The sequence below is a fragment of the Arachis hypogaea genome, chromosome 16 (genome assembly GCF_003086295.3).
Source record: "Arachis hypogaea cultivar Tifrunner chromosome 16, arahy.Tifrunner.gnm2.J5K5, whole genome shotgun sequence".
NCBI lineage: Eukaryota > Viridiplantae > Streptophyta > Magnoliopsida > Fabales > Fabaceae > Arachis > Arachis hypogaea.
Window position 1 is genome coordinate 136,335,653 of NC_092051.1, and position 57,804 is coordinate 136,393,456.

Below are 57,804 nucleotides of genomic sequence, written 5' to 3' on the forward strand. Positions count from 1 at the left end.
GGATGCATAGTTGGTAAGTGAAATGATATGGTGGTCGATGGATAAAACCCATGTATGAAACTATGAAAGTAAGCGAAAATGGCTATTTTTTTCATGGTGAAAATAGTGCATTTTAACAACAAATCACACCTTATGATTTTTTGAAAAATTTTAAAAATTTAGATTACACTCTACAAATCTTTTTCAAAAGCTTAAAAGATGAAACAAATGAAATCGCACCTTGCGATTTATATATTTTAAAAATTAAAAAGTGAAAAAAATTTTTCGATTTCTCTTTTTAAAAAATATTTTCATATTTTTAAAACATCACAAAAATATAATATTTTTGAAATTCACACAGTTTGAATCCACGAATATATAACGTTTTAATGAAGATAAAATTTTTAAAAGTTTAAAAATTAATATTTAATTTATTTTATTTTTTATAATATTTTAATATATTTCAATTGATTATATTTTTGGAGTTAACATCGCATGTTAATAGAAATATTAATATAACAATCCTAGACCAATATGTCAATAACATATATGATACATAGGTAGATTTTAGGGATAAGTACGATTTTGGTTCCTAAAGTTTTGTGACAGAATCGAAATCATCCCTCTTCTAATTTTGGATTTAAAATCGTCCTTAATGTTGCATTTGTATTTAACTTCGTCCTTTGTAATTAAAAATTTTTTTTAATGACAATTCTACCCTTTTCATTTCGCGCAAAACGCTTGATTTCTTCCCTTGGATGAAAAACCCTTAACGTTTATTACAGCACCCTTTATTCACAATGCTTCGTAAACCAAATCCATTACATTATGCCCTAACCTAGAATCGGAGAGGACCGTAGATGTTGATGGACTGAAACTGAAGAGAGGAGGCGAGATCGAGGAACTGGAAGGAATGGACGTGAAAAGTCGCTGAAGCATTACTGATAGGGTTTGCGTAGGTATGATTTTCTTCCTTCTTTTCAGTATGGTAGCTCTCGCTGTAGTGGTTAGTGTCGGGTTAGTTTACTTAGGGTTTGAGGGTCTGTTTATCGTTGGAATGAGACCATATGTGTGGAGAGTAGGGATTAGCATCGGTGTGAAATAGGAAGGTGCGTCTATTTCATATTTTATATTAATGTCTATGTGTTGTTGTACTCTATTTCAGGGTATGGTAGAAGACGATGGGTTATTTTAAAGTGAAGGTCTACCATGGAGGATGGTTTACGTATAAGAACGGTCCATTAGAGTATGTGGGAGGAGAAACAACGGTGATAGAAGAGATTGATGGTGATCGGTGGTCTGTATTTGAAGCGTATGCTGAGCTAAAGCAACTTGGTTACGTGGAGGAGAATATCCCATCGTTGTAGTTCAAGGATCCAGCTGTTGAAGACATGGAGAAAAATCTGAAATTGTTTAAAACTGATGCGGACTCCATTGAGATGTGTCGAATAGCAGAGTTGAGAGACCTTGTAGAGTTGTATGTTGTCCATAAGGTTCAGGACGAAGAGATGTTTCCTGATGATGGCTACATTGATGTTGAGGATAAAAATGGGAGGGGTGACATTAGTGAGGGGCAAAAGCTGGCTCTGTATGGTGGAGTAGATGAGGGGCGAAAGCAATCTGAACCATTTGCTGCTTACTCTGGGGCAGAGGACGACAATGAAGTTGAGTATGATAACTCTAGTGACAGTGACAGTCTCGATTCGGAGTATAATCCATCTGGGGAAGAGGATGATAGTGAAGATGATGTGCACTTTACTGATAGTGATGATGAGTTTGATCCTGAGGTAAGTGGGTTTCAACATGTGAATGTGATGAGTAAAAAATCTAGGGCTGTGAAAAAGAATGCTGGAGCAACTGAGCAGTTTGAAGATGATGAGGGAGGAGACAGTGATGACTTAGATTTCGATCACCAGGTTGGGACTGATGGGTCTGATTCAGAGCATGAGGGTTTCAGATTTCCAGTTCACAAGCTTCAGAAAGATATGAGTCAATACAAATGAGAAGTTGGAGCACCTCACATTTCTCCAAAGAAACTGAAGTTAATGGCAAAGTTGCCTCCAAGAAAATGGGAAATGCTTTAGGAAAAGGAAAATGGGTTATGTTTTATTTTGGGTTATGTTGTATTTTGTGTCATGATTGTATTTTGTGCATGTTGTCTTATTTTGGGTTATGTTTCTGTGAACTTTGCTGGGAAAGTGCAGTGTGACTTGTTAGCTACTTCTTGCTGGGTTATGTTTCTGTGAACTTTGCCTATGAGCATCTATGTGTTGTACTTAGTTGCTGGATTGAACCAGCCAACCCTTTTGAGATTACCTCTGTGTCTGAAATACTTTTTATTATGTATGTTACTATGACATTTACCATGTTCAGCTGAGGTTGTCTTTGATTCAAGTTTGTTATATTGTTAGGAAATTAGTCAGTAATGAAAAATATGTATTTACCAAGCAGAAATTAAACTCACATTACAACAACCAACCATGCATACATAATTGTCATTTATACATGTTGAAAACCAATTCAACAGAACACATTCATACCAGGTACATCATTGTCACCTAATAACTTACCATCAAAATATTTTTCACCAAAACACATTCAACAAAACCAACCCTAAAAGAATTTACCAACAACAACAACAGCATCATACCCAAACACCCTTTTCATACCAGGTTCAATGGAATTACACACTTAGGCCTAGACATAGAAAAATTCTGCAGCAGCAGATACAAGAACCCAGCCCACCCAACAAATCCTAACAGAGCAACGACCATTAACTTCCACTCTGCCGCTTTCGTCCTTGATTTCAGGGAGGCAACCTTCTTCTCCATCCTTGCAATTTCTGAGCTTTTCACCTCTGTCTCTGGCTCTGCCCAACGAAAGAAGTTACAGCCTTCATGCATCTACACATAATCATCGTCTTCACTCTCCAGTCCTCAACCCAAATCAACTCAGAAGAAAAGAAAGAAAAACAAATCCCATAGTAAACACAGCCCTAGAATCTACGCCCATAGTTCTCCTTCGTCCCCGAGGTTCGCAGCACCGGCCTCTCACCATGGGAACAGAGCAGCAACCTACCATGCGAGGAAGATTTGCTTCGAGACGAGATCGAGCTTTCGGCAGCCATGGCGTTCTCCCTCCACGACGTGGGCGACGGTGGTGTCGGCAGCAGTTCCAGATTCAAGCAACTTGCCCTTATTTTTGGGGGTTAACATATACATTTATATTCCTATTCCCTTTATTTTTATATAACTATTCTTCTAACTACCCTAACGATGAAAAGAGCATTTATGTCCGAAAAAAATTTTAAGGGCGAAGTTAAATACAAATGCAACATTAAGGACGATTTTAAATCCAAAATTAGAAGAGGGATGATTTCGATTCTAGCACAAAATTTTAGGGACCAAAATCGTACTTATCCCTATATTTTAGTATAGTTATGTAGCATTGGCGGGAATTAGTCAAATTTTTGTAGTCCATGTCCTTGCAGCTGATACGAGGGGCTCCAAGCTCCCTAGAAGTATCCCTATATAATTTTTGTTTTTCGTGGGCCTTGGCCTCATCCCCAATAAAAAAAATTATTTTCAATTTAATTCATTTAAAATCAAATCAAATTAATTATTTAAAAATATTTTATTCTAAATATATTGGAATAAATAGTCATTTTTAACTATTAAAGATTCAGACGCTGATTTTTTATCCATAAAAGATAAAAATTTATAGTTATATCCATAAAAAATAGATTTTTATAGACAAAATTATCTAAATTCTAAAAAATTAAATAAAATTATCAAATTATTTTTTAATATAACATAATTCTAACTTCTAATTTTACCCCACCCACTATTTTCCCAATCCCAAACCCTGTCTCTGTTTTCAAAAATTTTGAACTTGTTGGATTCCCTGAAGCACCGGAACATCTCTAGCGACATCCTTTCTGCCTCCTTCCACTCCATCGTCATCAAATATCAAGTCTCAAAATCAAGATCATCGAGCACGGCACCTTTAACAAAAACAACGATTTTAATCCCCAACCATTAGCATCATCACGTGACCTCCATCAGCCATGTAGTGGTTTTTTATTGCTTAGTTGGTCTTTCAATTGGTAAGAAAGAGCTTTGAGGCATGGTGGTTCTGGCGGCCGCGACTATGGAAGAAGAGTTGAAGCATTTGGAAACCCAAATCAGAGGAGGATTATGAAGAATAGGGCGAAGGAAAAAACGAGGCCAATAATAAAGAAATTGAAAAAGATGAAATCTTTGAGCTGTGTTCTTTTTCTTTTCTTTCTGGGTATCTTTGATTTTAGAAAAAAAAATTTTCACTTACGCACAATGTTAGACACTCCTTCATCCTTTCTTTACCTAGTGCAAATGAATCAAAGAGGTTTGGACTTTAGATCTGTATTTTATGGTGGAATAATGTTCACTTTTTCCTTGTGAGTAAAGCGAAGTTCGTGTACAAAGATATAGTGTGTGTTTGAATTACAGTTTGCAAATAGAAGTTTGCATAAAATTGATTTTATAAAATTGATTTTGATGATAAGTTAATTTTTTTGGTGACTTGATAATAAGTTAGTTTGGGTTAACGTGATTTATGTTTGACAATCTTTATATCAAAATTGATTATAGTAAAATAAATGTTATTTGGATTATACTACTCAAAATCACTTTTAGATGAAAAATTACTAAAAGAGACATTAATTTTATATACCTGCAAAATCAGAATACTATAAAAAATAATATAAAAAATATTTATCAATCATATAAATAAAATAAATACAATAAAAAATAAAAATATAAAAGAGAGTATTATAAATTTTATAATATCAGACAAAAAGAAAATATTCTATAATTTTTTTAATATCGTCAGTACTCTTTAATTTAGTATTATTTTAGACTATAAATTTTCATTATTTATGATTCTATTGTTACTTATAATTAATTTTTTATTTATTTTATCCTTTTTTTATAGGATCATAATTTATATTATACAAAATTTTGATAATAAACGTAGTATATAATAATTACAATTACAAATTTTACAAAGTCAGAATAAAAAATAAAAAAATTAATACAAAACAAAAATAGAGTACATCAGATAATAGAAAAAAAAGTATACATATAAAAAATAAAAAAAATTTATAAAACCAACAACATATATCATATGAATAAAAAAATATCGTAAAACATAAATAAAATTTATATGAATAAAATCAAATAAAAAATAAAAAAATTTCATACACAACATAAATACAATGCAGTAAAGGATAGAAAAAAAAGAATTCACATAAAAAATAATAAAAATATCATAAAAATTAATAAAATACCTGAAAAATCAGAGCATTATAAAAATAAAAAGGTCAACAGCATTTGTCATATAAATAAAAGAAATACAATAAAATAAATAAAAAATCATATAAACAAAGCCAACCAAAAATAAAAAAAAAAGATTTCATAAAAAATATACATATAAAAAATAATATAATAAATGATAAAAAAACTCATATAAAAACATAACATGAGAAATCAGAAGACTTATACAAATAATATAAAAATATTTATCATATAAATAAAAATATAATAAAAAATATAAATAAAAATTACAATAAAAAACATAAAAATTAAAATACGAAAATGAATACTAAAAATAATAAAAAATTAGAATATTCAATTTGCTAGTGATTGAAATAAATCTGAATGATTTTGATGAAAAAAATGGAATGAAAAAATTATGAAGAAGTAGGAAGAACCACAAAGTAAAATCATAACATGGAAAACCTACCACTGCTATCTGGTACTGAAGCTAACCAGAGCCTAGGAGAAATTGGGGGAGAGCTGAATATAGGAGGAATAGGAGGCTTTCAACTGGGAACCAATGATGAAAGTTCTGAAAGGTGCAAGAAGAAACAGAAAATCAAATAGCTAGCAAGAAGGACGGAGGTGAGGGATTCTATTGAACCAATCATTGGAGTAAAAAGGAGCTCTGAGCAAAGAGAAAAGGAGACAGACCATGAAGGAACTGGTTATGCAATTGAGGTTTCTGAAGGGCTACAGGGTGCCATCCCAAAAGCGGCACCCCAAGGGCCATGAAGATGCTCATGTGGAATTGTCGGGGTTTGGGAAAACCCCTGACAGTTCTCAACATCAAAGGGATTAATAATTCCCATTCCCCAGAGGTGTTGTTTTTGTGTGAAACTAAACAACAACCCTCATATGTTGAAAGGCAGTTGAGAAATTGTGGTTATCAGGAAATCTTCACTGTGAATCCTAACGGAACGGCTGGTGGACTAGCGCTTGCATGGAAAGAGGGTGTAAAGGTGGAAGTGGTAAAAGCTGAGGAGTTTTTCATCCTTTTTTTCATAGAGGAACAAGAAAGATAGCTGATTTGGGAAGTCTTTGCAGTACATTTACACAGCTCTGATCACATTCGCAAGAACCAATATAAGGTGCTGCTAAATCTTATGGAGAATAGGGGAGAACGACACTTAATAATTGGTGATTTCAATGCAATTTTGTCTAATCAAGAAAAACAGGGAGGAAGGGAGAAATCAACTCAATCAATCCAATCTTTCCAAGACTTTATCAACAGAGGACAATTGATAGATATGAATTTTAATGGTGATAAGTTTACCTGGTGGAACCGAAGTTGTCAAGATAGTGCTATTCGAGAAAGACTAGACCGAGGACTCCTATCTCCTAAACTAAGAGAGGAGTATCCTTGGGCCAATATTACTCACTTAAAAGACACAGAATCAGACCACAGACCGCTCTTGATCTGCACTAACCAGACAACACATAAGGACAAGAGGCGCTTCAGATTTCAAGAGAGATTGTGTGGAATGGCAGAGGTTGATAAAATTGTATCTGAGGCATGGCTGACTTCTTTTCCAGGTTCATCAATGTACCAACTGTTTCAGAAATTAAAGAAGTGCAGACATAAACTGGTTAAATGGCAATCAGCTGGAACAAGTAACTCTAAAAAGAAGATAGACGAGCTGAAAGCACTATTATCAGTGGCCAAGGCAGACCCAACAACAGCAGACAAAAAACAGATTCTATTATTAGAAGATGAACTAGCTGCCGCCCACATTAGTGAGGAACGCTACTGGAAAGAAAAATCAAGAGTGAGATGGGTAAAATGGGGAGATCAAAATACCAAGTTTTTTCATGCAAAAAACCAGTCCAGAAACAGAAGAAACAAGATATGGAAATTAGAGGATGAAGAGGGGAATTGGTGCACCACACCCGAGGCAATTGGCGACAGGGAACAGAGGTTTTTTGTTGATCTATTTGAAAGCAATAATCCAGAAGATCCCTCTCAATTTTTCACCGAACTTAGAGTCAAAGTTTCTTCTGAAATGAATAGGAGTCTAACTAAACCAGTCTCAGATGATGAAATTAAAAGGCTGCATTTTCCATTAATGCAGAAGCCGCCCCAGGAGACGACGGATTCACCGCAAAATTTTATCAGTTCTATTGGGGCAGGATTAGAGGGGATGTATGCAAGGTTGTGAGAAGTTTTTTTAGTGGCAGCAGTATTCTAAATAGATTTAACCACACCCAAATTTGTTTGATACCTAAAGTGACTCAAGCTACTTCTATGAATCAAATTCGACCAATCAGTCTCAGCACAGTCTTCTACAAAATTATCTCGAAAGTTCTAGTTCATCGACTTCAACCTTTTATGAGTATGTTAATAAGCGACAATCAGAGTGCTTTTATTCGGGGAAGACTCATTAGCGACAACATTCTTGTGGCTCATGAATGCATGCATTTTCTAAAGAATAAAACCCATGGGAAAAACGACATGGCGATAAAGGTTGATATGAGTAAGGCATATGATAGGGTGGAATGGAGTTTTGTGTGGTTTATTTTGAAGAAGTTGGGTTTTTGCTCAAAGTGGATTGAATGGATGAAGGCTTGTGTCTCTACTATATCATATTCTGTTATTGTGAATGGTACACCAACTGATTTTTTCAAACCAAGTAGGGGTCTCAGACAAGGAGACCCCCTCTCACCATATCTATTTCTTTTCTGCGCAGAGGGTCTATCCTATCTACTCCACAAAGGAGAACAGAATGACCTCTTTCAAGGACTGCGATTGAACAGTAGATGTTCGACTATTCATCATCTCCTATTTGCCGATGATTCACTCTTATTTTGTAAAGCTACCCAATACAACTGCTCTAATCTATCCCAAATTCTCCAATTATATGGCAGACTAAGTGGACAACAAATTAATTTCTCCAAGTCTGCTGTGTTTTTCAGCAAAAACACCCCTTTACCCATCAGAACTGAACTAGCGGCATCTTTGGAAGTCCCAAATATTGGGATGCAGGATAAATATTTGGGGCTACCCTCCATAGTACACAGATCCAAAAAAGAAATATTTGCTTTTATAAAAGAGAAGGTGGCGAAGAAGCTCTTGCATTGGAAGAAATCATTTCTATCTGCTAGTGGAAGGGAGGTGTTGATCAAAGCAGTGGGTTCAGCTATACCAATTTATACTTTGGGCTGTTTCAAACTCCCAGATACCCTCTTGGATGAACTGCACCGAATGATGATGCAATTTTGGTGGGGACAGAAACATAATGAAAAGAAGATGCAATGGATCGGTTGGGACACTATGACCAGAGAAAAAAATTTCAGGGGTATGGAGTTTAAGGACCTAAAGGCATTCAATCTAGCCATGTTAGCTAAACAAGGACGGAGGCTGATGACTATACCACATTCTCTTTTCTACAAATTTTCAAGAATAAGTACTTCAAATACAGATCCTATCTAGAAGCCAAACCAGGAAATTGACCATCCTGGGCTTGGCAGAGTCTTTTGGAAGGAAGAAAAATTTTGGAGAAAGGAGTTAAGTGCAAAGTTTCAATTCAGGGATCTTTCAGAATCAGAGAAGACCCATAGTTTGGGGACCAACCACCATTTTGCATTGCAGTTAATGAATGCAGAGATGAATCGCTTACCTAGGTTAGACAGCTAATCACAACCGAGGGAGAATGGAATCAAAAACTCCTTATGGAAGCCTTCCCACTAGACACAGCTCAGCAAATTCAACAAATTCCTATCACAGAAGAGGAATACTCGATTATATGGTGCAATAACAACTCAGGAGAGTACTCGGTAAAATCTGGGTATAGTATAGGATACCAATTCTTTCACCCTCCAGTGAATTCACTCCATCCCCGATATGGAGACTCAGAAATGTGGAAGACCTTATGGAAAATGAGAGTAATACCAAAGATTAAATTATTTGCTTGGAGATTAGCCCATGAAGGTATTGCAGTTAAAGCAAAATTGAAAGAGAAATTACCACATGTTAGCAGCCTTTGTCCCCGCTGTCAATCGGCGCCGGAGACACCGATGCATGCCATTGTCTTCTGCCCAGAAGTTCTTCAAATTTGGAACAGCTCCCCAGTAGCTAGCATTATTTCCCGCGACCCTAACCTAAAAGCTTGGGATTGGTGGAGTCAATTCATGGAAGCTGAGAAATCCAAACCCAATTTCAGAATCAAAAGTGCTCAGGTGGCTTATCTTCTGTGGCAAATTTGGTTGGCGCGGAACGCTTTAATCTTCGAGGACCAACGCCAGGAATCTGGAGAAATTCTGTCTCAGGCGATATTGTTGGAGGAGGAATACCGGCGACATCATTTTCTCAGACAACCTTTTCTATGAACAGTAGTAACTAGCACTTTGGAACTTCTTTCTTTCTTAATTGTTTTCTTTCTCTCCTTTACCCATTAGATAATTTTTATTTAACATCTCGATTGGAAAATTTCTTTGTCTTGACATAATGTACTCCAGGAGAACATAATGTACTCCAGGTATAAATTTCTTTTAAGCAATAAAAAATATATCTTTGAAAAAAAGAAGAAGGAAGAACTACAAAGAACGACTGTGAAGATAATAGTTACTAGTATCATTCTTATAGGAGAAAATGAAGGGCAGGGTTGGTAAGAAAGAAATAAATTTTTTACCTGATTTTCTAATGATAATCAACAGCCATGAACGTGAAACGCAGAAGTTACAAATTTTAGCTTCTTCTGAATGTGGGTTCAGAGGCAGAATCAATTCTGCGTTCAGAAACATAAAAATTGCCAAACATCAAAGTAAAACTTTCAAGAACCTCAAACGGGCTTCTCTCCTTCCCAACGTGTTTACCAAACACACCCATAATGTTGAAGCCTTATGTATCCAATTATATTATAGTGATGATAGTGGTGGTGGTGATGATGATGGCAGTAGTGATGATGGATGATGGTAGTTGAGGATGAAAGTGGTGGTAGAATTTGGGATTGAGAGAGTGGTGGTGTGGAATAAAATTAGAGGTTAGAGTTAAATTATAGGGTAAAGTATACTTTTTGTCTTTAAAATTTGGCAAAGGTTTCAAAAATACTCATAAGTTCTATTTTATTTCAATTTTGTTCCAAAAATTTTCGATTTGCATCAAACATACCATCGACAGTTAAATTTTCAAAAAATTTAAGACCAATATAACAATAATGCATGAAAATTATGCTTGATTTGCTTGTGTTGATGGGGTTGTTCGTATGAAATTGTTGTTGAATCGGTTTTAAATTTTTTGAAAAATTAACCGTCAGGAATATATTTGATGCAAATGAAAACTTCTGAAACAAAATTGAAACAAAATAAAACTTAGGGTTATTTTTAAAATTTTTGTCAAACTTCAGGAACAAAAAATATACTTTATTCTAAATTATATTAGAAGGTAGTTTAGATATTTTATTTAATTCTTTAGGGTTCAAATAATTTTGTCAGCAAAAATTTATTTTTCATAAATATAACTTTAATTTCTATTTTTTATTAGTAAAAATATCAGCATTCTAATCTTTCATAATCATAATCAGAAATGACTATTTATTCAAACATATTATTAGTTTCTTTTTCCTCTTCTCTTACTCTACCTCTCCCATCTCTTTATCAATTTTTCGTTTTTCTTATTTCTTTTGAAATAATTGAGTAACTCACCCATAATTTATAAAAAATAAACTATCAATATGATATTTAAAAATTTATATTGATAACAAAATAACCCAAAAAAATAAGAATGATAAATTAGTTTTTGAATAATTTTAAAACATAATAAGAATAATAAAAAATAATAGCTTTTATAAAGTGATATTCTTTTGTACTTAGCAAATAATTTACATATTTGATTTAAATTTTTACGAGAATACTTGGATAATTATTTAGAATTGACATAAAGAAACAGAACAAATGTTAGTAATTTTTTTTTTAAATCCAGCCATTCACAAAAAATAAAATAAAATAAAATAGTTTCGTTGTGATAAAATCACCAAATGTAAAAAATAAAAAAAAAATAGTTCATCCTTCAATGGAATACTGCACTCCTTATTCTTAACTCTCCAATCATATATTTTATGAGTACTTTGATTTAAAATTTAGAGTATAAAGTTTACAATTTAGAATGTAAATTTATCATATTTTATTTTTTATTTTTTGTTTTTTTATTTTTACGTTTAGTAACAAGTTTATTTTGAGAGAAGAGTGAACTATCAATTCGATTCTATACATTTTTAGAATGACAACCTGACTTCTCAAGATAAAAATGATCCACTTCAGTCCATATCCTCTACTTTCTTGACACAACGCGTTTTTTGTGGGTGTTTTCCGTCAACTCTGAAAGAAAAACGCTGATGTGTTAGGTTCAAAAATAGACAGGAACCTAATTGTCTCTAAATTTAAATTGGTTAGAGATTTATTTGTTCTTATATATTGTTTAGACAATATCTTTTTTCAAATTATTTTTTATTTATTATATTAATATTTTTTCAATAAATTATTGAATATATGGTATAATAAGTAAAAATTAATTAATAAATTATTCAAATTTAAAAATATCATTTATTATGAAACTAAATAAATAATTCTCAAATATAATTTTTAAATATATAAATAATAAACATTAAAATACGATTAATACATTAATAATAATAACCCTATGATATACTATAGTAGTCAGTGGCGGAACTTGAAACAAAATTTTGGGGGGGCCAAATAAAAAATAATTGTCAAAATATTTTTTTATATAGACCTCATTTAAGATAAGTTCGTCTAATCTCATCTCTTTGATTTGGGTGATACTGCCAAATTTAAAGTCCTTTTTCAAGATCTCGTTCCAAAAAGTTAAAGTTAAAGTCATCAGATATAACTTTTTGAACTTTTGAAGGTTATATCTCACTTTCTTCGTGATTCATTAAAGTAGAACTATCTACATGTGTTGATATTGTAAAAGTTATATGTTCTCCTTCTTAAATATTAGCCTTCCTCTTAAAAAATGTATCAATTCTTTGATTTTTCATTATTATTTTATATAAAAATTTGAATATATATCCTGTAAAATATATAAAGAAGAAGTTAGAAGGACAAATATTAAAATTTATAATATTTATTGAATTTTTTTTATCAATTTATACAAATACAATAATATTAATACTTATTGAATATTCTATTATTTTTTATCATATAAAAAATTAAATTAAATAAATAGTAAAATATAAAATAATATTAAATTAAATAAATAAAAGATATCTAATTTTTTATATTTGAACCTAAAGATAGAGAGAGTGTTGTTTATTGAACTTATTAGATACTTTAAATTATAGTAAAGTATTTAAGTCAAGTGAACTATTTTTTATCTTTTGAAAAAGTACTACTAAGTTTTTTATAAAAAGTTTGGGGGGGCCATGGCCACCCCTTGTCTGAACTAAGCTCCACCACTGATAGTAGTATTATAATTTAGATAATTTTCACAATAAAGTGAAAACTAATTAACACATTATTTAATCTATAGTAAAACTTTTTTGAGTAATAACAAATTTAATTTTTTTTATCTCTTTAAACTAATTAATAATTCTATTTGATATTGTTGTACTAAAATACATTATAAATAGGCTACTAATACTAAATAAAATAATATATATATTATGGATACCATTTATAAAGTCAACAAACTCAAAGTATATATTAATAACATTATTAATCTATTAATAATACATATTGTCATAAGGTTACAGATTGATAGAGATTTATCAATATATATAAGAATGATGTGGATTAATTAAAATTTTACGTATATTAAAATTCAATTAAATTTAAATATATTTTCTCAAAATCAATTAAAATTTTACACACACACATATTATGTTTTATTTCGTTTAGTATTAGTAGCCTACTCATAATATATTTTAGTGTAAAGATATCAAATAGAATTATTAATTTAATTTAAATTGATAAAAAATTAAATTTGTTATTACTCAAAAAAATTTTAGTATATATCAAATAATGTATTCATTAGTTTTTACTTTATTGTGAAAATTATCTAGATCATAATACTAATAGTATATCATAAGGTTATTATTATTAATATATTTTAATATTTATTATTTATATATTTAAAAATTATATTTAAAAATTATTTATTTAATTTCATAATAAATGATATTTTTAAATTTGAATAATTTATTAATTAGTTTGTACTTATTATAATATATATTCAATAATTTATTGAAAAAAGAATATTAATATAATAAATAAAAAATAATTTGAAAAAGATATTGTTTAAAGAATAAAGACAAATAAATCCCTAACCAATTTGAATTTAAAGACAATTAAGTTCAGAATTGACGGAAAAACACCTTACCATATTGTACTATGGAAGTAGAGGATAGAGACCAAAATAAATCATTTTTATCTTAAAAAATCGTGTTGTTATTATAAAAAATGGATAGGAATCAAGTTGGTAATTCACTCTAAAGAGGTACGCTCTTTTTTTTTCTTCATAACATTAACCTTATTAGTATTTAAAACTAAAAGTATCTTTTTTAATAATGGTAAAAAATCATATAAAGTTGTCTTAAATTTTTTTTTACAATATATATTTAATATTTAATTTTTTTTCTATATTTTTAAATTTCTTAAAAATATATTTGTGATAGATATTTTTTAAAATTATTTTTATCAAAATTAAAGCTTAAAGTTGTCTATAAAATTTATCTTCTAGACACTTGGGAACTGGGATACGAATTTCATCAAAAGTCCCAAAATTGAAAAAATTGTATAGCCTTAGTCCACTCCTCGGCCTCCTTTCTGCTAGTTTCATAGGTGCCATGTCGAATTAGGCACCACAAGCTGAATTGGCATTTGGAAGTTGTTGAACCAATTTAAATCTTGTTTCACTTTATAATCTTAAATTCAGTAACATCTCAACTAGGGTTATAAACAGGACAAAAACGGTTACAATCTAAATATTATTACCACGTGATATAACCGTTGCAATAGTATTTAGAGTGATTAGGGGTGACAAAGCGGATCGGTCCGTCCCAACTCGTTCCGTCCCGCCTGAGTCTGTCCTATAAATGGGGCGGACCGGTCCGTCCTGCCAAATAAAATGGGTTCAAAATGCTAGTTCATCTTGTTTTATGGCGAATTGGCGGCGGGCTAGTCTACTTGATTTTTTTTAAATAAAATTCATTAAAATTAACTAAAAAATAATAATTAAAAAATCAAATACAAATAAAAAATAGTCAAATTATAATATAATTTTATTATTATTTTTTTAATTTTTAACTTCAATAAAATTGTTCAAAATAATATTTGTCAATAGAACTATCTTTATTTTAAAAGACAAGTCACATAATTCGAACAAATATACGAAATTGTAAAATAAAATAAATAAAATTAATAACTAAAAAAAGAATAAAAATAAAAACAAAAAAAGTGTTTGAAAATTTTGTAATTATTAATTTTATAATAGTAATCACTCTTTTATTTAATAAAAAAAAATTTTCGGCCTGGCAGATGGCCCGCCCCGCCCCACCAATTTGAAAATTTTTTTTAATTTGGCGGACTCCAAATCTTAATCAGACCTGCCTTTTTAGCGGATTTAGTAGATTGGCCCGACGGATTCAACCCGTTTTACCACCCCTAAACGTAATATTGGCGTGTCAATTCTTTTTTTTTGGGTGACTTTTGGCGTGTCAATTCATCACTTCATTTGTTAAATTATTGACGAAAAGAGGTTGAGAAATTATTATAATATCTAAAAATCAAATTGAGAGACAATAATAATGCAATTAACATCTGAAAAATTGAATCCATGTACGATGTGAATCTCAGAATCATTTTTTGGAAATTTAGTCATTTTTAGTTTTTTACCAAGCAATATAACCTTATGTATTTTAGTAATTTACTTAATTTATGAGATACAAGATAGATACTCACTTATAGTTATATTTTTATATAAAATTAATATTTCAAAATTTTTAAACCACAATTTTGTCAGAAAGACCTCAAATTATGTAGGTATTCTCCATTGTTATGAAACAATTGCATACAACTATATAAGCTTTCACCGACTGTTGTATATAATTTTAGTTTTGTGATTTTTGTCCCTTTAACCCACCATCCTTGGTCTGTTGCTCTTTGTCATCGTCTATTTCATTAGTCACGTGTCCTCCCCCTTCGCCGTTAACATCCTCGTCGCCTCGGCCTTCCCTCATTTTGCCGCCGTCCCTTTGTCCAGATCCGCGCCGCCTAAATCCGTACTCTCAGAGCACTGTAAAGCACTCATTTAATCCTTCCATGTGAAAGTAGAACAACCACTCTGGATGACGGACTTTTCCACTGGCTCTGACTCATCCTGCAATGGCGGCATAACCGTGGAAGAGTGCCAGGGCATGATTCAAAGGAGCCTCAAATGTTAAACACCTCAATTCCTTCCCTCTTATATTTTAGCTTTAGTGCTTCTTACGCTTTTTTCCATTAACGGTTTGGTGAAGTCAATTTCGTATGAATAATAAGCATTCATTTTTTGGGATTAGAAAGAAAACAATATCATCTGATTTATTTTTTTGCCAACTCCAGTGGTCAGATTTTTGAGGGAACATTTGGAGAAAGCTGGGTGTGGTGTGGGCGATAATTTCTTCAAAGCTGTCAATTGCGAGACGCAAACAGCCGGCGGTTACACTCAGGGAAAAGGGGTATTTATCTCCTTCATCTTTTAGTACCTTTGATAAGAGTTCAACTGTTAAATGCTCAAAATTGCGATGAAAAAAAACAATGTCATTTCCATGATAGCTGTGAATGATGAAGAAGTCGTTTAGTGGAAACTAGACTACGGCTATTTTGATTTCATGGAAACTTAGATATTAACTTGAATCGCCCCAAATTTGAGAGACCAATTTGAACATTTATTTTCTGAATTTTCTTACTAGTTGAGAACTGCATTTTAAATTTTTAGTTTGGCCAACACATTGAAACTTTCCTTTAACATATACTGGCTAGATTTTCTTTTTCGTTTTTTCTCTTTTTTTTTTTTTTCTTTGGGTGTGTAACTAGATCATTTTTTCATTAGCAATCATGTAAGCTCAATTGTAATTAATTTTGTAGTAGGAGTACATAAGGAGTACATAAGGTGTAACCACTTAACAAACATTTTTTTAGGTTTTCATTTTGAAAATTTTTTAAAGAATATGAAGAGCTCACTTTCCTTCTCTCAACCTTCACTCTTCCTCTCTCTTTGATTCATCAAACCATCAACATCACAGATTGAATAGCTTTAGATTTTCTTCAGGGTACATAATTGTTTAATCTACTCATTTTCTTAACAAGTTGATTCAAAACACACTTAAGGAAGAAAATAGATGTTCATTATAATCATAGTATACCTTATTATTGATGTAAATATTGTGCTCATTCATTTTCTTAATCCTATATTTATATTTTATTGCAAAAAGTTTACATAGCTTGTACCGCCCCAGAATAAGAGAGCATAATTGTGTTAGGCATCAATAGCCAACACAAAACCTTGTTGAATATTATGGTATGGATCAAAGATTAGAAAGAAATCATGCTACTGGGACAAAGCTTCATTGTTGTTATTGTTGTTGTTGGTTGCTTGATAGTTTGATTATAAGAAGAGGTCTCCAATTTCTCCATTTTCTAAGGCAATTGAAGTTTGCCTTTTACTAATATTAAGTTTCTTCATTCAATTTCCCTTTTCCCAGATAGTGCTGTGCAGCAATCAAATAAGCTCTGAAGATGAGGTTAACCAAGTTCTGATTCATGAACTAATTCATGCATTTGATGACTGTCGTGCTGCCAACTTGGATTGGTCTAACTGTGCTCACCATGCTTGTAGTGAGGTTATAATCTAACTATCTGCTAAATAATCTGTATTTAGTTTAATGGATTTTTAATATCCCAGTCTCCTTTAATCAATATGTCTCTGGTTATGAGAAACAGATAAGAGCTGGTCATCTAAGTGGTGATTGTCATTTCAAACGGGAACTTCTACGAGGTTTTATGGGTATACGAAGGCATGAACCGGTATGCTCTGTTTCTTTTCTTTTTTCATTAATTCAAACATTTATCTTAGTTGAATCTTTTCTAACATAAACATGAACTTCAGAAGCTTTTCACTGGTAGAGTGTAATATTTGATAGACTTAAACTGGAGTAGTTTGTTCTAGATCAGTAGTGAAATTAAAGCTCAGAATACTTGAGAAACGTTTTAATTATATGCTTCCCATGGTGGAGTCTACAGATATCATACACTGGAAGATAATTCTCAGTCCCCTTAGTAGTATCTTGAGACATTTTTTTGTCACTAATTAGTACATATAGTTTATACTTTATTGTTTTAAAATTAGAAAATAGCAATCTAAATTCTCCAGAATCGTCTGGCAGCTGGAATCATCTATATCTGATGACATGACAAGAATTTATGCACAAAGGTGGCTTTTTCCTAAACTGATTGAAGTCGGGTTTGTTGTTAAGTTGTTTAGTAAGTTAAAATGTAATAGGTAATTCAATGTTAGTGTGTTTATATAGTTTATGTCCCTAATCATAGGACTTCATTGAAGATAAAGACAAGTAGGAAACTAAAAGAAATATATGCTTTTTTCCCTGCTGATTACTAAGTAATCACTTGAAAATTTAAATTTTCTCTAGTGTCCGGCATCTATTGCTGAATCTTAGATTGCCATCTTGAATCCCATTCATCAAACTGTTTGGCTGAAGAGCAAGATCAGATCTTATATACCTACATAAAATTTTTTATAAATGGAGTTTAACTGTTCTTTATGGCATCTACTAAACATCTCCATTGCATCTTTTCTGCATTTATGTAGAAAAGCTGAATGTAAATTGATTTTCCCATTTGAAGAATATGTAGTGATTACTGCAAATTATTCTATTCTTTTGAGACAATGGTGATCTTTGGTCTATAAATTATGAGCTACTGTTATTCTTGTGCCCAAAGTAGAAATGGATTCAAACACACGCAAATATTCTATAAAAGTTAAAATTATTCATGAAAACAAAATTAAACTGCTAAACAAACACCAACAGCAGTTTAGTTGAGTGGTAGATAAGCTCATTGGTCTCTGATCTCGAGTTTGAGCCTTGGAGATGGAAAAAGCAATAATGAGACCAGCATAGTTCTTGAGCCAAAATAGTCAAATCCCAAAAGAAAAAATTGCTACACCACCTTTAAAACATTTTCCTTTATATCTGATTCCTCCACTGATGGAGTTAAGAACTGTATTTTCTATTTTCTAAAGTTCATTAAAATGACAAACTACATTGTTGCATAACTTATATATAAGGTTTATCCATTGTCTTTGCTCCCTTGCTCCTTAAATGACTTACCCTTGCTGTTAAATGAAAGCACAGAATATATTATTATTATTATTATTATTATTATTATTATTATTTATACATTTTGCTTACTGTAACGTATTCAATGCTGAATAATTGGAATGAAATTTGAAGAAATGTATCAGAAGAAGAGTTCTGAAGTCATTATCAGGAAATCCCTATTGTTCTGAAGAAGCTGCCAAGGAAGCTATGGAAGCTGTGTGGGACTTTTGTTACAATGATAAGGAGCCATTTAACAGTGCTTCGTAAGGAAAACTTCCACTTTTCTGCTAGGAACTTTTGAGGTGACCACAAATGTGATTTGAATTCTAGAATTAAAAAATTTTTACATTTAGCGAAAAATTTATATATGTTGTAAATCCACATGGAATAATTGAGATATCTACACAAGCTTATGCACTAAATTACCGCATTTCAGTTCAAATTTTCTTTGTTGATCGAGCATGCTAAGGTTTTATTTCTATTGATGATTAAAATTTATGAAGATCTTTTATCCATTTCTTTAATTTTTTTTTCCGAAGAAAACCTGTATGAATCTTAAACATACCTATGTTAAATTGTTAATGAAGCTTTTTTTAACTTCTGTACATTGAGTATTTAGTCTGATATTCAAGGGTCGAATGTTAAAAATAGGATGCCGATTTGTTTTGTTTTGTTTTGTTTTGTTTTGTTTTGTTTTTGTTTTTGTTTTTTTTTTTTGTTTTTGTTTTTTTTTTTTTTTTTTCATGTAAGTGCTTATATGATCGTTAAAGGTGTTTGTACCATGTACGTCTCATTTTAGTTAATTATAGCCCCTAAAATTGAAAGTTTTTTTTAGGTTATTCAAGCTAATTTTTACAAACAAATATCACCCACGGAAAACTTACATCACCCGTTACAATTCGAGAAAGCTATACACCTTAATCTGAAAGAACGAGAGTCAGCACCCCACCCCAAGGAAAACTTACATCACCCGTTACAATTCGAGAAACTAAAATATTAATTTCATAACCTTGGAAATTAAAATAGTTTCAGCATGTTTCAAAGAACAAAGATCATAACTTTGGAACTGACTGGCAGAGGTTAATTTGATTCAAAGAACAGCAAAAACAAAGTTGCTGATCTCTTACTAGCTAGCTCAAAAGATTCTAAAGAGATAACATCTCAATATATACAGATTAAAGAGAAAAAGTTTGAGTGCTTTTTTTTTTTTTTTTTTGGTCAAGAAAAAGTTTGAGTGCTATGTGTCAAGTAGTGGATGATGGTACAAAAGAGAATCTATGTACATATCCATGTAATGTACATGTACATATATGTCAATGACGACATGCATTTTATCCTATCATATCTGTCATGCATTACATTAGAGTTTTTCTTTTCATATGCAAGAACCACCCATTGGAACTTATGTGGAGATAACATTTTGAGTTTATAAAGTTGTAAAAATATCAGTTTGACTTTTTAAACCAAAAGATAATCTTTTAAATTTTCACATTTAAATAGTACTAGTCTTATGACACTTAATTTTGGTTTCCCAATTTATCTCTCAATCCGGTAAGTCAATGACTAATCTGTCGTGGATCGGAACTCAATTTAAGAGTTTGCCGATTCGAATTTCTGACACTTACACTTAAGTGGACTAGTAAACAAACCACTAGACCAACGTAACTTAATTACGACAACACTTAATTCTCTTGTAATATTATCCTTCACAAGGAAGAACTTTTAATTTTGTAGTTACCATTATTATTCCCAGATTTTTTGACATGCCTGAATTACTCTTGAATGTCTCTATTTTTAAGGCTATGGACCACGTGATTAAATCTATATTAACATTGATGTTAGCCTTTCTGAAAAGTTGGTGGCTCTTTAGTCTTTAGGACAGAAAGAAACAAAAAGAGATACCAACCCCAAAAAACATGTCACGCACACAGCACCAAACCGACACTACTATTCTCACCTCAGCGGGAGCCACATTCACCTTTGGGATCTAAGTTATAAAAACCAAGCATTATGGTTATGGATTCTTCCTAAGAGTTGAAGGACAGGGATATAGTATTATGGAGAAAAGGCTTTAACATGAAGTCCGCGCGGTTACTTAGAGTAATTGTTTTCTTCATGTTGCTAAGCCAATATTTAACATTTTCAGCCAGACCTAACCCTCCAGGTAGTTTACTTGTGTGTTTATTTCTAGTTTGGTTTCATTGGGTTCAAGATTTGTGTATGAAAATTGCAGGATCAGAGGGACTCAATGGACATGAAAGGCGAAAGCAGGGTCCTAATTGGTGGTCTGATGAGGATTATTCTCTACCTCGAAGACGGAGGCCTGTGCATAATAAGTTAGACCCTTGATTAATGATGTTCATAGTTCTTTCAGCATTTTGATCAAACGTAACATATAGTAGTTCGAATCCCTTTCACTTTATGATCAATTAATGTTTCAATGTTTGTATTTTTACCTTAAATTGTGCCATCACAATTAATGCAATTGCCGCTCACTTTATTTGAAGACCTACTTATTACTTCAACATACTATTGAAAATTTCTATAAATGATAAAAGGAGTTAGTTAGAGGTCAGTTAAGAAGCTATATATGTTTGTTATATCAGTTAGTCTTTCATGATTTAGGATGTAACACGGTTAGTATATAAGCCTTACTGTGATATATGTGTATGTACATTTTACATGAGATTCCATCACAACACTAGTGCTCTGTTTCTGTTTCTGCTTTCAGCTTCCTTAACATGAATATACGCCCCAAACTGTTTTTTGGGTAGGGCATCACCCCATTTTTAAGTATAAAAATAACATATTTCTAGTTTAAAATACAAAGTCAAGTACCGTAATTTTCCTATACTATATTAAATTGAATTTTGTATAGTTAGCAGTTACTCTGAAATACAAGGATGTATATATATCATATTCTGAAGTGACTATAGTATGTATCTTATTACAAGTAATTATTGGCTGGATTTTACGCTTTGAAATATGGAACCTAAACCCTATACTGGGTTAATATTCGTCTCTAATAACTTTGGTTCATTATTTTAAGCAGCAATATTCTCAATTTATATGGATGCCTGCTTCTAAATTTAGTGCATTTTAATATAGTCCATGTTTAATTTTAGCAACATGTGAAAAAAGAGGAAACTAAATTCCGTACTTGGTCAACTTGTATACCGAACCAGCATATAGAGGAGACAAGAAAGCAACAACGAAAGTACACAGAAAGCACCAAATCGGTCAGAAACCAAAAGCAACATACTTGAAGAATAATATAAAAACCAAATTTGAGACAAAAACAACGACAACAATAAGTTAATAACATAGATATGTAGATCAAATCTAAAGAAGAGAGAGAGACAAAAAAGCAATAATAAATAATTATTGAATAAAAGTTGAAATGCTTAGCAATTATTATTAGCTAGAACCCAAAATAAAGCTATGGAAGGGTCTCTTCCATCCCAATGCATATTATCTGAATGATCAATAGAGAAAGTAGTGCTGCGCATGCAATGCAAACGAGGGTTTTCCGCAGCAGCTTCTAGATATAATGTCGCAAAAGGCATAGGCATGTTTTGTTTCAGTCACTTTCCACATATTAAATTCTTCACTTCAATCATCTATATTGTGGGTTGGACCATCTTGTGATAGGAAGATTTTCTTTTTCTATTGATTCGAATAATGAGAAAGCCTAGGAACCAACTCTTTTAAACAACAACATTTAATATTTATCAATTTTAAATTATTTTTTAAAATCAAAATTTGATATTAATTACGTTTTTGAATAATAAGAATTTAGTAAATTAACCGCTTTTTAAACACAGTGTCGTCAATCTTTTTTCTCATAGTGTCGTCAATCTTTTCTCTCATAGTGTCGGCCTTCTCTCTCATGCAGACCGCCACATCGCTGCCTTTGTAGTGTGCCATTATTCTTGTCGTTGGTGTAGGGACAAAAAACATTCAATCATAATAAAAAAATATCTATTTTTAAATAAAAGAAACATCCAATCTCGAATAAAAAGAACATCCAATTTCGTATGAAATCGTTTACTAAGTTCATGAACCCCAAAATAGAGATGAAACATCCAGTAAATCGAAAAAACAACATCCACTAATCTTTGGAAGATGGGACGTGACTCGACAGCGTGATAAAAGAGGAGGAGGAGACAAGACACAATGGAGGAGGAGGAAGAGATGCGATGTCACAGCGGAGACAGTTGAGATGCGACGTGACGAAAGAGGCAAACGGCATGGTGCAACGACACGGTGGCGTACGACTTGACGTGACTTCTCAACCGTGGTGGGCGGTGTTCTCGCAGCAGAAGCAACACGGCATGATGGGCTCGTTCATGGCAGCGTTGGAGGAGGCGACAGTGACGCGGACGTAGTCTGTGACGGAAGTTGATAGCGCGGGTGACGGCGTGCAGAGTAGAAGAGTGAGGCGGCTGCATGCTTTTTTTGAAACTAAGGTTAAAAAGAGTATAAATAGAGTGGATTTTTTGTTTGATTTAGTGCACTTTAGATTCAGTCCAATAAAAATTGGCAAGAGTTGGCTGGATCCCCTTTTAGTTATCTAGAGGAATTATTCGAATAAATAACTCCACTAATAGACATAAATGTTTGGCTACAGTAGCTATATAAATTTGATAACATCTAAAAATTGTTGCTAAAGTTAAAGTAATATTTTTTTAATATTTAAAAATAATTTTTAATTTACAAAATAAAAGGAAAAACTATTATAAAAATATAAAAAAATAGTATAATTTTAATTTTAGATATACTTTTTAAGTATTACCATCTATTATGATTATTATTACAATAGTTACAATGATTATACAATTTTAATAACACTTAAAAGATATTATTAATTTTAAATCACACTTTTTTACTATTTGACAATACTTTTTTGTCAATTTAAAAAATAATTTTAAATAATAAAAAATAAGAGTAATTATCCAAATTAGTCTCCAAGGATTTTAAAGCGAATATTTTAGTCCCCAAGAAAAATTAATATACAGATCAATCTCCAAGGTTTTACTCCGACAGACAAATCAATCTCCAATTCATTTTTCGCTAGAGAAATTACCCAGATCAGTCCCTAAAGATTTTAAAAACGAACATTTTATCCCCAAAAAAATTAATATACAGATCAATTCTCAATATTTTTCTCCGTCAGACATAACAGTCCTTCATCCAAAATAATAATAATAATAATAATAATAATAATAATAATAATAATAATAATAATAATAATAATAATAATAATAATAATTATTATTATTATTATTATTATTATTATTATTATTATTATTAATTACACAATAATATTGTACCATAGTTTTTTTTATATTTTTTGGACAAAAATAATAATAAATTTATTTATTAAATTCTTATATATGTATTTCTAATATAAAAAGTATATATATATATACACACACATACATAGGCACTCAATAATAATAATAATAATAATAATAATAATAATAATAATAATAATAATAATAATAATAATAATAAATAAATAAAATTATTAGAGATTATTCTACGAAAAATTTAAGGTTGAAACTATTTGATATTTTTATATTTAATATAATCAAAAGATGTCCTACTTTAAAAAATATGTTTGTATTAAAAGAAAATGTTTTAATTTGGATTTCAAAGCATCATTATTTACCTTACTTGTTTCTAACGAAAAGAGTGTATTAATATGTTAGTATCGTCGTCCACATGTACAAAGTTAAATTTAAAATAATGCTTTGAAATCCAAATTAAAATATTTTCTTTTAATACAAAGATATTTTTTTAAAATAGGATATATTTTGATTATATTATATACAAAAATATCAAATAGTTTCAACCTTAAATTTTTTGTAGAATAATCTCTAAAATTTATTATTATTATTATTATTATTATTATTATTATTATTATTATTATTATTATTATTATTGAGTAACTATGTATGTGTGTATGTATATTATATATATATTTATATTAAAAATACATACATAAAAATTTAATGAATAAATTTATTATTATTTTTATCCAAAAAAATACAAAAAAAAATAATGATATAGTATTATTATGTAATTAATAATAATAATAATTATTATTTTATTTTATTTTTTTAGATGGAGGACTGTTATGTCTGATAGAGAAAAACGTTGGAAATTGATCTGTATATTAATTTTTTTAGGGACTAAAATGTCTGTTTTTTAAATCTTTGGGAACTGATCTGGATAATTACTGTGCCGAAAAATGAACTGGAGACTGATTTGTCTGCCAGAGTAAAACCCTGGGGATTGATCTGTGTATTAATTTTTCTTGGAAACTAAAATGTCCGCTTTTAAAATCCTTGGGACTGATTTGAATAATTATTCAAAAAATATTATCTTAATTTTAATAATATTTTTTAAATATTCTTAAAATTGTATAACCATCATAATCATCATATTGGCAGCGATCCTAACACACACAAAATTTATTAATTATGATAATTCGTTATCAAATATGCTATTTACAAATCAAAATCAGCCACTAAAATTAATTATTATGTATTTGTGTATAAATATATATAATTTATATTTTTATATATATTTTATATTAATAACTAATTTTAGCGATTAATTTTAATATACACTTAACATGATAGTTTATTATTTTATTGCTCATAATTTATGTATATATATTTATTTTAAATATATATATATATATATATATATATATATATATATATATATAAAAGATACTCCTTAGGTATCTTATTTTCAAGAATTAAGAATATGAATGATGAAATAATCTGGTTTAAGATCTTAGATTTGAAATGGGTCACAATTAACGAAATATTAATTGCCGTTACTTTTTTAAAAAAACTTGCCTTGTACCTCTATTTATTTTTATAATTAATTAAGTATTATCCAAGAATTTTGGTAGATAGCGGCAGTTTTTTACTGCTGTCAAACAAATAATGCCGGTTCGATCATTTCAAATAAAACGTTACTAAATTTTTAGCGGTAGATTTTTAAAACTGTCAGAATAATTATTGCAAATTAAAATTTTGCTACGAATTAATTTTGTGGTGAAAATGAAACTGATTATTCTTTAGCGATGGTTTAGAAACCGCCACAATTATTTGGACAAACAAATTGTCAAATTTAGTGTTTATTTTGAGGTTGGAAAATGCTGCCAAATCTTTTTTTTATTATTTTTTTAGTTCACTTGCTTTTTATTGTAGGTTAGCATCAATATTGTGTAATTTTTTATGTTAGTTAAATTTATTGAAAGTTAATTAAAATAAGTAACATTCAAAATATATATATATATATATCTCAAAATTGCATCATTGCTTATGAACTAGAAACAATTAATGTTAGATAAATAAATAGGAAACACTAAAACAAATAAAATTCTATAGTATCTATTTCAATTGATTCAAACTCTTGATTTTTCTTGTAGGTCATAATTGCTAAAAAAGATGGTCTTGCACGCGATAAAGTCGGTGCCCTTCCCAATGAAACCATTTCTGCAGCAACGTCAGGTGGTAAAGTATCTCCTTATCTTTTGATTAGATATCTCAAAAGATTCTCCATTATCGCCTGTCTCTTCACCTTTTCTTTTGTTGTGTCTGCTTTTAATTCTGTAATCATCTTCTAATACTCCTCAATTTACACACTAGAGTCTGACTATTGTGCAGTATTACCAAAAAACTGACATGGTCTAATACCTACACCACAAACTCGTCCTGGATGCTCCTTTCCAAGAACTTGTGCAAGTGAATCATTTTGTGAAAATTCTTGGAGGATTCATCCACCACAAGAAAAACGCTGAGTATCGTCAGATTTACCGTCGTCCTGGAGGTGAAGATATAAACTGCGCCAGAAATTGTTTACTGGCAGATTTTTTCGTTCGACGCTAATTACCGGCGAATTTTCCGTTGGTATTTTCAATGAATTTGTCGAGACAGAGTTGATGATTACCATCGGATTAATCCGATGGTAACTTTGGTGGCATTTCACGTGTAAATTTGACGGTATTATTTTTATTTTTTTATTTTTTTGCACAGTTAAGCCACAAGTAGTAGATGAATTAGAACTCTTGTTAACAAAATTGTTAGCAGAAATTAACAAATTATTTTATTAAAAAAATAGTTTGAAAACAATAAAATATTACAGAAGTAGAATACAACGAAGTAGACAAAAAAAAAATAAAACCCTAATTCCTACAGATCCCGATAATCGTCGTTGTTATGGTCCCCCTGCTGAGGCGACGGTGTAGGTGCTAACATTGGAGCTCCACCAGCATCGTTGCCATTGCCTCCAATGCCGCTGGCTCCAGCACGCATCTACTGGTTGTACTGCTCCATCTGCTCTCGCAACCAATCGGGCTGCTCTAACTTCTCCATCAAGTCCGAGCTGATTACAACAGCTCCTCCCACGCGTGCAAGAAGGTCATTGTACCTTTTCTCAGACTGCTCTGTTTGCTGGTGAAGCTCCTGTGTCAGCTTCTGCACTTCCTCCCTCAAGTCAACAACTTCCTGGGGATCGTCGGGGCTGGTGGCAGAGGCAGAGAAAGGCGCCAACGCAGAGGCTCAGAGGCCATTAGCGAAGAACGACCCTAACCCGAAGCGGCGATTCTTGTGGGGGTTTAGAGGCTGTCTCGCATCAAACCTATTATGATCTACCACTGAGGTTTCAGAGCCAGCTTCGTCGTCCCCACTAGGCGGCTGAGATTGCTGGGTCATGGCCTCCAACGTCTGTGTGTACTCCTCCTGTGTCCCACACGTCATGCTTAGGATAACAGTTAAATAAATGACTTAAAACCAAATAAATTTGAAATAATGGATTAATTTAAACTCACATAATGGACCGCTAACCGCTCGTCATCAAATCTCTCCTTATTGGCTTTCAAAATATGGGTATACTTAAAGGTCTCAATTCACAATTGTTTCGTACAGATATACCAAAATTGTTTTTTAATAATTCTAAATTTAGCACCATAAATACAAAAAGAGAAGTAGAAAAGTTTTAAACAATACTTACAGCAACAACACACACATCGTTATGTATATATGAGCCATCCTTCTTTTTATGAACCACGTTCCATATCTCTCTTCTACTAAAACGTTTCTCTATAATTGATCTTATAACACATTGATATTGACACAAATATATAACTAGCAAATAAATATTAAAAAATTTAAAAATATATGAAACAAAATATAAATCGATTACCTTTTCATCTCTTCATCTTGCCAATGTTTTGGAACCCTCAGTATATGTGTAAGTTTGCTTCGAATGATTTAAAGTATTTTGTCTACACTTCTCCTATAAAAAAAAGAGACAAATACAAATTATCGTAGTTTGAATCAAGAAAACTTAAGGAATTTTTTATGTAGGCATATTTGATTTAGGGAAAAGAAATATAAAGTAAAGATATTTTGGGATTTTGCTACTGTTAGAGTCAATTAAGCATCTTAAGAAGTAATTCAAAGGATATAAAAATAGATAAAATGAAATATTAATTCATTATTTGTTATCTTTATGTCGTCTTTCAACCGATATTAAAAAATTATTTTCAGTGATTTGCATCTATTCGTGATAGGTGACGCTTAATATTTTTCTTAAAAGTCTTTGTCTAATCATAAAATTTATAAAACAACTTGGATCTTGTAACCTTCTCTTTTTTCTATCTTTTACATAATTCTCTATTTTAATGTGATTTTGAAAATAAGAAAAATAAAAAAATTAATCACAATAAAATGTTAATCAAACTTAAACATGTGAAATAGAAAATACAAAAATTCAAGAAGCTAATCAAATTGCCTTAAACTAAAAAAAATAAAAAACTTATACCTTAACCATGTTATATGCATCATCTTTGATAGCCATATTCATTGTCCTCCAACTCTCTTTACAAATAAAAATTTATTGAAAGTCAACATCTAAACTCTTCAAAAACCCATTTAATAAGCTAATCGCCTGATTAATTGGTTAAAACTCTGTTAAATCGAAATATGATCTTTCTACCAAACAAAAGTGCTACTCGTTGAAGACTCATATCTCTTGTCACACCATCCTCTAAGAAAGAAAAAATAAAATTTTGTGTGATTATCATTATACAAAAAGAAAATAAAATACAACGACATAACAATTTAAAGTATCTAAGATAGGAGAAAAAATTATACCAATGATATTAACAGTCTAATAATCAGTATCTTTGCGATGTTGGTATTATTACAACCGTCGGGTTCTTGGGCGGCAAATAAGTCGTGACATGGTTATCGAACAATTCAACCTCATTCGTCTTTGGGTCGTAATCTTCATCCTCCGAATATATATCGGCAACTTTATAGCATATGTGGTGCTGGAGCTTGAGGGTTATCACTGTGATTTGACAGAACCAGTGTTTCATTGCGCGGTGAACAAAATGATCCGATATTAATACGAAATGTTTGAACACTATTAATACAAAAATAAATGAGCTCTAGTACGTAGTTGTTCACTTGATATATTAGTTCCCTTAGATGTTGTTTCATTCTGCAGGTAAAATGAAATCATTTAAAAAAATATTAAAATTAGAATTGAGTATAGAAATTAATAATTTATACGTAGTTTTAATACAAATTTATGTAATTAATGTGAACGAAAATCATTCACCAAACTAGCTTGAATTTGGAGATTAGTTCTGGCTACACTTATGTTGTACCCAAGTTTTTTAGGCATTTTTGTTAAACTTTGACATGAAATAAAGTTATTAAACAAATATTAGTAACTCGAAATTTTCAAGGAATAATGCAATAAAATCAGTCAGTATTCATAAAACTATAAGGATAAAATTCATTTCAAGTACAAAAAGAATGGCATTAAAATAAACATGTAAGAAAACATGAAAAATATGAAACAATGTGATTTAGATCTCCGACTTGAAACTCTGAGTACCAATCAGCACATATATATCCAACTTATATGTTAGAAAACTAAATAAAAGCTAAGTGGTACATATATATCACAAGAAATTAATTGCCATAGCCACCAGAAAGTTTTTAATTCCTAATGGATGCATTATATATCCACATTGGGACCAAATTAAAGGTGCTTCTAATAGTAATCTAAATTAAATATCATGAACAACTAATAAGGATAAAAAAATTCAGAGAGTTTAACAAGCTCTATTACATTGTGTGAAATATTTTACAAAGATCAGATTATTACACAAACATCTATGAGCACAAATCTAATAAAAATTGTGAGGAGCACTTCTTGTAAGTTATATGTGATAAAATACAAAGATTACAAGTACAAAACCGGTTAAGCATATATATCTGTTATATATTGATTAATAATTTTATAAATATTAATATAATAAATTAAATCCACCGTTCAAATAAAGTTACATGGGGGAGATCAAAAAAATAAAGTTACATGGGTAAGTATAAATTGATTGAGTAGTTATAATTTTTTTTAAAACTAAACTAAAAAATTTGACTAGTTTTGTTATCCAAAATTAACGTATATAAAGTTTTTAATAAAAAATATCCTGAATTGCTGCATTTGAATATAGAATTAATGAATGTGTAAAAATACAAAGGATCTTTCTTAAAAGCAATTCACTAAATGTTTTTTAAATTTTTAATACAAGAAAAATTGGACTATTTTTTGGCGCTCTATTAACAACAAGCTATCAATGGAATAAAAGCCTCCTTAACCCAACCCCTAATATTCGTAACAATATTATTACTTTTATTATGAAGGTAATAATTAAATTATAAGCAGGTAATAGTCATAAACGACGTAGTACTAATGTTGTCCAAGGTGTACCGTAGGAAAGTTTTATGGAATCGCCGCATTTAACTCCATGAACTTAGTTTCTTTCGAAACGTGTATGGCCTCTTAATCACTTCACTTATATTCACTCTTTTCTTCTTCTTCCCTCTGCTTAAATTCTTCCCTTTCATTATCTCTCATTTTTTGATCCTTTTTGTTTAGTTCTCTTCTTCTCTCATAACCCAAATAGATCCAATGAAGAACAAAGTGACAGTTGTTGGAAGTGGCAATTGGGGCAGTGTTGCGGCAAAGCTCATTGCTTCTAACACCGTTCGACTCAGCTCCTTCGATGGTACACATTTCTTCTTCTACTTTATATTCCTGCATGCATGTATACATAGCAATGGTACCATGCATACATTGTCATGTTATCGTTAATTCGTTATTGCAGACATGTTTGTTATCTTTCAAACTCAAACCAATTTTAATGGTTAATAATGTTGTGTACACTACAATAAAAATATCATTTTATTTTTAGGATAGCTAGCTAAAAGTAATTCTTTTAAGAGTGTATATATATATATTTGACATTATTAATTAAATGTCAATATTTTTTTATGGTAAAGTATTGTACCATAGAACCTTTTCTTGGATACTTCTTATATAAACAATTAAAGTATTTTCTGTGCAATCATTGACAATTTTTTTTATTCAAGAATCATTTAACTATCAAAATGTAAACACTTCTTTACCATTAATAACGTGACCAATTTTCATATAATTAGAGAAAACAAGTCTCACTGTTGGTTCATAACTTCATGTAACACACTTCTAGGTATATTCTATATATTAACGAATCCATTGAAATGTTTAGATGAGGTAAGAATGTGGGTGTTCGAAGAGAAATTGCCAAGTGGGGAGAAGCTTACGGATGTAATCAATAGAACCAATGTGAGTACTAAGCACACATCCATTCTCCAATAATAATAATAATAATAATAATAATAATAATAATAATAATAATATATTCTCGTTGAATGACTATTAGTATTGTTTTTGCAGGAAAATGTCAAATATCTCCCTGGAATCAAGCTTGGAAAAAATGTAGTTGCAGACCCTGACGTTGAAAGTGCAGGTTTAATATTTTTTCCATCATTTTTTTCCTCCCTAAATTTCAGTGTCATATACATACATTGTGACTCTTTTTGGCATGCATACACATTTTTGTAACTTATTAGATACATAAAAGCAAAGATATACTATAATCCTATTTTAACTTAATTGTTTCTGAAAGCTAGAGGTTAGATTTGAAAATAAAAGATACAATAAAGTACACTTAGTCCCTTTGATGAGGTATATTGAATAATGACTATCTTGCTCATTAATTTTATTTAAAAACCTAAACTCCACCAGTCTACCGGTCGGGTTACTTGTGTATATATTCCATAGTGTAATAAAATATTATGAAACGACTAATAATTTTATTCTCTCTCTTTTTTTTTTTACAAATCATAGTATAAAATAGAATATATTGATAAACTTTCCACCTTATATTACAATATTTTGAATTTCAATTGATATATAATGTAAAACTAAAATTCTAGTTGCTTGTACCCAAACGAATTAATGATAAGTATTTTGAATTACTATCGAATAATATCAAAATATTAAAATAGTCTATTTATAAACGAGTTATATTTGTATGGTAAAAACTCAGATGAAGTGGACTTCACGTGAAGTTGATACCTAAGAGCCATTAGATGAAAATTTAGTCAAATCAGCCAAATCATTTAACGACTCTCAGATATCAACTTCACGTAAAGTCCTGAGTTTTCACCTATTTTTATTGACTCGATTTATCCATTTTTAAGCGGCACATGATTTGTAGTTCATTTTATTGGCAACTTTTCTACCACTTTAATTTTTTACAACAATTGACACTTGATAGATAATGGAAAAGTATAGGGTACCAACATATTATCTGCCAACTTCTGCCAATTCTTATTTATAATTGTTTCATAGAAGTGTGTTTGTGGATGTGTCTAATAATTAATATATTTTAAATACATATATAAAGAGACACATCCAGAAAATATATTTATAAATACACTTCTATTAAACATATCTATGAAAAAAACATTTTTATTAGACACATTCACGAACACACTTCCATGAAACACAATTATAAATAAGAGTTGGCAGAAGTTGGCAGATATGCTGTTGGTAACGTAGCGAAACCGATAGATAATATGCAAATATTTTGTTATGACTGTATTATTTAATAAAAAAAAATCATATGCCTATAGAAACAAATTTAGAATTTTGCAAACATAAATTAAAAAAAAAATGGGGATTGGAAAATCTACCGATTTATTTTAACATGGGTTCTTTTTGTAAATCAAGTTTTGTTCCATTAATTATTGTTTTGCCAAACTTGCAGTAAAGGGTGCGAATATGTTGGTATTCGTAAGTCCACATCAATTCATGGAAGGAATATGCAAAAAACTTGTTGGGAAAATAGGGAAAGACACAGAAGGTATTTCCCTTGTGAAAGGAATGGAGGTGAAGAAGGAAGGCCCATGCATGATCTCCACCCTCATTTCCAAAACATTAGGAATCAATTGTTCTGTTTTGATGGGGGCTAACATAGCAAACGAGGTAGTCTAATTAACCATGCTTAATTAATATGTGTTGGCTAATAACTAATAAGCTTATATATTATATTATATATGGTATAATTTTCTAATAATGTGTGTGATGTTTTACTAGATAGCCTTGGAGAAATTTAGTGAAGCAACGGTTGGATACAGCAAAAATAAAGAAGCTGCTGAGAAATGGGTTCAGTTGTTTGGAACTCCCTATTTCATTGTGTCAGCCGTGAGTTCTTTTATTCCATTTGTAGAATTCAACTAAAAAAATTACTAAGATTCAAAAATTGAAAAAAAAAAAAAACATGTTTGGTACATCTTTAAGTGTCAAATATATAATATAAAGTTGATATAGGAATACTTACTTAGTTTAGCACATCTTTTCTTGATAAGCAACAACTTAAAATAAATAAATAAATAAATAACTGATATAGAATATAAATACCTAAAAAAAATCAATCATCTTGAAACAATAAATATATTAAAATCGTATGAAAGAACACATATTTAAACACAAATAACTTACTACAAACATACTCTAAACAATTTAAACATCAAGACAGAGAAAAGAGGAATGCTAGGGGTCAGCAACTTTTGTGATTTATACTCATCAAATAACCATCAATGATAGTTTTAATAGTGTAAGATTGGTGTGATATTTCATCCAATAGCTCACTTTTCTTTACTGGTTACATGTTGGCCAGAATTTAACAAAGTTGCTGGCCCCTTAGACATATTCAATTAATCACCAAGCTTCCATTCATTGAATTTTAATAAAGAAATAAGTGCACAAAATGAAGAGAGATCTTTGGTTAATTGATGACGTAGTTTGAAATCTTGAAAAATTGTTTATACATCATTTTTCTCAATAAAGATATTTAAAGAAGGGAGGAACTCAGATATATATTCAGCACATACAGGGATGTACAGAAAGAAAAAGAAGATTTATGATATTTTTTGTGGATCCCTCCTTTTTCTTTTTCTTTTTTTTTTTTAAATAAAGCTTGACTATGTATGCTATGTACACTTAGCATCTGTATGTGAGTATGAAACTTTAAAGAATAGTGGAATGTTATTTCTTTCTTTGTCTTTGCATTTAATTTATTATGATGAGTCAATCCCTTCTATAATATTTTATGAAACCATTTAATCATAGCTTACACTTTTGAGATGTGCTTAACATAGACAATTATGTCATCTAATATGTCATGAAAGAAACCTAAAATATTTGGCTTGTTACATTATAATTTATTAGGTCCAAGATGTGGAAGGTGTCGAAATGTGTGGAACTCTGAAAAATATTGTGGCCATAGCCGCAGGTTTGTTGCACAATATTCACAATTTAATTTGTGGTTTCCTCCTTCACATTTTATAAAATGAGCAAGAAATGACACAAATTTTGGTAGGTTTTGTTGATGGCATGGAGATGGGAAACAACACTAAAGTAAGACAACATTTTTTATTTCTTATTATTTTTCTTTGTTCATTTTGTTTCTTAATTTGGGTTCTCTCCATATGTGTAGGCTGCAATCATGCGAATTGGTCTGAAAGAGATGATAAAGTTTTCAAAGATGTTGTTTCCATCGGTTAAGGATAGCACATTTTTTGAAAGTTGTGGTGTAGCTGACCTTATAACCACATGCTGTAAGAAAATGGATTTAGTTTACTATAATTATTATTTGTTTCGTTTCAAATCATTATTTCATACTTTAAAAATTCATATAATATTGATAGTTCAATTTATTTAAAGGAGATTTTTTTTTCTTTATTATGGCAGTGGGTGGAAGAAACAGGAAAGTTGCTGATGCTTATGCAAAAAATCAAGGGAAGCGGTTTGTTTTTCACTCTAGACCTGAGTATCTTTACGAGTAAATTAAGAAAAATAATAAAAATTTAGTTCTATCTGACATATTTGTTTAATTTCTACTTTGTAGGTCTTTTGACCAGCTTGAGGCAGAGTTGCTTAATGGCCAGAAATTGCAGGTACAATCCTTGGTCCCAATTACTTAATATTGGTTCAAATGTAAGGCAAAAACAAAGAAAAATATTGGTCAGCTAATATTTTTCTAATTATTTATGCATGATTTTTTAAAAACAGTAATGTTAATATATTGCGTCTTGGCGTGTTACCCATTCATGTGTATTTTGTTGTGATAATTAGGGTGTATTAACTGCAAAAGAGGTTTATGAGGTTCTAAGTGATCGAGGATGGGTAGAGCAGTTTCCACTCTTCTCAACAGTTCATGCAATCAGCATCGGTCGCCTTCCACCTTCCGCCATAGTCGAACTTGGCGATTCCAAGTACTCTTACTCTTAACGACCATGTTAGATGTACACTAAAATCAGTCATGTTAGAATATAAAATACACATTGTAAATGAGTTAAACAACGTGTATTTATACATAACTAGTTCATCTTGGTGATTGTAGGTCGGCAAATAAACAGGTTGGTAACAGTACTCTTTGAAGGAAAAGAAGGAAAGCCAAACTACTCTTACCTGACGTTATGACCATTAGTTAAATTTTTTGCAGTGCAAGTAATTAATGCAATAGAATTACATACAATAAACAGATTTAAAAGCCCATCAAAATGATATTATCCAAGATTCAACCTTGGACTCCACTGAAGATGATGAAGCCGATAATGTGATGAAGATGTCATCAACGGGAGCGATTAGAGTTCCAAAACCTTCATCTATTTATACAGCTTATTTATATTTTAGGTTCATATTTTGTATGATTTTCCTTTTTTTCCTTGTTTTCTTTTTGTCATCATCTTTGTGTATATATAAGCCTATATGCAATGAATGAAAGGATCAAGTTATTTCAAAATCTTAATTAGACAAAAATGATGAAGCTTTATTTCAAATATGGACAAGAAATGCGAAACAAAAGGGGGTATTACCATCTGAACAAAAAGTGACTCCCACTGTAAAACCAGAAACTTTCTTGAGTAGCAATATTTACCAATCTCTGTCAATAAGTCCGTACACAACAAGAATAACAATTTTGCTTCTTTTTTTTTCCAAGAAAAAAAAACCAATCCGTGCATCAATATAATTTGATTATAACAAAGAATTATCCTTCTATCCCGTCCTTATTCTGTCTAGCCGATCAACACTTTTTCTTGCCTTTTCCAATTGATGGTCGATGCTTTTTCGAGACTTCTCATGGCAATCTACACTCCTCCGGGACCTATCCTTCCTATCGAAAGACATTCTCAATTTCTCCAACATGTCAGCATTACTGGACAAATTTTTCTGTTTATCAGGCCTGTCTGTGCTCTTCCTTGGCTTTTCTCTGCAATCAGTGCTCTTTCTAGTTACTTCAAAAATATCTGTACTCTTTCGAGGCTGCTCGAACTTATCTGTTGTGCTTCGGAAAGAGAATCGTTGGGATGTGGACTTCTCCACTGTTGTTATGAACTTCTTCAGATGCTTAATATACTCAGGAAATAGCTCCAAATCGCAGTGGTTACCTCCGTTGAGCCACAGTGGTTCATACTTCTCTTTACACAGTTCCCAGAGTTGCTTACCATGGGAGCAATCAACAACTTCATCTGCAGTACCCTGCACACAATGAAAAACGAAACCATGGGTAGCTGCAATCAAAAGATATTAATCAAATTCATCATTAAATAAATATTTGTAAGGAACAAACATTGAAATGGATAAGTTTTTTACATCCTCAAGTGTCTGATTAAGGAAGGAAAATGAAAGGGAGATTGTTGATTTCCTTGAATGTGTCAATGACTTATCTGTTATTCAAAGTTCAAATGCTACCTAAGTGTAGGACAACACATTTCAAAATCTAATACTGGAATAGTGGAATTTATGTATTGATCTCAGCTTATCCATTTTTGGTAAACAATGCAGTAGCAAGTGTTGCAAAAATACTGAAAGATGAGATTTACTAGTTAATAGAGAAGACTAAGGTCTTTCATTTATAGTAGAAACACTGAAATCTGTACAATGTTGCATATGTTTCAATCATGAGAGATAATGTAAACGGAGATTCTCTAAATGAATATCTCATCGCCTGTTGCAGCATAGACACAATCACACTAAAGTATGCATGGAGCCCCTTTCCACAGACAAGAAATATACATACATAGTATGCGAGATTTCAAGAAGCTGAGGTTTAGAGTGTTAGATGGACACAGCTGTTTGCCTGTGAGTCGAGATGCTGATTCTGTATCAACAACTAGAACCTGTGAGTCTGTGACCCTGTGATCAGTAGATCATTAGGTAGCCACATTTCTTCCAAAAGGCTATGCCTACAATTATACTTTTCCCCAGTATTATACACTTCTCCCTTCTTTTCCTTGTGTTTTTCCATTACACTTCATCTAGTTTCCCTTCTATAGAACATTCTTTTCTTTATCATTTATTGTTCTAGACTTAAAATATAGAAACCATTTAATTTCTATTTTGAATATCCGGCACTAACAGAAATCTGTGCATAAGGAAACAGATGTACCAAAAGCATATTAGCCAGTAAGCTAAGAAAACAAAAATGTCGAAAGACTGAAAATAGTCACGAAGCTAAGCACATAAAACTAAATAACAGATGCAGTTATATAGCACAAAGAATTTCTTTGAAGCATACTTACATGGATTATGAGAACAGGACAATTAACTAGTGGAATTTTGTCGATATTCTGCAGAACACAACTCAAAGAGCTCAAATTAGATCAAGGAGTATGAATGAGGAAATGATTAGAAATAGAAAAATATATACTACCTTATATATGTCGAACCAGTATGTGTGCTTGACCGGATACATGACCCTTAAGCCAGAAAGTATGGGACTATGCAGAACAACGGCTCTTAATTGAGGCAACCTAGCTGCAAGATCCAAACTAGGGCCACTGCCAACAGATTGTCCATAAAGGATTATATCTTCCTGCTTGGTGCCATAGCTTTCTTGTAGACACTTGTATGCAGCCTCGATATCGGAATATGTATTCTGCTCACTTGGCTGCAGTTCAGGAAAAATAATGCTCCTAAGTAGATGAGTTTAGTTCTATCATCATGTCACGCCCATAGTTACGCAGAACACAAATTAGACAAGCATTTCGTATTCTTGAAAAATAATACCAACCTTCCCAGATGACTGTCCATATCCAGAATAGTCGTACCTACATAAAATTATAGATAGTAATTATAAGAATCACCACCATCTTAAAACTTTTTTTCTTTCAAATTGAGTTCCAATTAAATTCTAAGCAATGCATTGGAGACAAAGTAGTCCATATTTCTGTGATTTTAATCCAAAGTGGATATTTAACAAGTTAGATAGATTTCAGCCAGCAAGAATAAGTTATTGCTGATTTTGCTCCAAGTTCATGAGCTGCAAACACAATTGTAGAGGCACACCTTAACAGCGCTGCAGTACTAAAGGTTACTGCAATTCTGAACACACCAACCACACTGAAGCTAGATTCCCATATATTCAAAGATAACATGCACTTGAAAGATTATGCAAAAAGGGTTCACAAATTAGTATCATTACACCTACAAACCCTGGTAACATGAAAGTCAAACAAACACAATTCATTCAGAAATATCCCCAACTGATCACAACTTTCACGTCTCCCAATTTAGTCCTTCAGTTTATAAATCAAACTCAAATATGCATCACTCATACCAGAACACTACACAAAGACTTTTTAGCTGAAAAACAGACAACAATCATCCCCAAGAAGTCCGAATTACCATTCATTGATTCCACCCAACAGAGGTATAACCCACAAATAGCCTCCAAAAAACACCACTCTGATCATTCTCCCAAGCTCTATTTACTAAATAGGGAAAGTATTAAGAAATTAATACATTCACGAGATATTAAATGCAACTACATTTTTAGTATTTACAGCCTTGGTTCATGATATCTGTCATTCTGGTCATTTGCACACTAAGAAAGAAACCCAGACTTAAGAATTTACCCAGACTTAAGAATTTACCCAGACTTGAGAATTTATTGTAGAATTCTTTGCTAAAATACTTAAATAACAAACCTATAGTATCAATGTTTCATTGTAAAATGTGCTTATGAATATGTGAAAGCTAAAAGTAAAAATCACTCCATGAATATTACCGAACCAAGAAAATTCTTCAAAATAACAGATATGATCATCAATTTCTTCCTCTTTCAAAGCCAACTTGACAGAAACTCAACCACCAGAAAAAATGAGAGCAAAGCACCAAAAAGCAGTGAATTCAACACAGAGAAAGAGAGAGAGAGAGAGAGAGAGAGAGAGAGAGAGAGAGGACCCCATGAGGTTGACACGGAGGTGGATGCTGAGCTCGATGAAGAGCTCGTACATCTGGCCGAGATCGGCGGCGTTTCCATGGGAGTACAGGACTGTGGACGTGGCCATTGGATGCCGAATGTAAACCGCCACTATCTCCGTTCCCCGCCGCGTCGGCAGCTTCAGCACCTCCACGTTCTCACGGTGTGGAAACGGCGTGAGCAGCAGCAGCCCCGTCATCTCGTCCCGTACCAGCTTGTACGACGGCGGACTTGGCGGGAAGAAAGCGAACTTCGCCGCCATTGATGACGTCACTCCCCCCATAACAAAAACAATCACACCCTCCTCTCTCTGGGTTTTTCTAATTAGGAATGAATTGGTTCAGAACTTCAGATCTTTCTTCTTCTACTACTACTTTTTCTTTTTCTTTTCTTCTTTCTTTTTAATTATTTATTTGTTTATTTCCAGGAGCCTTTTTTCTTTTCGGAAGGAAAGGTGGTGGTGATAGTGAAAGTGAGCTCTTTGTGTTTTTCTTTTCTGCAACCCCTTCTTTTAGCTTCTAAGCTGGTTTCATTCATGATTCATTTTTTATTTCTTATTTTTTGGTACATTCATGATTAATTTGCATGATTGGGACATCTCCCCTTTCAAAATGTGCTATCAATAATAATAACTACTCTTACGGGGACTACTATACGTCCAGTTATTATTGTTAACAAACGGAATTATAACTTGATTACGTGTGAGTATTAGACAAAGGAAATGCTACGGGTTAATGGTTTGTTTGGCTAAATTTTTATGAAAATTTTTGTTTTGAATTATTTTTTTAAAAGATTTATAAAAAAGTAGAAATAATTTTATGTTTAAATATTTTTATATTAAAAAAATTATTTATTAATTATGTTTGTGTATAACAATATAAAACTTTTTTATTTATTTATTATGAGAAAAAAATTAAAAAAAAAATTTCTAAAAAATATAAATTATAATTTTTAAAAAAATATTTTTTTATTTTTCTAATACTTTTATTTTTATTATTAGAAATTTATCAAATACGTTAAAAAGAGATCGATCAAGATCTTTTTTTATTAATTTAATAGCACCCAAAACAAACACTAATTATAAAATTTTTTAATAAATTTTTAGAGTAGTAACTCAAATAAATCTCAAACAATTTTTCGGCAAGATAGTTTAGTTTCTGTGAAAATTTAATTATTAAACACTGAGATTTATTTTCATTAGACAATACCGTTTTTATGTTAGTTTTATTTGTTAAAAAATAATGGAATTTGTTCAGGTTGAGATAAATATGATGGAGAAAATTAATTTGAGTTGATTGAATAATTAAGTAAGTATTAAAAATTTAAATTTTATTTTATATATATAGCAATCAATTAGTTAAGTAAATTTTTAATAGAATTCACATTTATAATAAAATAGCCTCTGAAAAAAAAAAAGTATGAAGGGAGAGCTCAAGTTTATTTTAAGACTTCATATCATACTCTGAAAAAGAGCATCTATATTCATCAATAAAAGTACTTTAAAGAGCTTCTAAAGATGAAAAATGTCAAGCTTACGACAATTCTCATGCACCTTTCTCAAGTCCTTGATGCTGAGAAGGATGGAGAAGGTGTAACATTATATTATATTTATATTTATATTAGTTAATTATTAACTATATATATTATATAAATCAACAATATTTTTAACTTGATATGTCAACAAAGGCACATTTGCGCTTAGCGTAAAGACAATATTTTCTTCATCGCCTTTAACGAAGAAGACTCTTATTGGTTAAACGTCTTCATTCAGAAAGACAGAGAACGTAAAAGCATTTCTCCAACGGGCGCATCCCGCTTTAGCGAGTGTGACATGGCAAAACGGTGATACTTAAATAAATAGTTTGAAAAATAATGACATTTTGCTTTGGTAACAAATTCTAGTTGGTACACTGGTAAAAAAAATGATATACTAAAACTAATATTAATGCAACGTAACACACAGACAATCAAAGAATCATATCGTCATTTTTTAAATACACTAAAACTCAAATCCTTCAATATCTTCATTTTTTATGTCATCAACATCTTGAAGTGTCCAATTTTTCAATTTAACTCATTCGTCATGTTAAGACTATATTAACCCTTGAAAATACATCATTGAAATGAACTATTTGTGCAACCATCCTATCCTAGATTACAAAAAGGATTCTAAAGAAAAATATGTACATATCTTTTCCAACGATGGAATTACAAATCCAAGTGTCTATTTGGTCAAAGGTTGGTAAGATCATAATCATAATTGGACAAAGGAATGCAACAAAACCAGTTTAGATTTTGTGATCCTTAGGCAGCGCCCTCATTTCGAGCTCATCAAACACGAGCTTCATCAACATGCAAAAGCAAAACCCAGAAAGAAAAATCCCAAGAAGATGATACCAATGCTCATCATTATTCCCTAAAAACACAATTCGGCTTCACTATTGATGATCTTAGAGAGAACATAACTCTTCCATCCAGCATCAGTTACTCCAATCTTAAACCAATGATTGAAAAGAATATTTTACCACTTTAACCAATCATGTATCGGCATATCATATGGTATGTGGGATTTCCAGCCAGGGCCATTTGGTAAAAATTTCCCATCCATAATCATGTCAGTCACTCTGTGGACCCTGATTGCCGGGACTAAGCCAGGAATCAAGCTAAGACGACAAATGCTAAGTCGCTAACCATCATATTGTGGTAGGAAATAACCACCGATATAACATATTAAAATCTTTAATTAGACACCAAAAAAATATTAAAATCTTTAATCAGAGAATAATAAGGATAGAGAGTAAGGGCAATGTTTGGTTTATTCTTTGGATTGTATGAATAGAGCACTGAAAGAGAAAGGTGGGGGCTTGGAAGCACTCAGCTTAGCTATATCTTCTAGCTGTCTTTGTTTAAGAAAATGCTTCCCATAACTTCTACAGCTTATATCTAAGCTGATGCTATATTTTTAATGCTAAGGGTATGTTCAGTTGAGGGTAAACATAAAATGAGGTAAAATTTCTACCTTGTTTTTTCTCCCCAATCAAGCATACAGTAAATGCAATAAATCACAGCAGAAAGAGCCCTCCCATTTACGTAATTACAATAACATTGAGTGATGCACCATTAAATTGATGGTTAGAAGCAATTGAAAAGAACAGGTGGCAGTGTTAACGTGGGTAATGCCTACCATCATGTCTAATCTTCCCTCTTTAAAAGAACAAAAAAAGATACATAAAAGGCAAAAGCAAAGATTCAATGCACTAACATAAGGGGAAAACATTTCAGCAGATGATACAAATTCCTGGACCAAAATATTCAAAATGGAGGTGCCCCCCCAATAATTCAGGGAAGCGGTAAGTAGCAAGGTGTTGATAAGCTCCAAACAAAATTTTATTTGAATTGGCCAATCAAAATGGGAGTTATAGAACTAGGGTGGCCCAGCTGCGAAAATGGTGTTACCTGCACATAATTCCACAATGAATAGGGTCAAATTAAGGTGAAGCATATGGACTACATCATATCTTCAACATAATCACATTCATGATAAGAAATCTTTCACATGTAGTAAGAATGATATATATTTTACACTATACAGGAAAAGACTAGCTCAACAAATTGGAACAATGAAACACTTAATATAGGACAAAAGAAAAAATGGCTGACCCATAAAATCAACGCTTGAAGCAATGCTCCTCATATAGATACGGCCAATGGCAGAGATGCCAGCATTATAGGGCCATGTTTATTCTGAATTTGAGGATCCGAAAATTTTATAAAATAAGTAATCATCCAACAATCTTCCCGTCGAATGGGAAAGAAACAGAAAAAACAGAAGCCCGTTTTTCAAATATTATGATATACAAGAGATACTTGAAAATGTGAGATAAATAAATAAATAAATAAAGCAAAGAGAAACTATTGATTAATTGGAATAGACTTGATTAATACCCAGTTAAATAAAAAGCATTAACCAATCTATTTTAAAGCAAGAGACTTGATTATACTAGTACTACTATTGAGGTTTGCTTCTGCAAGAATACCCAACAAGAATCAGCTTTTATAGCCGTTTTTCTTCACTTCACTTTAGTATTAAAATTATTCACCATAGCAGTTTATCAATGAAGACCCATTTTTCCACCTTCCTTTTTGTTTCTCCATCTTAATGTATATTTGGCCGCGAGTTGGCAGAGACACCAAAACAGATTATACCAACTTAAAACCAACAGAATTTATATATCTATTTCAAAGTTTCTTTAATTCATAAACATATGCAATTGCAACGCCCAAGGTTGTTGGTCTACTCTAGGGTATAAGACAACTGTAAATTTTGTAGGAGAGAAAGCAGAAAAATTATTGAGCTACAAAACAGCTTGAAATTTGTATCAGAAAAATAATTTCTAATTTTTTCTTGTATATATATGATATTTACCTCCCTCACTATTTAATTATAAGAAGAAAAGAAAAATCACAAATATCAACCTGTACTCTATACAACCATATCCTAGGAGGGAAAATAGCAATATTTTATTTTATTTTATTTTATTTTTGTGATTACAAAAATGAGAAACAATCATAAAACACCAATCTTTCCCAGCTAGATTATTTTAAAAAAAGGTAAAATATATTTTTTGTACCTAACGTGTGCAAGAAGTTTTAAAAATACCCTAACATTTAATTTTATATAAATTTTACACTTGACGCCTGATATACGTTTCAATTCTATTTCTATGTGTTAACGCTATCTATTAATCATAGTTCAATCAAGTTAATTTTGAAACATAAACCATACAATTATGGACAAAAATGATTATAAATTTTAAAATTGAGGTCAATTTTAAACCATATTAACAGACATAGTTAACACATACAAATATAATTAAACTTATTCCAAACATTGGGGTTGAAATTGGTAAAAATGTTAGGAGTAACTTTGAAACTTCTTGCAAATATTAGGGATAAAAACATACCTTAAAAAAATGAAAAAGAAACTGTATTAGTCATTTTCTGGAATTGAAAATAGTTAACCAAGATAGGTAAAGGGAAACAACATCTTTGAGAATACTGTATCTTCACCATCATAGGTTGGCAACAACTGAACCGCAGAGACAACCAGCATAAAGAAGCTGCTAGAGAGAATTTGAACACCCTCTGTAGGATACTACTCAAAACTCTTCAGGATTAGGATTTTTGGTATGGAAAGTCATGGGTTTTCCCTATGAACTTATGTACTCACTAAATTCAGAGTCTTTGGCTCGTATAAAGAAGCTAAGATACTGTGGTAGTCCATAGTATTTTTAGAACTTTAGTATATATGATTGGAAAGGAATTCTGGGGTTATAGTGATTTCTTTTCAACTAATGATTAATTGGTTAAATTTGGGATAAGATTGTCTATGTGATATTCAAAGGGACTGGTATTCTACGTTATAGGGTTTACCCATTTAGGAAACAGCCATTTCTTTTGTATCTATGCTATTTGAATGTGAGGATGTCTTTTCTATCAAAAAAAATAAATAAATAGAATAAAGAGATAAATAAAATCATCCACCAAGCATTAAAGCCAGATACTAATTGTTTACTTGAGCAATCATAACTAAATATCTGTCGCAGAAAAGGACAGTTAATGCACCAGAAAGCTTGTTATGATGAGGCAAAGAATCTGGTAAATGTAGAGTTTTCTTTCTACTTGTAAGAAAAACTAGGATCGAAAATCACAAAAACCTCCAAAAATTTGCTTCACTTTTTTCAAGCCTACAGCTGGTATGTGTGGGGGAGCCTTAGTGCAACACTGCAAGAGGAAGGTTAATATCATATACCTACCTGGTCATGATGCAAATCCTTAGAACAGTCTCTCTCCTAATGGGAAATTGGGTAGACTCCAACAAGTGAAACCATATGAAATAGGCTGCCATAGCTATGATATTTTATGCATCTATGCAACAACAATCTTTGCATTATGTGCTGGTCACAGGTTCAAATCCCATAAACAAATTCTATGCTGCCATGAGTAAGAGTGTGAGTATCTTCCCTCTCCAAACCCTACCAAGTGAGAGCTCTGTGCACTAGCATCCCTCTATTTATGCAGCATTGTTTGGTAAGCTGACACTGTTTTACTATTTATGTTGGCTTTTGTACCTTGTCAAATTAAATATAGTGAACATCCTTGCATATGCTGACAATTTTACTTAGCAACAGTCAGCAAACTTCAGCAACTAACCTCTTAGCTGCATCAGTGATCATGCTAGGAATCCACGTTACAAATGGTCAAAATATTAAAGAATTTCTTTTAAAGCATCTCTTGACTTCTGTCTATGTAATTGTATTCTAGGTGTTGCATGTTACGCAGAACCCTAGAGACAAAATTCCTAACCAGATTATCTACTTTTTCTCCTTCCAAAGATACTTATTTCATCTGTCTGCAAAATTCGTCAAACACAGATAGACGTATTTTAATTAAATAGTTAAACTAATAAGTATTGTCTGATTTTGAAATCCTATTTTATGCTTGAATTTGTTCAAAAGAAACCAACCTCATAAATTAGAGTTCACGATAATTGTTCAAGAGCAGTATTTAACATGCTTATTTGCTTTCTCTTGATTTCAAAGATACAGTTAAGTATTCCTAATCAAGATTGTCAATAGTATACACTTCATGAAGAAACAGAGCTGAGACTTCAATAAGAGTTTAAGCTAAATTTTTAGGTTGATATTATTAGCACATAGCATGTACTTAGCGGAGATAAGGAAAAGAAAACAAACAAAATTATTAAGCATAAAATTCCTAATATAAGGGAATAGTGCTAATTTGAAGAGTATAAAGCAACTGTTTACATATAACATAAAAGGCAGGATCATTGGATTTAGTTTGTTGCACTTAATTATTTTTCTTGTGTATCAACTTATTTGAAACAACTCATTACAAGGAAAAAGGAAAATAAAGGAGAGAGAATCATTGTTCATACATGATAACTTCCGGTAGGAAACACTTTCTGAACAGAACTAAAGAGTAAAACTTCACAAATCATGGAACAATATGCAATTAAAAGAACCTCGTACACTTTCCTAGACTACCATCCTATGAACCAAATCTTTTATCCTCTTTAAAGAGCTTCGTTCAAGTGTGGTAACAACCGAGTATGATCAATGCCACGTGCAAAAGCTGGCCAGCATTACTAGGTAAAAGAATCACCATCATAGAGTACTATTTTCCACTTATTAATAATACAAGTTTCTCAAATGCAAGTCAAAAAGTGAAGAACAGATATCTGAGACCTCACATGAAGAAATTGACAGATACTTGTTGGTTCTCATAATGTGTTTGCCTTTATAATTCGATGTTGAAACTCCATGTGTAATAATACATCACACAAATAAATTTTTGCGCACACACCCCTGTCCTCTTACCTTATCCAATGCAACAATAAAAATAATAATTACCCTATATCCCATTCCCTATGAGGGTTTGCTAGATCAAAGAGTGACATTACATCCTATCATAAACTATGTCTAAATTCCAGGGCAAATTGCTAAACATTTCTTTCAACTTTGAACATACTTTATTCCCCAACAACCAGGTTAGAAAGGAAGCGACTCGTCTCAAAAACTATGAAACAAAAATCAAACTTAACGAAAAACATTGTGAGTTGTGACAGATTTCTAACAAGCGGAAAAACGATTCATCAAGTTCAAATATTCAATGCATTTTCTAATCTCATTACCAAAATTAATAAAATAAAATAAAATCAAACTCACCTCCCCTAAGTCTGTCTCCTCATCCGTTTCCTGAGCTTCTTGTACTTGTGCTTGTTCATCTTCCGCTTCCTCTTCTTCTTCACACTATCGGCCCACAGCTTGCCTGAATCGTCGTCACCACCGCCACCATGCGAATCCGCAGGCGAGGGAGGCCCAATTGAGGGAATGGGATTTAAGAAAAAACCAAACGGGAAGCTAGGGAAAATCACGGGGGAACAAGAAGCGGCAAAGTACTCCGTTTCTGGAATCGGATGAATTGGTGGGAAAGGGAGTTGAATAGAAGGGGTTTGCGGTTCTGAGGGTTTCAGTGGCGGAACTTGCGAAACGCGTTGGAGGGAAGTGGCGAGGAATCTCGTGTTGGCTACTGATCTTGTGAGAATCTTTTGAAGCCCCGAAGCCATTGAAGGAATCGCGAAGAAGAAGAAGAAGAAGAAGAATAGTTTCTTCGCTATTCCAGTGTTGATTGCGGCGTAATGTGTGAACCGTTGTTTTGTTTTGGAACTACTGGAGTATTTTCATTTTTAACACTGCCAATGCAATATTTTACTGGGTAATGTTAAGGAGACAAAAAAAAAAAGGTAAGAATTTACCTTATTTAGTATTTATTAATTGTCGCAACAATTAATAAATACTACATAAGGCAAATTATAGCTGTTTTTGACTGATTTTCTTTGGTTACCAAATATTTTTGTATTTTATTTTGGTTGCCTACGCTAATGGTAGTCCGTGGATTACTGCCTAACAGCCTAAGGGTTTGTCAATAAAGTGTTTACAGTTCAATTCTATCGGTTTTGTATATAATTTTTTGAGTAAAAGACAAATAGGTCCTTGACCTTTTTTTTACGAATATTTTAGTTCTCAAGAATTGAAAAATACATTCATGTCCTTGACCCTTCAAAAATGCAGACAAATTCATCCTTCTGTTGAATTCACTCCGTTAAATCCAACACAAAATTCTGATGTGGCAAACGTGAAGCTGACCTGGCTGTTACGGGATGACACGTGGCTTTCAACTTTTGAAAATAGGACAAATTAGTCCCCACGCACTAAAACGACACCATTTCACCACTTTTCCCAATCTTTTAAATTGTTGAGCCCTAATCCTTCGACTCCATAGAAACGGTGAAGTGGGTGTAGTGGATGAAGAAGAAAGAGAAGACTTTGTTTTACCCAAGTAGCTTCTTCTTGCTTATGAGTTCTTGCTCCCCCAATCTTGGCATAGCTAGCTTCTTCTTGCTCACCCTCCTCGTCTTCCTCTCCTGCTTCTTCTACCTCGATTACAGAGGCTTACGTTCTTGGAAAACTACGCTGCTTCTTCTTCTTCTTCCGCTGCTCTTCCACTGGTTCAGTTTCTCTCTAAAAAGGGCTATCAATGCAATGTTTATGATGGTAACTAGATTTGGGATGAATCCTACCCTTTCTACCACTCTGCCAATTGCTCCTTTCTTGATCAAGGTTTTCGATGCTTTGAGAATGGAAGACCTGATTCCGAAAGGCGAAATTTTGTTGATAAAAAGTATACATCATGGAGGACTAGCTAATGTAAAATTTTCACGCAAGAAGAGTTGTTTTTGTTTCTCATCCAATTTGGGTTTTTTCTTTACATTGCAGGTTCTGTTTGTGTGCTTTTTTTTAACCGCAGCTGGTTTTGCTTCTATGGCTATAATCGGATACCTCATGTTCGGTCCAAACGTTCAATCACAAGTAACATTGAACCTGCCAATAGACAAATTAAGCTCAAGAGTAGCAATATACACAACATTGGTCAATCCAATATCGAAGTATGCTTTGATGACAACACCTATCACCAATGCTTTGAAAAATTTGCTTCCAAGAAAGTACAAGAATAGATTCACCAAAATTTTGGTCAGCACTATAATGGTAATCAGCACTGTCATTATTGCATTGACTGTGCTTTTATTTGGGGAACTAATGTCTCTGGTTGGAGCATTTCTAAGTGTCACAGCTTCTATTCTTCTTCCATGCTCATGCTACTTGAAGATTTCAGGAAAATACAGGATTTTGGGGTGTGAAACAATAGCCATAGTGGCTATAATTGTAGCAGCTGTGGTAATTGGAATAGCTGGAACATATACCACACTTATGGATATTGTGCACCATTTTAATATCTACTCTTTGAACTTGATACAAATTCAAAGAAGCCATGCCATTTTTTTTTACTTTCTTGAATCATTCTTCTACAATACAAATTCCCTCCCTCTTATATTAGGATATCCAACACTAACCTATAGACAAAATAAAAATAAACATTAATGACGTGTTTCTTGACACGGATTCAACTTCAATTATAGATAGAAATTATTTCATGCTTATGAAACACAAAAGTTTATTACCTGCCAGGTCTAAGCAATGCAGAATCAAGAATCTCAGGTCTGTTGGTGGCAGCAATTATAATAACACCAGTGTTTCTGGTGAATCCATCCATTTCTATGAGAAATTGATTCAGTGTTTGCTCTCTTTCATCATTCCCTCCACCAATGCCAGTACCTCTCTGCCTCCCTACAGTATCTAACTCATCAATGAACATCAAACACGGCAAATTCGCTTTTGCCTTGTTGAACAAGTCCCTCACCCTTGAAGCACCTACACCAACAAACATCTCAATGGACTCTGAACCTGATAGAGAAAAGAATGGAACACCAGCACTTGGGTGAGACGCCATCTTTGCCATCCTTTCCGTTAGGATGCGAGCTCGAGCCGAACTGATCTCCACTTCTTCTCCAGCTTGATGATACTCCTTCAGATGCCATGGAAGGAAGAATTTCCTTTCTTCCTCCACTCCCCACAACAACACCCACTTCGCCGTTTCTGTGCAGACGAGGGATTAGGGCAGAACAATTTGAAAGATTGGGGGAGGTAACAAAACGGCGTCATTTTACTCTCCGGGGACTTATATGTCCTGTTTCGAAAAGCCCCTTGCCACGTGGGCTCCGTAACGGCCAGGTCAGACTTTTCCGTCCAGCCCAAACGCCTGAATTTAACGGAAGGGTTAAAATGTCCACGTTTTTCGGGGGTAAGCGACTTGAATGTATTTTTTCTTCCTTGAGGACGAAAATGTCCGCGAAAAAAAAGGTCAGGGACCTATTTGTCTTTTACTCTAATTTTTTTTATAGAAATGTGTAATCGATAGGTTGGATTACTTTGCAAAAAAAAAAAAATTTAACATCAAATTAGAGAATATGTTTTGTTTGTTGTAAAATTTTTTAAATTTTATAAAGAGGAGTGCTACGGGCCAGCAACTTTTGTGATTTATAGCCATCAAATAGTCATCAATGATAATTTTAATGGTGTGAGATTTCATCCAATGGCTCACTTTTTTTTGTTGGTTACATACTAGCCAAAATTTGAAAAAGTTGCTGGCCCCTAGACTTTTCCTTTTATAAATAGAGTTAATAGTCAAAACCGTTCTTGAAAGAAATTTCGATCTCCATTTTCGTCTCTGAAAGATAAAATTAATCAAATTTGTCCCCGAAAGATAACCAACCTAGTCACGTTAGTCCTTCCGTCATCTCTTGCGATGTGGTGGCTAACGCTCGCTGACATGCCTGTTAACTGCCAGCGTGGCACTCTCTTAGTGTACTCTCTTGTTGCAGATAAGTTTATTAGATCAATTCAAATAAGTCCCTAAGTTCATGAACCCTAATCTCAAATCCAAATGAACCGAACCTCACCTCCATAGCAGATTCCATGTTCCAGGTTGTCCCTGCTGCCGCTCGCGTCACTACCTACGCCCTTCAATACCGCCATCGTCTACGCATCGACGCCGTTTGTATCGTAGTCCAAAGTAGAACAAAATCTATCATCAACACCGCTACTTGTTTTTCCATGTATTAGAATTCAGAGGACAGAAAAGCTGTAAGGAAAATGGGCATGAAAAGAAGGAAGAAAATTGAAATTTCCTGGAGGAGTGACATCTCTTTCTCAGGTAGCATTCTTGATTCTTTGTGTTGAACTTAACCCTCTTAGGAAAAGGATGAATCAATTCACAAAGTCAAAATCTTTGAGAAGTCCAACAAGCCATAAGGTGGAAACTGATGAGGCCAGATCAAATGAGACTGCAAACATTACAAGGAACAAGACATAAGAAATCGTTGTTAAGTGATTTATCTAACACATGGAAACAGTGCGTTCAATTGGGTATATACCTTCCACTCCATTGATAATAGAAAGAAGAGCAGTGCAAGTGCAATCGGCTCGGAATCCCATGAGTTTGACAAAGATTGCTCCATGGTAGCACATGTGGTAGTTTCCAGCAATTTAGATTTTGAACAAGAAAGACAAATATTTGATAACTCTATGGTGACAGAATTTGTTTTGTATGATTTTACACACTCAAAACCAAGTGTTTCACGTGAAACAAAGTCTTTCTGTGAGCAAGATATTTCTGAGAGGCAAAAAGCTTCCAAGGAAGAGACTTTGAGGCTGGATGAATAGACTTTGAGGCTGGATGAAGAGAATTTTACAAGTAAAAACAAATGTCAATACAAGCCTCTATCAACTGGTGTCAAATTGGATTACTCAGATTCTTGTCATTCATTGTCCACTAGATCATATTCAAACATTGAAAGTGTTGCTGTTGTTTTAGAAATTCCATTTTCTAGGAGAGAAAGCTTGAAGTACAGAAGAGGAGATAGAATAAGTGCTAAAGAGTAGTCTAGCATTAGGGATCAGAGAAGAAATAGTCTTCATGAAAGCAAATTCCAGGAACAGTTGAAGGTGGTGATACCAACCGGCAATCATGGTTTACCAGACACCGAAAGTCAAGGTCCGTCGTCATTACTTGATCGATTGAGACATGGTGGAGGTTGTGACTGTGGTGGCTGGGACATGGCCTATCCCCTTGTTCTTTAGGCAATCCTAGTATTCAATTTTTCGAAGACTTCCCTCTTATGGAGGAATATCTAGCACTAGCACTGTTCATTCAGGTACATCTTGGCGGCATTGAAGGCGTAGGTAGTGACCCGGGCGACAGCAGGGACAACCTGGGAACATGGAATCTGCTATGGAGGTAAGGTTTGATTGCTTTGGATTTGGGATTAGGGTTCATGGACTTAGGGACTGATTTAAATTGATATAGTAAACTTATCTCATCAGCAACAGGAGAGTACATTAAGCGAGTGCCACGCTGGCAGTTAACAGGCCATGTCAGCGAGCGTTAGCCACCTCAGTGCAGGAGATGACGGAAAGACTAACGCGACCAGATTGGTTATCTTTCGGAGACAAATTTGATTAATTTTATCTTTCGAGGATGAAAATGAAGATCGAGGTATCTTTTAGGGACGATTTTGACTATTAACTCTTTATAAATAAGAGGGTTTGATTTTGCTCCTAAAAATCGGAGAACTTTATTTCAACATTTTAAATCAAATAGTACCATATTTAAGAGGGTTCTTTTATAGTGGCCAAGAAATTAAGATGGCTAAAATGACCATGTGATGTGTACTGTATTTCTTGGTGACACGTGTAGTGGAAGTGATTGACTGTACTATGAAAAAACAAAGTGAATTTATTAATTACAGTAAAAATAATAATAATTGGTAACATTAATGAAGGGAAAAATCATAAAATTAAAATTTATTTTTGGAAAAAATTTTATTAGAAAAAAATAAAAGAAATTTGAAAGCTACAGTTAGGATTCCAACTTCAAACAAGGGACTTAGTCAATGGATAGTCTAGTGAGTCAGATAGTGTGATTATTGTTGAAGGTTGTTAACCTCCCTTTGTGGTCGGTGGTGGGCTACGGAGGTGAAATTCGTTGTAGGTCGTTGTCGCAGTACCTGTTAGGCATTGATCGGAGAAGGTGATTTGCGTGGATTATTCTATCAAAGTGTCGGAAGTAGGGCGGCGTTGAATGGCGCTAGTTGGAGGTGAAAGCAGAGAATGAGCGTCGTGGGTCGTTGGCGTCGTATCTGGTAGGCGTGGATTGGAGAAGCTTGTGTGCGTGGAATTGAACATCAAGGTGTCAGAAGCGGCTTGGTGCAACAGGTATATTGTCGATGGCATTGGTAGTCGCTACATTCAGGTATGTTATCATCCTTTTTTCCATTTTTTTATGCCGTCGTTGTTGGGTTCTCAGTTTATGTTGTTAGTATCTTAAATGAGTATGGATCTTGGAAGAATATTAAATGGTCATCTTTGGATTATTATTGAAACTTTAATGAAAGTGCCTTACTTCTGTTGGTTTTCAACATGAATAAATTCAATAAAGTACCAAAACATGGCATGTGATTGTACAAGAAGTTTAACAATAATGTGTGTATATATTTTAGCATTCATGAATCAATTTTCTTCCTCACTTTCTTCCTATCTTTAGAAAGTATTATTGGTTTAGTTGGTTAGCTTCTTGTTGCTGAGAGATGTATTTATCACACCATCTATGTATATATGGCTTATTCGTTTACATTGGTTGTTTAGAGAGAGTCATTAGCCATAAAGAGTGTTTGTGTTAGAAACTTTTGTTGGAATGTTCAAAGGAGATTTGAGTACTTCTCCACAAATATCACTACAAGTTATGATCTTACTTATCTATTTGAGTTTTCTTTATTTTATTTTATTTTGATTTTCAATTGTTTTCGCGCAAAATAAACTTTTTACTTTCGAGTTATGCTTTAGTTCGTATTTATTCTTCTCCAATGTTCTGGATTCAAATAAACTCTCCTATTTATCTTCTTTCTCTCCTTCTTTCATTGAAAGGGTTGAAGGAGATTTGAGTACTTCTCCATAAATGCCACTGCAAATTTGTTTGTTCTTTTAATAAATTTGCCCCCATGCACTCCAAAGACACACTTCTCTGGGCTTAGCTTCATGTTATATAGTCGGAATTGTTGAAAATTTTCTTTTAGGTTGTTGGTATGATTGATGCTAGACTTGGTCTTTGCTACCATATTGTCTACATATACCTCTATATTTCGTCCGATTTGGTTGGCAAATATTTTATCCATTAGCTTTTGATACGTAGCACCCGCATTTTTAAACCCAAAGGGCATAACCTTGTAATAGAAATTGCCATAGTCGATAATAAAAGCAGTCTTATTCTGGTCTGGTGAATACATAAGTATTTAGCTATAGCCAGAATAAGTATCCATAAAACTTAAACTTTGAAAACCAGATGAGCTGTCAACTAATTTATCAATACAGGATAAGAATACGCGTCATTTGGACAGGTATTGTTGAGGTCAGTGAAGTCCACACACATCCTCCACTTGCCATTGTGTTTTTTAACCATGACTACATTTGCTAACTAGCTTGTGAATCTGATTTCTTTTATAAATCCAATGTCCAATGGTTTTTGGGTTTCCTCTAAGGATGCCTTCTTTTTGTCTATGCCGTGGTGTTGTTTCTTCTGAGATATAGGTCGACTTGAGGGATTAAGTGCTAGCTTGTGACAAATGACGTTCGGATCAATCTCCGGCATGTCTGCTTGGGTCCAGGTAAATTGGCCAACATTTTGCTAAAGCAATGTGATGAGTTATTCTTTTTTCGGTCCTTGTAATGTGTCTCCTGTGTAGGTATGTTAGTTCTCATCTTCTATCAGCGTCACCTTGGTCAAGTTGTCTGTTGGTATATGTCGGTCTTGTATGTCTGTCCTCGGATCAAGATCCACTAAGGGAGGTAAACTCTCCGAGTTATAAACGGCATGAACGTGTTGTTGCTCAGATTGCCTTGGAGGATTGTTTTGAGACTTGCATTATAGCATTGTCTAGCTTCTTTCTGGTCAGCGTTGACCCTGAGAAAGTTGTTATCCTGTATACAAAACTTAACACATAGGTGTACTATAGAAACAACAGCACCAAATGTATTTAAAGAAGGTCTCCCTAAAATGATGTTGTATGGGCTTTAACAGTCTAGAACTAAGTATTGGATATCTAGGATTTTATAATCAGGGTATTGACCTAGGTTATTTGTAACTATATATAACCTCGCATTGGAATGTGCTCACCTGAGAAACCTACCAATTCTCCTAGGCTGCGTTTGTTTCTGAGAACAGGACAAGACAAGACACTGATAACAAGACATAAAGGACAGAGACACATAATTTAGTGTTCTTGTATTCTGTTTGGTGATAAAATAGAACAAATTATAGAAATCTAATCTATTCTCATTTTTTTCATTCAAAAAATTTGAGAAAAAAATATAATAATAAAAAATATAATTATAAAAAATCAACAAAAATAATGAAAGAAAAATGAAAAATAAGTTGTATCCTTTGTTAGTGTCTCTGTATCCTTCCTGTCAGGATGGATACAAAATCTACTAATTCAATGTCTCTGGACACAATGTCTCTGTCCATGTCTCATCTGTCAAACACGATTTTGTGTCTTAGTGTCATTGTATTAATGTCCTATCCCTGTAAACAAACACAGCCCTATTGATGGTGGTAGGTTTTTGTCACTTAGCTTTGTTTTTTTATATGTAGAATAGAACAACATGTCTGTACTACTGTCCGGGTCTAAAATGACTTTTTTCATCAATAGCTCACCAACCTGAAGTGATATGACTACAGGATTGTCCAAATTTTTATCCATCGCTTTGAAGACGTCTGAAGATTTGAATGCGATCTCTAGGATATTTGTGTTAGTGGTTAAAGTCGATTCGGACTCAATCACTGACATCATTGCCCTGTACGGCCTCTTTTGGGCAGAATTGCAACATCTTTCACTTGTGAAATCACCAGAAATACAATTAATAATGCAACGAGGTTGATTAAGGTTTTCGTTTACCTTTTTCCTTTGTCTCTATAATTGTCATTCGCCTTTGAATGTTGGCAAAAGTTCGTTGTGTTTCGTCTCTATCCTTAACTATCTATGTATTTGTCTAACAGGCTCTGGTGAGCTAGTTTTTCAAGGAGGTCTTTTGCTATAACACAATCAGCTATGGTATGGCCATACTTCTGGTAAAAAGTACAGTACTTATATTTGTTCACATATCATTGGTCTTGATAAGTTATGGCTTTGTTTGGTGGTTTGATCAATTTAGAGTGTAAGATATCTTTAATGATGTCTTCCCTTTTAGTGTTGAATGGAGTATATGTGTCAAATTTCGATGTTAGTTTGAACAGCTTTTGGTCCACCTTATAGCTAGAGTTAGGTTTTTCTGCTCTCCGAATTTGTCGAAGTTCTTCTATTTCAATTTGGTTTGTTGTCCTTTTCTTGAACTCGGCTAGCCTCTTTGGCTTCATCACTGCTATAGTCTCCTGAAATTTTTTAGGTCGGAGCCCACTCTTTATTGCATGCAAGTGGACTTCTAGATTCAGGTTAGGTATTTCCATGGTTGCTTTAGCAAACCTCATCATGTAGTCCTCAAAGCTTTCATGTTGTCCTTGTTTTATGGTGCTAAGATAGTCCAAGTCAAGCACATGGATTTTTGAAGCTCCGAAATTGTTGACGAAGAGGTCGGCCAGCTCATCGAAACTTGATATAGAACCTGCAACTAAACTAGAAAACTAGATCAAGGCAGCAGTACCATGCATCTAAGAAAGTCATAAATGTACTACAAATAAAGTATCGAGTCAGATGCACCGTTCATGAACATCATTGAGTAGATTTTAGTGACGTGAATGTTGGGATCACCGATTTCCTCATAGGATTTCAGTGTCATTGGCATAGTGAAGTTCTTTGGCATTTGGAAGCTCGTAACTTCCTTTGAGAAGGGATTGGTTCTCTTTATCGATGGCTTTGGGGTGACTATCTTCGCGGCTTTGGTTTCCGCAGTATGGTCGTCATCATCATCGTTGTTGGTAGGGTTTTTATGTTTTCCTCCTCGTCACGTCGGCTGTTTTGTTTATGGTTCATTAGCTTGGTCACGGGTTGGACTTCTGCCCACAAAGACTCATTGATAGCCAGAAACTCAACTTGAGTGGGACGAGGAGGAGGGATTGCTTTGCTCTTCTGCCCTAGGTCGTGATCTACAATGCAAAAAAGAGATGAAAATATGACAAAAAAGACAATGGTGTGGTTAATTTAAAATTTTGGCCCCATGGTGGGCACCAAATATTCCTGTGTGATAAGTCTTGGGAAAAGTATAGCTCGTCCTATTCAGGGCTGAACTCACCTTTGCCTAAGGTGGATGAGGTATACATCGGCTTTCGAAAAATGGTGGCAATGGACACCTGCAAAGGTACTCCAATGCTTAAGTAAGAAAGACAATGAGATGAGTGTAATGTAATTTAGAGTGAATAGCATACCTTCTTGTGTAGTTAGGATTTAGTATTTATAAAGTTATTCCCTTATAGAATGGTTATTCGTGATCCTGATTTTTAGTTAATTAGTCAATATTAAAATCAGTTATCAAAATCAGTCATCGGTATATTTGTATATAAATACATATGTAGTTTAACTCAACTTTAATATATATTTTGTATTTCAACCATGTTAGATGTACACAAAAATTAACTACTATGTAAAATAGATATTGAAATATATTCGTTATAAATATAAGTATTATTTAACTTATTTTTACTGTGTATTTTGTATTCTAATATATATTTTAATATTTTATGCTAGTGACTAAATTTAATATACACTTAGCATGCTTGGAATACAAAATATATATTAAAAGAGCAATGCTAGGGAACTAAAAGGGTATTAGCCAAAAATCAGCCAAATACTTTTGGGTGAATCCAAAATCTCTACGAGTTAATATACATGGATGTTTCTTCTGCTAAGTAT

The 57,804-nt window shown here is 32.5% G+C and overlaps 4 protein-coding genes and 1 long non-coding RNA gene across 7 annotated transcripts; 4 read left to right on the forward strand and 1 right to left on the reverse strand.

Annotated features, from left to right (window-relative positions):
- The first annotated feature begins 5,747 nt into the window (after positions 1 to 5,747).
- LOC140180267 (uncharacterized) lies at positions 5,748 to 7,492 on the forward strand. The gene is made up of 3 exons (XM_072220723.1): positions 5,748 to 5,872; positions 6,025 to 6,304; positions 6,425 to 7,492. The coding sequence occupies exons 1-3, from the start codon at positions 5,748 to 5,750 to the stop codon at positions 7,490 to 7,492; spliced, it is 1,473 nt and encodes a 490-aa protein (XP_072076824.1).
- Positions 7,493 to 15,266: 7,774 nt separating this feature from the next.
- LOC112755174 (mitochondrial inner membrane protease ATP23) lies at positions 15,267 to 19,109 on the forward strand. 2 transcript variants are annotated; one of them, XM_025803093.3, is made up of 5 exons: positions 15,267 to 15,725; positions 15,891 to 16,006; positions 17,033 to 17,170; positions 17,271 to 17,354; positions 18,800 to 19,109. In XM_025803093.3, the coding sequence occupies exons 1-5, from the start codon at positions 15,635 to 15,637 to the stop codon at positions 18,932 to 18,934; spliced, it is 564 nt and encodes a 187-aa protein (XP_025658878.1). In that variant the 5' UTR covers positions 15,267 to 15,634; the 3' UTR covers positions 18,935 to 19,109. The 2 variants fall into 2 exon arrangements, with proteins under 2 accessions (XP_025658878.1, XP_029149861.1); XM_029294028.2 differs by having other exon boundaries at positions 15,268 to 15,725; positions 18,811 to 19,109.
- Positions 19,110 to 19,385: 276 nt separating this feature from the next.
- On the forward strand, positions 19,386 to 21,179 carry LOC112759188 (uncharacterized). Its single transcript, XR_003179978.3, has 2 exons — positions 19,386 to 20,831; positions 20,901 to 21,179. It is a non-coding gene; the product is annotated as an uncharacterized lncRNA (long non-coding RNA).
- A 9,474-nt stretch (positions 21,180 to 30,653) lies between these two features.
- LOC112755176 (glycerol-3-phosphate dehydrogenase [NAD(+)]-like) lies at positions 30,654 to 35,862 on the forward strand. The gene is made up of 12 exons (XM_072221277.1): positions 30,654 to 30,779; positions 31,302 to 31,378; positions 31,490 to 31,562; positions 32,868 to 33,085; positions 33,197 to 33,304; positions 34,331 to 34,394; positions 34,482 to 34,519; positions 34,599 to 34,719; positions 34,853 to 34,907; positions 35,010 to 35,058; positions 35,237 to 35,376; positions 35,505 to 35,862. The coding sequence occupies exons 1-12, from the start codon at positions 30,683 to 30,685 to the stop codon at positions 35,539 to 35,541; spliced, it is 1,077 nt and encodes a 358-aa protein (XP_072077378.1). The 5' UTR covers positions 30,654 to 30,682; the 3' UTR covers positions 35,542 to 35,862.
- Positions 35,863 to 35,975: 113 nt separating this feature from the next.
- On the reverse strand, positions 35,976 to 39,963 carry LOC112755175 (uncharacterized). Of its 2 annotated transcripts, none has more exons than XR_011874580.1 (5): positions 39,350 to 39,963; positions 38,178 to 38,214; positions 37,818 to 38,054; positions 37,185 to 37,734; positions 35,976 to 36,643 (listed from the first exon to the last, which is right to left on the reverse strand). XR_011874580.1 is itself a non-coding variant. In XM_025803095.3 (5 exons), the coding sequence occupies exons 1-5, from the start codon at positions 39,649 to 39,651 to the stop codon at positions 36,161 to 36,163; spliced, it is 1,107 nt and encodes a 368-aa protein (XP_025658880.1). In that variant the 5' UTR covers positions 39,652 to 39,963; the 3' UTR covers positions 35,976 to 36,160. The 2 variants fall into 2 exon arrangements, 1 of the variants encoding a protein (XP_025658880.1); XM_025803095.3 differs by having other exon boundaries at positions 37,687 to 37,734.
- Between the last annotated feature and the right edge of the window lie 17,841 nt (positions 39,964 to 57,804).

Bases quoted from the DNA above. Each gene is read 5' to 3' on its own strand.
- LOC140180267 (XM_072220723.1), top strand. From the start codon at position 5,748: ATGGAAAACCTACCACTGCTATCTGGTACTGAAGCTAACCAGAGCCTA. The intron at 5,873-6,024 runs GTGCAAGAAGAA...AGGTTTCTGAAG, and splicing joins AATGATGAAAGTTCTGAAAG to GGCTACAGGGTGCCATCCCA. The intron at 6,305-6,424 runs GTAAAAGCTGAG...AACCAATATAAG, and splicing joins AGGGTGTAAAGGTGGAAGTG to GTGCTGCTAAATCTTATGGA.
- LOC112755174 (XM_025803093.3), top strand. From the start codon at position 15,635: ATGACGGACTTTTCCACTGGCTCTGACTCATCCTGCAATGGCGGCATA. The intron at 17,171-17,270 runs GTTATAATCTAA...TATGAGAAACAG, and splicing joins CTCACCATGCTTGTAGTGAG to ATAAGAGCTGGTCATCTAAG. The intron at 17,355-18,799 runs GTATGCTCTGTT...TGAAATTTGAAG, and splicing joins GTATACGAAGGCATGAACCG to AAATGTATCAGAAGAAGAGT.
- LOC112755176 (XM_072221277.1), top strand. From the start codon at position 30,683: ATGAAGAACAAAGTGACAGTTGTTGGAAGTGGCAATTGGGGCAGTGTT. The intron at 33,305-34,330 runs GTGAGTTCTTTT...ATAATTTATTAG, and splicing joins CCTATTTCATTGTGTCAGCC to GTCCAAGATGTGGAAGGTGT. The intron at 34,520-34,598 runs GTAAGACAACAT...CCATATGTGTAG, and splicing joins AGATGGGAAACAACACTAAA to GCTGCAATCATGCGAATTGG.
- LOC112755175 (XM_025803095.3), bottom strand. From the start codon at position 39,651: ATGGGGGGAGTGACGTCATCAATGGCGGCGAAGTTCGCTTTCTTCCCG. The intron at 38,055-38,177 runs GTTGGTATTATT...CCTGAACTGCAG, and splicing joins ATGGACAGTCATCTGGGAAG to CCAAGTGAGCAGAATACATA. The intron at 37,735-37,817 runs GTAGTATATATT...TGTGTTCTGCAG, and splicing joins ACTGGTTCGACATATATAAG to AATATCGACAAAATTCCACT.